This window comes from Semicossyphus pulcher, unplaced genomic scaffold (genome assembly GCF_022749685.1).
Source record: "Semicossyphus pulcher isolate SPU_LCO1_2020_fin unplaced genomic scaffold, fSemPul1.0.p SCAF_13, whole genome shotgun sequence".
NCBI classification, from domain to species: Eukaryota; Metazoa; Chordata; class Actinopteri; order Labriformes; family Labridae; genus Semicossyphus; species Semicossyphus pulcher.
Genome location: NW_027211637.1, coordinates 3,446,191 through 3,518,279, shown reverse-complemented (window position 1 = coordinate 3,518,279; position 72,089 = coordinate 3,446,191). Strand labels below are relative to the sequence as shown.

At 42.5% G+C, this 72,089-nt stretch overlaps 2 protein-coding genes across 2 annotated transcripts; one reads left to right on the top strand and one right to left on the bottom strand.

The window, feature by feature from the left end:
• The first annotated feature begins 32,592 nt into the window (after positions 1–32,592).
• On the top strand, positions 32,593–46,524 carry LOC138589999 (mitogen-activated protein kinase 14A). The gene is made up of 12 exons (XM_069660518.1): positions 32,593–32,775; positions 34,049–34,178; positions 36,409–36,467; positions 37,149–37,260; positions 40,916–40,945; positions 41,174–41,221; positions 41,395–41,509; positions 41,637–41,708; positions 42,518–42,597; positions 42,761–42,839; positions 45,190–45,363; positions 45,529–46,524. Exons 1-12 carry the CDS (start codon positions 32,642–32,644, stop codon positions 45,588–45,590), a joined length of 1,095 nt encoding a protein of 364 aa, XP_069516619.1. The 5' UTR covers positions 32,593–32,641; the 3' UTR covers positions 45,591–46,524.
• Positions 46,525–50,464: 3,940 nt separating this feature from the next.
• Positions 50,465–55,778, bottom strand: LOC138589281 (keratin, type II cytoskeletal cochleal-like). Its single transcript, XM_069659493.1, has 9 exons — positions 55,125–55,778; positions 53,092–53,300; positions 52,945–53,005; positions 52,742–52,837; positions 52,418–52,582; positions 52,178–52,303; positions 51,797–52,017; positions 51,620–51,675; positions 50,465–51,469 (listed from the first exon to the last, which is right to left on the bottom strand). Exons 1-9 carry the CDS (start codon positions 55,692–55,694, stop codon positions 51,207–51,209), a joined length of 1,767 nt encoding a protein of 588 aa, XP_069515594.1. The 5' UTR covers positions 55,695–55,778; the 3' UTR covers positions 50,465–51,206.
• Positions 55,779–72,089: the final 16,311 nt, after the last annotated feature.

Genomic DNA, 72,089 nt, shown 5'->3' with positions numbered 1-72,089 from the left:
AACTGGTTCCTCTGAGCCTTTGACGTCCTTTGACCTTGTGACCCTGACGAGCCGGAAAGAAAGGAGAGACTGGTGCTGTCATTGAAATATGACAGACTGGAACCGAAGGAGCTGTAACTCTTCAGTCAACATTCAACAGGCACAGGGATCAAAGAGCAGTCAAGAGGAAGCAGGGGGCGGGGCTTATGCAGACGGAGAGAGCGAGAGAATGGAAATGATTGACAATAGCAGCTGAGGCCTAATTTTACTTTTTAACCAGCCTCGGCTGACGGCTGTGGGACCCGAGCGTCCCTGCAGAGCAGTAAAATACGGCCTCATGTGTTTGTTATAAATCCCAAAGTGCATGTTTGAATATAGTTTGATGGGAATATACGGCCCTCACAGCACAGCCTACCTCAAATAGTGTGCTGTGAACCAAACCTTAAATAGCACCATACATGTTGCAAAGATAATAATAGTGAGAAATGCCTTTCTTTTTGTGAGCGGGTGCTGGTTGTGTGCTCTCATTATCTTGTGCGCGCATGTGTGTGTAAGACAGAGTGTGCTAAGTGGCCGGTGGTCAGATCCTCAGAAAGGGCCTCTGCTGACAGGGTTGGACCACAACAGCGCAGAGAGCAGCCAACAAATCCCGCCACAATTACAGACCTCAGCGCTCTGGCCTCCCGTAGGAGAGTCAGCCAGTCGGCCACACTGACTGAAAACGTGAGAAAAAGAGAGAAATGGATGACAAAGCAAAAAAATGTAACTTGCACTTAGGGTTGGGCTACTCAATCAGCATAAAATGATGTAAAACATTGGGATGGACAATGTTAGCATTGTGTGTCAGGGGGGTGAAGTGCAAACAGAGCATCAAAACTACTACAAAGCTACCTGTAATTTAGGCAGAGAAAGGTGATCGAGACAGAGGACAGCCTGAGGCAGGGCAGCCAAAATCGAGTCCGTCGCCTGCTCCAGTGATAAGATAAAAGAAGTTTATTAATTATAGAATGACTGAGTTAAAAAGGTCAAACATAGGACCAATTTAGGCAGATATGAGATTTTGGAGTTGATTAAAAAAAAGGAAGAAAAGTTGGGCGCTGACATGGACTTTAAAATCACAACAGAAGGCTCTGTGGTCAGCCACTGGCGACGGGCGATCACCTGAAACGTTTAATATTCCTCACAATAATGAAAGTTAAAACAAAGTACAGACCTAGCTCACTAAAATATCACGTGTTCTTTTTGTACTGAATAAAAAACATAATTATTAGGGGTGCTGAAAAAAATCAATTCATGTCAGAATCGCAATTCTTAACTTCTACAATTCTGAATCAATTTAAAACTTCCAAAAATCGATTTTTTTGAACCAATGTAAATGTTCAACATCAGCCAATTTGCGCACGACAAACCCGCTGCACGTATTGTTTGCCGTGCACCGTTTCTGGTTTCCGTTGTTCACAGTTCCAGCAAGAAGTATGCGCTCCTAACGTTAGCTAGCCCTCAGCGTCAGTAATGTACTGGGGGGGGCCTCACCAACATCTCCAGCTCATCACCTTTGTTGGGCAGAGAGTCGACACCTCCCATGATGACTGCTGGCAGAAAGCCTACATCTCCATTTCCAAGCCTTCACCTCTGCACCAGCACGGTAACCACGAAAACACCTCTCCATCTCAGCTGGAAGAGGGTGGCATCCTCCAGATGTGCTCCGTTTCAATGAAAGAAGCTCTTCTCTTGAACAAACTCTTCTCCCCACAGAAACATCCATCAGCAGTTGACAAAACATGATCAAAAATACAACAAAAATAAAGTAAAGATTCAGAGAAATTCAGAGCGACCAGACTTTGATGCTACCAGTTGAAGCGCATGTTCTAGAATGGAGTAAATCCTGAAATAAGCACGTCTTATTAAGTAACAAAAAGGGAATTGATTGTGAATCGAGAATCGATTTTGGATTGAATCGTGACCTTAAGAATTGAATTGTGAGATATTGAACGATTCACACGTTTTGTGATTCTTAGAAGTGTTTTAAGTGGGTTTATTTACCTTTGAACAGAGCCAGGCTTGCTGTCTCCACCTTTTCCAATCTGTGATGAGCTAAGCTAAACAGCAGCTGCTATCGCTTCACATTTAATAAAACACACCTGACAGCTGTATTGATTTTCTTGCCTTAAACTTGACCAAGCGTTCTGAAAGTGCTGTGTGTGGCAGTCTGTAAGAGGTCTGTCTGAGGAGAAACAAATTGATTCCACACATAAGTAGGGAATATTTAATTATCCCAATTAAGGATAAGAGTTCGGACTGTGCTGAGGTTTAAAGCTCCTATTAAACACTCTGTGTCTGTCCTGTTTATTTCCAGAGCTGTTACCGCTGCAAAGAGGAAAAAATAGACAAACCGAGTCATTTGCATTCAGTCAAAAAGACAAAGCGAGCTCAAATAGCTCGTCTGTGGCTGCTTTGCGGTGTGAGTGTAGCCCGGCCATATGCCAGGCCGAAGCATCACGTCATCGAGGACGCGCTGGTATGGTCATTGTGTGGCAGAATGCTAAGGAGGTGGCAGTGGGACGTGCATGCGTATTCATTTGTTTGCGGATGGCCTGCATACATTACCACCTACGGCTTGTACAGCCACATGTCCACTCCGAGTCTCTCCCTCTCTCTCTCTCACACACATACACACACACACACACACACACACAAACACACACACACACACACGGCCGCCTCTTCTTTCACAGCACTCAATAGCCTGAGAAAGCCCTTTGTCGTCCTTCGTTGTCGTGACGACGTGCCGGGTGGAGTGAATAGAGAGCGGAGGTCTAGCTCTACCAGACTGTGGGCATTTTAATCAGCTTGTCACACTGTCTGTGGTCTAACAAAACTTGTGCTCTCCTCTGTCCCTTCTTTTATACGACTAGAGATGCTTCTTAGCATTTTCTTCTTCAGTAAAATCATGTCAGTGTTTTTTTATGATTCGGAGCGCTGGGAAACATCAAGCGTGATTTTCTGCTCCTTTATTGAATTATACAGTTGACAATGAAAGAAAAAATGCTACATACAGCCTCAAAACCAAAGAGACTGAAGCAGTGTATTATTGCTAATATGCCTGCAGAAAATCTGGTCTGCCTTCTGCCCATCCTCCACTTTAATAAGTTTTGTGGTTATGAAACATGCAGCGCGTCTTCTCGAAAGCCAAGAATAAGCCTCAAGAAGCCCCTCCATCTATTCCCAGAGGAACTTATTGCTGGAACTTTGGGGCAAGGATCTGACAACACGATTTGTTTTATTCATGAATGAGTTTGCAGCTCATGACCCCTTGCAAACCTTTGACTCAGAACATGCTAAGTGGAGCCAGTCCTGCGTCCCCTTCTGTCTCACCCTTCCCAACAAATCCTCTCGCCTGTCTCTCCTTCTCCCCCTCTCCGGCCACCGTGCCTGGTATCTCAGGCGCCTGTGTGGATGCCACGCATACTCTGAATGTTTAGTCAGGGATTCTCTGCGGCTGTTGTCCCTGCAAGACCGTGGGTGATATTCGCTGCAGCATTACAACAATATGTCTTCCCTTAACAAGGAAAATAAGCTCCAGAGGTTAAAGAGAGTCTCTGTAAAGCCAAACTGAAAACTAATTCTCCTCACTTTCTTGAAAAGATTCCAAAACATTTTTAAAGCAACAAAACTTAAGTAACACTTATTTTTTGACTGTGATCATTAACAGACACAGAATCAACCTCTCTTAGCTACAAAGAATCAGAGCAACAGGATGTCTGACGTAGCGCTAAGCTGCTATTAAGAGTAGGCTCAAACCGTACACTGAATGCCTGTCAGTTACTTTGTGTAGGTTTGCTGCTGTTGTCTTGACCAGGTCCCTCTTGAGGATGTATCTCTCGTCAAGGCCATGTCCATGTCTACATGTACACGTGTATTCTTCAAAACGTAGCCTCTGCGTTTTGGGCTTTCGTCCACACAAACACCGTTCTAGGTCACTGAAAACGGATCTTGTGTAGACTTAGGCTGTGCGCCGTTATCTCCTTTGTGAGGCGTCACAAATGAGGCGACATTCCTTGCAAAATGACGGACGTGACAAAAGCAGTGATGCTTCTAACCGTGCTAACAGGACTTTCTACATGTTTACACATATATGTAGAGTTACTCGTCCACTATATTGATCTGTCATCCCCTCTTCCTCGATGCGCCATTGCAGCTCGTCAGGTCGTCTTTCGGCAATAGATTTTTTAGACTTTTGATTGGCCACGATGTCTTTTTCTTCTTAGCATGACCGGGTTATATCGCCACCTGTTGGTGTGGCATTCTCATGACAGCGTTTCTGTTGTGGTTTTGCATTTTCGTTTGGACGGGGTTTTTTCTAACCGTGCTTGTGTGGACGAAGGAGGGAAAAAAATACCTGTGTACATGTAGACATGGCCGGTGTCAGGGACAAAAAGCTGTTTCATGGTTGGCTTGTGAGCAATTTGTTTTTGGTCTGTAATGATTAAACAAGCTGCTGTCTGCAGGTAACTTTAACCTGGGCTGTTCTATTAACACACTCAAAAGGAAACTGAGACAAGTTTATAGACTTCCTTGCTTTACGTATTATGAATGTTAATGTGGTGCTTGCATTCCGAAGAGTTGGGATAATGTTCTGAACTTGCTATTGGGATTATAAACTGTTTTAAGGTCACTTCTACTAACACAATGAAGCTGTGGTCGTCGCAGCCTTTAGGCGACTGTTCGCTCTAAAATAAATCAAAGTTACTTTTCGGATGTCTATAAAACTTGACGGTAACTCTTTCTTCTTAAGTAACCTTCTGTTTGTGTTTGCTTGGTTGTTCGGGGCTACCTGCCTGTTAACCACAGGAAAAACAACACACCCACGCTCTGCCTTCATATCACAGCGGCCCGGCCGGTCACCTCAGTGTGCATGCATGCAAAGATGTGTTTCATCTGCAGCCAGGGCACCCATGCAGACATAATCCCACTGAATCCCTAAAAAGGCACCAGTGACAGGCGTTCCTAATTCACTTTTCACTCTGGATCTCACTCTACAGTTCTACAGGGATTTCGCTCATTGGGTAGCTGCTGGTGGGGACTTCCTGGTCCCAGTGTGGTCCTTACACACGGTAGAAATGGCTGGTTAAACGGCATGAACTGTGTCTATCAAGAGACGTCATGTTTGCTCGTAAGTGGGGTGGAACACTTTATTAAGAATACGCTGATGTCATGTTTCTGGGAAATGACTCCAACTATGACTAATCAGCATGAAGCTTGTAGCAGTGTTGTGCCTAGCGTTAGGGATTAACCCTTACAGGTGTGGAAAATAACCGACTGATGAGTAACCTGTGAAGCGGCACAATGAACACGCTCAGGTCTACTTCCTCTTTTTTATATCTGAATTTCAGCTCATTTAGCCGCCACACTGGTGGTTCTTGGAGAGCTGGCAGGTGGGCGTGATATCCTGGCCTTCTGTCAACAAGCCGTGTGACGGACAGCTTCATTACAAAGAAAATGGACGCCCCTCGGAGACACGCCTTCCCCCCCCCCCCACCCCTTTGCTTCCTGGGATTGGGAGAGAGGACAATCTGAGCAGGTCTTTTAGAGTGGGAGGTCTTCAATTGTCAAATGCTTAATAGACTGTGCTCTCTCCATCTTGCTCAGGAACACGCATGTGAGAGTCGGATGTACGCACAATGAACACACACACACACACACACACACACACACACTCGGACATTATCTGAATGTCTGGCAGGAAATCAAAGATGATTGATGAGTGGAGCCGGGTTGTGTTGAAGGTCTGAGGTGTGCGATTGTGATCTGGGGACAAAGAGATCATTGCCAAAGGTTAGGCCTGAGATAAAAGCAGGGAGAGGATTCTAGATGTCATTAATCACATTAGGTTGCTCTTTTCAGTCACCTGCCATGTTTGTTCTATTAATAACCCACAATGTTATAGTGGGAATCAGCTTTAGTAACAATAACTGTGGTCAAACCCACCCTGTTTCACATCCTATGAAACAGTCCAAAAGCTGGCAGCCCGGTGAGGTTGAGTGTGTCAAGTACAAAATCCTGTTTGAACTGATTTATAATGTAAATGTTAACAGCTAGAACGACGATCCTTTTTGCTGCAGACAGCGATGACATCTTTCCTGTGTGGTTATTTGTTAATGAGATTATTTAGTCTGTTATGTGTGGTGTAAAACGTACACACATCAGGGAGTGGCCACAATCCCTCTGCAGGGAAATGATTGAGTGCGTAATCCTGTTTGAATTGTTCCAAACTAAAACAATAATAGCTACAGCATAACTTACAAAACAGTCCAACCCTTAGGTTTGACAGATTAGAGGGATATAAAACATTCAAAGATACTCCAAGAGCCATCAAGATAAACAAAAATCAAAACTCTTTTGCACACTGCTTATAAAACAAAACTTAAAATAAACTTAACATATTTCAAATGACTCATAAAGTTGTTTTAAATCATGCCATTTAAATGTTTCTACATTTAAAGTGATAATCTCCAAGATTTTCATGTAAATAAATGTCTGTTAAGTCTCTATCTATCTCTGAATGAGGTATCACAATAGTGACTGAGCCTATGGCCCACTGATGAAAGCCTTTGCATTTGCAGTATTTCACACTGGGTGTCTGTGGCGACATTAGTGGAAAAAATCACAAGCGGCGCCCAGTTAGTGACGCGTTCTCCATCAGCCAGCAGTGGTTGGTCTGCCAGAGAGGGTAGGCGGAGCTAAGCGGCTGCTTTTCCGCTCTCTGCAAGTGTTGCGAGTAAACAGTAATCTACTATGGCTGAACAAACAAAGAAAAGATGGATGACTACAGATACAACTTCAACAAGAAGTGAAAATCCAAAGAAAAAGAAACAAACTCGACGCTCAGATGAAGCAAACAGTCTGAAAAGGAAAGCGACCGTCAGCCAGGAAAATCAAGAGTTACAACCGGAGCCAACCGTGGACGTCACACATGCAGCACTGTCTGGATATCTGGGAAGTGTGCTCCCGCAATTACCGTTTATCGCCACAAGTGGCGCCAAAGAGAGCAAAGCTGAGATCTTTGAGATTACAACTTTAACATTCTGATAAACATCTGATTATGTATTTTTTCCTAATCATAAACACATTTCATGATTTATTGAGTGACACAATCTGGTAGCTTAGGTTGTGTACCGACATGACGCATTTGAACGTTCTCCAGAAAATGACAGATCACAAATCACAAAAATACCAGCGTCTGCACTGGTGCACCGTTTCTGTGGCAGAGTTCAAAGGGTTAAAGCATGATTAAATATGACCGGAGCTCCGTGGACAATATGCCACGTTATAAGAAGGCCATGCTGCCACCGCCGACTGCGTCTCCGAGAGGGTGCGTGGCTACAAATCAGTACATCTAGACAAATGCCAACCAAACTGCTCCAGGAAGCTTCGAGAGGTCTTTGTTCGAGGAGGGGCACGGGCACGGACCCAACACTAATATGGCTAATGGCTTAGGGAACCCCACCGCTTCTTTAATTGAAGCTGGCTCTCCAACGTCCAGCGGGGAGGGAGAGGAGAGAGCGAGATAAGAAACAGCAAAGGAGAGGGAGAGATTGGGAAAGGAGGACCTCTGATCTTGAAAAGAAGGGAGGGGCCATGAGGGGGATGCAGAAGGTGTGTGTGTGTGGTGGGGGGGAGGTGTAGCCAATCGGGATTTCCCCCGAGCTCTCGGGACACCTGGGATCATCAATGATTGATCAAACCCAAGGGTTTAACCAAGAGAGAGGTGGGTAAAAAAGACTGGGGCTGAGGGGGAAGAAGTACAAAGGAGTGTGTGTGTGTGTGTGTGTGTGTGTGTGTGTGTGTGTGTGTGTGTGTGTGTGGGTGGGTGGATGTGATAATGAGAAAGAAAAAGATAGAGAGGAGGGGGGGAAGCAATTTCTAACAACAGAAAGGACAGAAATGGACAAAAAGCATCAAAATTTACCGATGGAAACAGAAACACTGGAACAAAGGCGTCTGTGGAAGCAAACATCCTGATCAAAGCCGGACCGCTGCAGCTCTACAGAGACCCTGCTGCCTGCCCGCACGGTTGTGGCGGTGCTCAAACCAGCGAAAGACAAACAGAATCTCGAACTGGTCCACACCGGCTGGAACATTATTCTTGGGCAAACACACATGCTCGTCCCCTCACAGTGCAGTGACTTTATGATTCAAATAAGGGCTGTCTCGGTCGTCCAACTGGGAAATAAATGGGCCTAAAAAAATAATAAATTCCTCTTTTTTCACGATGTCACTAAAGCTTTGTGGGACAGTGTGAATCATGTGAGTCCTGGTAGCTGTAATAATGATTTCCCCTTTGGGATTAATAAAGTATCGCTTCTTCTTCTCATAACAGTTTGGTAACTACTGTTTTGGCCCAAAAGCCCCGTCAGGGTTCCCACTCTTTGTTCTTGACAATATAGGACAGCACTTGCTCGCAAACGGTCATATAATTTACCAATAGGCTTAGTACTGTCACATTTAACGCCAGTTTTATTCCTCTTTTTTAACGATGCAGGGATCATGATGAAGTGTCTCAAGCCCCTTTAAACTGCCAGTTCAAGGCAGGATTATTGCACCTCCGTTATGTTCCGTCGTCTGTGTAAAACGCACGGAGGCGGAATGGCAGGGCGAAGTTATTCATTAAGCCTACATCTATCCAACTTACACCTGAAAGTGTCTTCTATCGCTTGCAGGACTCGATTGCGAATGCGACAGCTCTGGGAGCCTAGAATAGAGTTAAGGCGGCACACTTGTGCTACCGTCTCGCCGTCATCAGAATATGTCATCAAGTAATTTTACGTCAAAAGATCTGGTGTTTTAGTTGCACACTAACAGAAATTAACATCGCGATAAATTAACTTTACAAACCATTTTACTTCACATGCTTAACATAAAATGACGTGTGCTCATACTTACAGGAATATAACTATTAGCTGCTCACTTTACATTGCTAACAATCTGGTTCTGCAATACTGCACACTAACCAGGTACAGCAACCTCGTCTCCACGGTGAAAGTCCTGTGTCGTTTAAACCAATCAATGGCTGACTACATCGGCCCCCTGAATTACCATGTTACACTAACGCTGGGTGGATAGCGGCCTGCTAATGCTGCAGATGGTTGAAACTGGCTCACTCTTACATGGGTTGAAGACATTGCATAACTTTTTGTTGAGTTCATCACAGTAACAGCTTCTTCGCAGAGTCTGTGGACTGAAGTCTGAAACGTGATGTCCCTTGAGTCAGCATGTTTGTCAACAGAAGTACTTAAAGGGTTAAAACTGGAAACAAAATCTGAAGGTGAAAACAAAATAATTTAATGAGGTGAAGGTGTTGACTTCTTTGGTGTGTGTAAACTTTGTTATGCAGACAGAGTATGGGTTAGCATGTGCTCTAAATGTATTTTAATTGCCTTGCAGCCTGTTTGCCGCTTTGTCTCAAAGCCTTAGCGCGGCTGAAAGTGAAACATGTTCTGGGTTGCTGGCTCTCTGGTAAAGCAGATTGGCTCCGAGGGTTGCCTGGCATCAGGCTGAATCTTTGAATAAAGACTTGAATCCACTCCCCATGTCAGACTGCTGCTTAGAAATGCATTATTAATGAGAATAGTCTGACTGATGCTTGGGATTAATTACAGTAGCTTTGAAAGCCCTCCAGACCCCCCTATTTTTTCTTCTTCTTTTATGCTCCACACCACCAACGCAACCTTACTTTTCTTCTCATTCAATCCAGGAATTAAACTGTGCAAGTGGTTTGCAGGAGTCTTGATACCGAAACAAACATTACTGTCTGGTTTAATCATTTATACTTGTCAGTCTAGAAAGCGTGTCCTGAGCCGTTTTCCACATTCGGCAGAGCAACAGTTGCATCGTGGTGTCGTCACCTGCTCGGTCACACAGAGGAAAGCTAAAAGGCTTCTTTATCGCCCATTTGCATCCCTCTTTTGTCAATGGACTCGCTTACAAGTGCAGCTGGCTAATGCAGAACAGCCACATGTGTATAAGACCTTTTGAAAGAGCTCTGACATCATTCAGTGCTCGATGTATTTATGAGCACTGAAGTATATCATGCCGTTTAAGGCGACCGTCCAAACCCACAACACAGCGCTGTAAATCATGTTTTCATGTGAATCTCAGCTCCTCTTCTGGCTTCACGCAGCTTTATATTTGCCTGAGGTACATATTATTATTACTTTTACATGCCTCATTCTACATCTCCTTAGCTCTCACCTGAAACATGGCTGACAACATACAACTTAAGGAACATTAAAGCATGAAGGAAGATAAAGAATCCATAATCAGGGCTCTTTCACTATTGCAAACCACTAACCCTCAATTGCATCAAAGCAACAATGATGCTAATTAACCATCACCTTGCACACACACATACACAGTGAACTGTAGGGAAACACTACAGTGGGAATGACACTATTCTCCAACTGAATTCTCTCCTGTGGTAGAATTAACATTATGCCAACTCTGATTGAAACGACCCGACCAGATGAGGACCTAAAAAACAATCCTTTTTAAAATGTATGCTTCACTTGTGAAGATGTAAAACATGCCATAGATATTTCTCTGTAACATTTTAAAGGTACGTACACCCCCCTGCTGAACCACAGTGAGTAGCATTAGATCATCTGAGTAGTTAACAGCTCGTGTTGCATGAGCAGAATTAAAGCGTCAGCTTATCGGCCTGTCAAATTGACAGACATTCACTCGGGGCTGATTCTGATCTCATTTTTTCAGCCTTAACTGACAGATACCCGAGGCGTGGTGATATTATTGTCCATCCCTACAAGGCCTGCACAATTACTTCATTATTAATCCCAATCACCATTTTGGCTTCCAACTATTAATATTTGATTGATATTGACGTTTTAAATGCTCCGCTCATAGAAAACTCTGCTGCATATCAAATGAAGCGCCTCCTGAACTGACAGCCCCTCCACCAGGGGGCAATGGAGAGGTTTGGGCTTCACTTTTGGGGGACCTGGCATGTCACGTGACGAGCGCCTACCTTGCCGCGACAGTTTAGAGTGGAAGAGGAAACAACAGAGACGGTGTTTCGGTTCAACGAGTGGCCATGTTAACTGGAGACTTTCAGTCTAATGCGTCTGTGGTTGTCGTGGTTACAGCAGCTGTTGTAAACGGGAAGAGAATATATAGCCGTCCTCATGAATGCCTTAAGAACATATTCTCTGTTACGTCTTTGAAGTGTGTTGAAATGTTTGTGCAAACATGTCATGAAGGCTGCTGACGCTCAGTCACGTTTCGCACGCTGCTTGCTAAGGCTGGGCGATATGGTCAAACTCCTATATCACCTATAGGAGTTTTCATATCTCGATAACGATATATCACGATACATCATGTGTTCTGGTAATTTAACAAATAATTAGTCTCAATGAAATAACCAACTGGTGAAGGCTGTTTTTATACAATCCTGTGTGAATTAAATACTTGACAAAGAAAAAGTTGAGTTTCCGTTTTTGCTTGGGCTGGGCCCCGAGTCCTTTTCTGCACGTTAATGTCCATGTTAATAAACAGCGCCTCCCTCTATGGTTTGCTCCAGGTTCACTCCCACGTGCAAGGATTAGAATGTAAAGCGTTGCTGAAAATTGCTGAAAGCAGTTCGGCTGCTGGTCTTGTGACATCACGATAGAGACGATAAAGAAAAAAACATACGAGAGACATTTTCATATTGTTTTAACGATATACATCATCCACTTCAAAACACCTTGATGGACCAAAGAAACAGCGGTGGTGGACGGCTCCTCTCTCTTTGCTGCAGGACGGAGAGACGTAGAAGATCTTTTGTACCCACAGCCGTCAGACTTTTTCATTCTTCAGTAAATGGTGGATGAGATGCCAGACAAGTTAATTTCCCTTTGGGGATCAATAAAGTTATTGTTATATATAATCATATTGCTCATCCCCCTTTTGCTTGCTGTTGCACTAAAAACAGAAAGAGAGCGAGTCACTTGTTAAAACATAGGTACCCCCAAAACAGCTTGTCATCGGTTGTTTGGAGGCATTTCAGGTTTAGGGCAAGTGAAAAATAATATGCAAAGAGTTCATGAAACCTGCGTCTGCGCTGCAAAGCAACGCAACTAACTAAACAAAGTGCAGCATGATTAATGTACAAAGGCCAAGAGGAAGAACGAAGCTACTCCCCGTCCTTGCCCAGCGTCAAGCCCCCCCTATCCACCAAACTCCCAAAGACAGAAGTTAAGTCTTAGTTTGATGCAAAATTTGTACATCAGCACAAAACGGAACAGAAAGCGTTGCTGTGTTTGTTTAAGAAATCATCATTTTGGCCATAATCATGCAGCCCTAATCCCTACTTATCTCCATAATGCAAAGTTACAATATAATGGGGTGAATTTGCTGCTTGTCACTCTAATCAATCAGCAGTGTGGCATAACTTCTGGTAGGATGTCTCGTCATTTTTTCAGATAGCATTTAATGAAAAGCACAACACCAACGCGGCCAGTTCATATATGAAAGCGTTATCATATTCTTCTGTATCAAAGAGCTCCATTGTTGGATGTATGTCGTATGTATGCATTTACTGAGCTTTGGGCCTTTTCATAGGATTTGTTTAGTATTAAAATACAGAATAGCAGCTTTGCCCTTGAAGTAAGATGCTATTATTTCTTTTGCACTCATGCATGAATAATTCGTAACCCACATTCATCTTGCTGTCATACCGCTGACATGACTGAGCTACAATTTTTCTCGCTAATCTTGCAAAAAGCGAGCACTCAACAAAAGCTGATGGCCGGGCGATCACCATGTGAATGTGGCAGATCCTCCGTCCCGCTCATTCATCAATCCAACACACACACAAATGCTCATTTTCACTCGCCATGGCTTGTTGTTGGTTTCAATTAGTGGACCTGAACATCTGACACCGGGCCACAGGAGTCTGTATTGATTGGCTGAAGCCATAGAAATGAATGTGTCAAGGGCAACTGGGGTCAAACTGTGGAGCCCCGGAAAAAGAAAAGAGGCAGAGAATGACTGGAGGGAGGGGCGGGAGGCAGACGGACATGGCCTTTCGAGACATGCCTCTGTAAGAAGAGGGGGAGAGGACGATGCATTTAGATGGGACACAAAGCCACAGTGTGTATGAAGGGGTACGGGATCGCCCACTTTTGAATTCCAGTTGGAGATTTAAAGCAATTTGAATGGATTTTAATACAGAGAAGCATAAAAAAAGTGCTAGAATTTTAGCTGGGTTAGTCAAGGGTTAAAGTTAAAGTTTGTTTAGGATTTGGGAAGGACTGTAGCCAGTGCAAAAGTGTGTGTGTGTGCGTGTGTGTGTGTGTGTGTGTGTGTGTGTGTGTGAGCCTGGTAGGGGGTGATTCAGCAGCTGGACAAACAGACTTGATCCGACTACTGTTCAACTAATGGAGACCACTGACGCTCGGTACGCACACACACACACACACACACACACACACACACACACACACACACACACACACACACACACACACACACACACACACAAACAATAACAGCTCCTGGTCTGTTTCTCATATTGCATTCAGCCACTTTCATGTGAAAGCATGATGCTGTAATAATAAGCCCGGTGCAAAGCTGGTGGGATGCACCTGGTGGGAGGTATCATTGTGTTCACCCAGAACAACAGATGGGGGGTGTGTGGGGGGGGTCCACCTGGAGATCTTGAGCAGCTACCATCTGTCTATAACTGCGCGGACTGTGTAGTCAAGTTCAGCTGAAGAAAATACGTCTCCCTGACAATGAACTTGGCAAAAACAGCTCCTGCAGCCGGGCTCTGTCCAAAGGTAACAAAGTCTGTGCAGCTTACTTGTAGAACAGCGAGCTTTAAAGCTGCTGAAAGCCCGGCTAGTTGTCTCCACCTGTTTCCAGTCTTTAAGCTAAGCTAACTGGCTGCTTGCTGTAGCTTTGTATTTACTGAACAGACACAAGTGTGATATCTAATTCTGCAAGAAAGTTCTTCTTAGATAAAAGTCAGGAGTGGTCCAGACCTTTTGTGTGAGCCATGAACACATTTTTCTCCATGAGGAACAAAACGTGAGACGTTGCGATCAGACTGAATTTAGAGGTTGGGTTGGAGGTTGGTAGTGTTAGTGGATGCTCTCCAACAACAGCAGCTGCCTCTTTATGCAGGTCACTATTAAATAAGTCATCATTTCTACACAACAAGTCGCCTTCTTTATGACTCTTTGTCATTAGTCTCTGCAGCTGTCTCTAGACGGCTTCTCTTGCTGATTTGCTTCAGTATTTTTTAGCATCTGACTTCGGTCTTCTCAGTTTACACTTTGTCAGCAGCTGAAGGAATGTTTTCTTATCGTTTTATTTCTAGTACAACAAGGCTAATGGAGCCCAATGGGCCTTTCACAGATACTGCATGTAGGTTTTCCAATATGCGGCGAAATGAAAACTTCTTTACAGAACATAAAACGCAGAAAACAATGCTTGGGGTGATTTAAAAATGATCCCATTGCATAGTTTTTCCAGTAAAGGCTGCTCAGACTCCGTAGTGCACATCCCTCTCTGCACTGTCTGCAGCAGATGTAGCATCACAGCTGAGCAGATGTTGGTTTGTTCTGGAATTGGTTGACCATTTAGTATAAAGTTATATATTCTTTGATTAAGTTATTTGTTTAAGAAAGCAGCCGGATTACTGTGAGTAGTCACATCACAACGTAGCTTTATCTGCCCCAATATCATTAAGGGGTGAATTTTTACTTACAGCTGGTTCACACATCGCCGAAGTGGTTACCATAGGTTACACATAATGATATGCATAGCGTCACCTCGTCCATTAACAGGACTGGCTCCTTAGGTTTGTGACGTCTCAAAGCCTGTCCTTGGTACACTGCACTTTACAAGCAGACAGGCTCAGCCATGGATATGATGCTGATGTTGTCCCTGATATGTCTTGTAGCACATGAAGAACACCACATGGAGATGTTTACAAGGTTAAACACTGGATGTTCACTGGAGGGCGTCTTTAAGATTAAGGGTTTGATGAATCCCACTCTAACACAAGCAAACACGGACAAAAAGGGTTTTATGATCAGTGTACAGAACTGCTCTTGCAAAGGGCCCATTCTTTACAGACTCCTTCATGAACTTGAGGTGTTTGTAGTGTTGTACTCATCTGTGAAATCTCAGATGTCTTTGTCATAACAAAAATGATTTTATGAAACTAATTCTGAAGGAAGTGAAAACAATCTGACAAAAAGGTTGTGATCTACATCACAATCAAATCTGTTTCATTTCCTTCACACACTGAAATTATTGTGCGTGTTTATCATCAGCAGCTTTCAGGTAACAATGTGACTGAATGTGAAACCTATTGTCTTGATGTGACTGACATTAGGAGACACAAATGTCACACACTCGGACTATAACGATGTGGGTTCTGTGTTTGTGTCTGCTCCTCCTGTTCTCTCACTGTGTGGTCAGCTGTGCTGTAACCACTGTGAAACTCTATACTCCCCTTCTGCATGCAGACACACTGCAGGCTGTTTGGTTAACCCCCCAGACTGCTGGACCCCTCCTACTGTTCCATCCGGACAATCCAACTGACACTGTTGTGGTGGATGTATGAATGTATGCAGGAAGATTTTATGTCACACTAAGTTTATTTGTGTTCTTGTATCTCAAATACGACACCGTCGATTCACAGATGGAAAAGCTCCCTTAAAAAATGTGGAAATAATGTAGGAAACTTCAGGAAGAACAGAGAAGGGAAACAAGCCTCCCTCTGGGACGATAAAATCTGACTCAACACATAAAATCTAAACAGAGCGCTGAGCATTAATGGCTCGCTGTCTGACACAGGAAATAAGCTGGGGCATATTTCATTAATAAAATAGATGCAGGCTGTTTCTCAGGAGATAGAGCGCCTTGTTCACTAACCACAGGGTTGGTGGTTCAATCCCCATTTCCTCTTGTCCTCGGCCAAGACAGTGGGCCCAAAATTGCTCCAGACGGCTGGAAGCTCAATTTCATCAGTGTGTGAATTTGAGAGGATGAGTGATCGAGCAGCTAGTCTCCAAATCATACTGACTGTCCTGCTACAGAGAGCTGTCATATTTTATGTTGTCTGAAAGAGAGCTACTACTATGACTAATATGGGATTTCTTTGACTGATACAATCCTGATTTTAGGAGGGGGAAAAATCGAAGATTCAATCTGATGAAGCTGAAATGAAAGTAGACTTTTTCTAAGCGGGTCTGTGTGGTGCGACTCGTGTAACTCCTGGAGGATCTCAGAGGGCTGCTTCCTTTAACTAATAACTTAATCCTATTCAAGACGACCTTCGGCTCATTGATCATTGAATTCCCTTTAAAACAAAGCACAGAGTAGGTCATGTTCATTGTACTGGTTTTCTTTGCAAATGAATCATTCTAAAGAGAACCTATTGATGTGTTTAAGAAAGCATTAATATACAGTTTAAAAAGCCTGGACGATAAAATGTTAACAATAATTATCTGGATTTATTTTTTCTCAACAGAAACATAACAAATTAATAAATGTTTCATATATTTAAACCTGTAATGACGGCACCCAAACACCGGGAAAGGGGGGCGCTAATGTGCCTTAAACACTAGTTGCCGCCCGCCACTAAACGAACAGCCAATCATGTCACAGGGAGAGAGGTAGGCATTACAGGCTTACAGACTTTTGGAGCGGAATGGAAATACAGCCGAAATGAGCGACAGCGACACTTTCAAAGCAGGGCGAAAACATCGTCAACAAGGAAGGCCACTCGTCCTCAGGAGATATTTTGGTTCTTTACAATCCGACAAAGAACAGGGCAGCGTGCTCTGCAAACTGTGCCAAAGATATGTGGCAGCTAAGACGGGCAACACCACAAACCTTTTCCAGCATTTGAAACAATATCACCAGTTAGAACGAACCGAGAGCAAGAAATGACCAAACGAGTGTACGTGCAGCTTCAACGAGCACGGGGCCAGTCGGTGCGACTCCCCAGCAGCACACTATCATATCAGTGTTTTCCAGCAACGCGCCAAGAAACAAAGACATAACAAATGCAGTCGCATATTGCACAGCAAAAGCTTTGCTTGTTTTCTGACATTTTGACAGTTGTAATTAGCATAGGTGAATAAGATCAAAAATAAGAGAACATGTGTTCGTATATCGCTTCCTGCACGAGGCCCAATCTCTGATTTGTGAAATGTTCCACAGTTGAAATGAAGTTTGTGATGTTCTGACAATAAAGAATTTCTCAAACCACAATTAACCGTCCGGTTTCTTCAACTTTAACTCAAAAATCTGCCTTAAACTTAAAAGAAATAATGAATTGACATTTATTGTGATAATTAGCGATATCGACTGATATGAAAAATGTTATCGTGATAACATTTTTGCCCGGCCCAACAATGAAACACAATAATCTCAGAACTAATCAATTCTGGAAAACCTGAACGCTAAGCGTATCTGTGCAGCATTCGTATACCGCTGGCCGACTGGAGACATGAAAACAAGCATGAAAACAATTTCCACAGGGCTTCTAAGATACTTACGCCAATAATCTTGGCTTTACTTTAATAAGCAGCCATGTTTTCATACTGGATCAGAGGAATGAAGCAGACTGTCCGCCTGCCGTGGTCAAACCGGTCAGACAATCAAAATGATTTCCTCCTCTCTGCTGCAGCTGCTGCATTTGGAGCAAAACAGACACAAAAACAGGGTTCTCTGCTAAACTCTGTCCACGAGCCAAGGTCCTTTACTAAATTATACAGCTCAGCACAGAGCGGTCTGCATCTCCGCTCCGCTCCTCATCTAATAAAACCGAGGGTGAGCAGCCACTCACAAAGGCTTGGAATAGTTTGGCAGAAGCAGCTATCTGTCAGTTCCTGTGAGCCGGAGAACAGCGTAATTTAAAGCCACTTTTCAGGTTCAATACCGACCTACCGGATAAACCTCACAAAGAGTGAGGTCAGCACTTCCTGTGGAGCTACTGTTTAACTGCTAACAATTAGAGAGCTACTAAAAAAATGCATCATGACAGTGAGAACGATTCCATTTAGGTCATGTTCGATGGTTTAGAGAGATTTGGCCCTCTAAAAAGACTATTTACGAGATTACACAAGATTTAACAAAGTGTTGTTGTGCTATTGTGACAAGCAACTGTGCTGAACTTTGATCTGTGAATTTGCACTGGTGAACAACACCAGCTAAGCAGTCTTCTTAACGCCAAAAACAACCAAGCAAACTAAGCTGCCAACAGTTTGAAACCACTGGTTTTCGTCTGGTGCTGATGTAACCTCTGGGAGCTAGAGACAATTTTTCGAGGCTTAAAAAGGGCCAGTTTGCCGATTTTCACCTCAGTCCTGTCATGCTATTATGTGGAGCTAATGCCATTATGGTAGGAAAAAAATGCAATGTCGCTCTGTGCCTTTGGAGGACGCTATCCGCTTCTCCAACGGGCCCTGGAAAACCTCCGCCAGACTACGTAAAACATGTGAACTGGCGGAGGCCAGGGAGCTCGCTTAACTACACTTCCTCAATCTAGGACGCCGCCTCTGATGTCATGTCTCGTTCATAATCTTCAGGTTTGAAATGTAGACTGCAGACGGAAAGAGACAATGCACCGGTATATTCTCACCGTATTTCAGATTCTTTACCGCTCTGAGCCGTTGCCTGCAGCTAAAACGGCAGTATTTCACTCCAGCGTCTCTCGCTGGGCCGTTCCTTTCAGAGGGAGGGGCGCAATGCATGCTGGGTGCTGTAGGAATGTAGAATGGGTGAAACCACGAGCTGTTTGTACAACTTTCTCCACAGCTATGGAGCCAATTTCAAATATTATTGCTTCTACTGATTACAGAGAACACCAGCTTTGACTGACAGAGGCGAACTGCTCCTTTAAGCTGTAATTTAGATCATTAATAAAGGATATCCGGGACATGACATTGTTCACAGTCCCGATAGCAACTTCAGACGAGAGAAATGATTTGGCGTCTACAATCGTATTGTTAGCTGCAGGTATATACAGATGTTCAACACCAGAGGAGAGTAAATAATGACGTACAGAAACATAGAAATAAGCTCAGAGAACGAAGACTGACTAACGTGTTAGTGTTAGCTCACCGACTACAGGAGTTCAACCACTCTCCCTGCATGTAGTCACTATGTCACCAAGCTTCTGAAACAACTTGCAGATGTGTTCATCTCACTTTCTGGTGCAAAAAGGCCACAAAAGGCTGCTTAAAGTGCTCGTCTGGAGGGGATAACTGCATCACGGCAGTATCAGTGTGATATTCCTCGGTGCTCTAGAATCTGGATTGCATTGCTCGACAACACAAAGAAAACAGCAAACACGATGAGGTGATTTTGACATTAGAAAAAGTACCTAGATGTGGGTTTCCTCGCACTGCTTTTAAATTAACCAGTAGCCAGCGTTATCTGCTGCAGACAGCGAGTGGACTTCACACTGCGCGGCTGGCAAACTCGCCTCGGAGGTATTACGGTTTAATCTTCAACCTTATTACTTTCCCCCAGCTTTTCATTAATCAGCGGGAGACTTGAGAGGATTTTACTTTCACCAACATCACAACATCAAAATCTGAAGTGAGCTTTTTTCCACAGTGTAAACACTACAGGAAACCTACTCACATACAAATGCATGAAGAAGAAAAGTTGAGCTGAGAAAAAGGAGCATAGGTTACAGTTCATCCACAAATATGCAGCACAAGAAGAGATAAATAAGAATCTGAATTTATAGTCACGCATCACAAATTATCTTTTTCTTTACAAACACAAAAGTCATTGCAGACGCCGGTTTGCAGATAATCAATGGACTAATTAAGAGTCCTGGACAGATGTGGCCCTGCAGGAAAGGATTCCTCTCATTCCACCCTCTTCTCCTGAGTAGCCTAAGGGGATTTAACCCGTCCAACCTATCGGGATCTAATCTGACACTGACAATCCCCTTCACAGCTGATAAACCTGAGGATCAGATGAAGCCTCTGTGTTACAGTGAGCTCCTACAGGTAATAAGAAAAGAAAAGCTGACTTAGCAGTCGCCTCTGACCTGTTCTCTGTGAGTACAAACAAATAAATTCCAAATCCATGAGCTCGACTGACAGCCAAGTAAAGCGGATGAGTTGGGTTTGTTTGATCAATCAATTCTCACAATGTTATCTTGACAATTGTGCAAATGATATTGATCAGTCATTGACCACTGGTGATTCTCAGTCCTTGTTAGCAGAAGTCATTAATTCAAGTGTGAATGAAACTGATCGAATGTCAGAGGACAAATCACCTTCAGGAGTTCCTTTCAAGACAGTTCCCAGAACCACCAAAGCCACAGCTCCCACCAGAAAGCTCACCAACATATGTAGACGCATTTCTTCCAGAAAGGGAATGCTCCACCTGTGAGCCAGCCGGATCGCGAGCATAACTCTAATGGGTCCAAAGGCAACTGTCCGGGGGCTGTGGCTGGGTGTCAGGGGCAACAGCTTACGGAGAGGTGGTTTATGTTTCTGGCAACTGGGCGCACACATGTAACCGTCCAGCAGACGGGCTCCCAAGGGCTCAAATATAGACTCAAGTGAAGGAGACAGTGGGAACTCTTACTGAACTAATGTTTGGTCATTTCTTAAGGACTGCCGATCAATCAGCCGCTGGGCACTATCAGCAAAGTCAAGGTCGTCAGTAACGTAGCAATTTTGAAGTGAGAAATTTTTTTTACTATTTATAAGCAGACCTGTTTGTAGTAAAAGTAAGAGCCTGGCCGATATGTGATTTATAGATCTGAATAAGGGCTGCACGATTATGACCTAAATGATAATCACGATTATTTTCACGAGATCTCGATTACCGTAAAATCCGGAATATAAGTCGCGGTCTGTTTTTTGGGGGGTATCCCAGAGGGAAAAGGGTTTTCTATAGCCATTTATTAATATAAACGTTATTTCAACACTATTTTAATTTAAAGTGGAGCTGAAACGGCATCTCGAGAGTATCTAGCTTCCGTATCGTGACGTATTTCCGAGTGAAACGGGACGTGCAGGCGGGACATATCATTAGAGGGATTTGATTTCTTGGTGCTCTGCGGCTAAATGTTGCAGATTGATTGGTTGAAATAGTTTGGTGCTAACTTACGTAAGCACACAGGATATATTTTTTTTACAGGAAGAAAAAATAATCAAATTTTGATGTAAGAATACAAAGAAATTGATTTTCTCTATTTTTTTTGGGCCAAATAGATGCACAATATTACCAAGGCTTTGATGTAAAAGGATTAAAATTACATTTATTCATTTCACCTCGACTTAAAAACACATTCAAAACACACATTAATCACAGCCTAACATCTGTTTTCGCCACGTCGAGTTTGCAATCCGGTGTGGTAGCTGGCAGCCTTCGGTAAAGTTGATTGTTGTGAGGGTGGCGGCTGCAATAGCGATCATGACGGTGCATGACCGCAACGAAGCGTTGGCATTTTAGTTATGTGTTAGTTTTAGTCCTCGCTTAGAACAGTGAGGAAAACACAAAACAGCACTGTGGCGTGTTATGAATAGGAGACGATGTAGCGGCTCGGACCCGGAAACAGTTTAATGCGCCACAACACCGTCGTCTGGGTAAAATACCGTAACATAATCAAATACCTCTCTGCATTTTATACTGGTATATTGGTCACACCGGTATAAAGGATGCAGCCCACTTTTTAGATGATAAAAAAAGGACTAAAAGTCTGTCTTATACACACAATGTCACCTTATTTATTCATTAACGGACACATTTTTTTGCACTTAAATATTTAAATAAACAGAGCAGAGTTTTCAGTTGCACTTTGTGCTGCATTCCGGCTCATGTACAAATTATGCATCAAGCTAAAACTTAAAATTGGGTTCTTTACCTGAATTTGGTGCATCTTCTGAAGGCAAAATATATTGTATGCGATTGCATCAGTAATTTCAGTGTGTCTGTTCTGGATGTCTGATGTCTGGAGTAGCTCATTCTTCCTCCTGGCCTTCATACACACATCACGCTGCACACGCTGTTTTTTCAGCTGCTTGTTTCATGACCTGTTTGCATATTTTTTTGTCTTGTTAAACATCAACTGCCCCAAACCTGAAACACCTCCAAACAAGCGCTGACGAGCCGTTTCGGGGGACCAGCTTTTCGTCTTCTGTTCCACACATTTGACTTTAGTTTCTCCGACCATCTCTGTTGTTTACTCTTCCAATCTTACCTTCCGCTGCAAGGTAGGCGCTCATCACATGACGTGCCAGCTCCCCTACAAGTGAAGCTCAAACCTCGCCATCGCCCCCTGGAGGAGCGGCTGTTAGTTTAAGGAGCGCTTGATTTCTCAACGGCCGGAGCACACATTTTAAATGTCAATATGGCGGTTAATCATGTTTATTTAATGGTGGGAAGCCAAAGATGTGTTCTGGATTATTATTTGATCAATTGTGAAAGCTGTCAAAATAATAATTTTCAGTTGCATTAAAACCAACCTGCAGTCTGAGGCACGTGTAGTTGGAATGTTATGGAGTCAAGTACCAACTCAGTTCCCACGGCAGCAGCATCATGTCACTGAGCTTCTGATGTCAAATCTGTGTGAAACATTGCATCTTCCACAATTACAAGATCAAGACTCCACTCCAGTTATTTCAGGTGCAGCAGTAAATTACAGAGATTGCACTGAATGAACATGTTCTGTAGCGGTCAGAGCCTTGGCAGTGAGATGGAAAAGGCAGCTGGGGGATCAAGGTTTTGTCTCGGGGCTGGGCCGAGGCTCTCCAGGGAGCTGGTTAGGGGACAGGCGCTGTGGCTGAGGCCAAGGGCCGGTGGCATGGCAAACGCACAACTGTCCCGGGGCTGAGGGCTGCTCCAGAACAATAAAAACCACACCCTCCGGGCTTAATGCTGCATGCCTTCCTCTGGCCTACTGTAAGCAGATTAGACTTTCAAAAGGGATTACATCAGCGAGGGTTAATCTTGACCATTTTGATGTACTTACTTCTGACATCGACATTGTGACCATGTGATTAAAAGACTTCTTTTTTTTGGATGTTGATCAACGTAAATGTCTAAACAATTATTCTACCTGGGAGAGACCTTTACTTTATTTCTATTTTACAAAGTATGTATAACCCTCAGATAAATCCTGAGTTTACCTTTAGACACACAGAGCAACAACAAAAAACATCATTTTTTAAATATTTTTTTACTATTGTCCCACAATTTCAAACAGATGTATTCCCCTATAGAGTACAAACGTTCCTTTTCACTGCTGCAGGTAGGTAGGTTTCCACTTTTGGCCTTTCCAATCTGGAAAAGGTCACCTCAATAAGTAAAATGACTAAAGATGTGGGGTCTTCTCGACAGTCTAATGGTCTCTTCAAACAAGGGGAGACTGACGCGCCTTGTCATTAATTTTGAGCGGGCAGGTAGGGAGGCATGCAATCTGACAGGCGGAACGACAAGCGGGCGCAGTCCCATGAAACTCACGCACACACCCGCCCGCTGCCAGAGTTGAAGCTTCTTGAACTTCTTTATTCGCGCGCGCAGTAGTAACCACCAAAATCACAACGGATGAGAGACTGATCCTCGCTGCAGGCGAGCTCCCAGAAACACAGTTACTGGGACATGAACAGGAGGGCCTTTGCATGGCAGAGCGACGGCGCAAGAAAGGACGCATCAGGTAACGTTAGTGTTAACTTCAGCCAGGCTACACGCTAGGTTAGCTGGTAGTGGTTAAGTTACAACTATGCTAATTTAGCTAGTTGATATAGCCTGTAGAGAAAATACAGTTGCGCCGGCAGGGACACAGTAGTGCACATAAGCTGTTTCCAAGGTTACCATGCATATAGCGCACGGCGTAAAGTCGCAGAGCGCTTGTGTGTCTGCCTGTTCACATGAGGAGCGCAGTGGGACCCCGAGATCCAAGCGGGTACGCAGGCGGAGCGTCACCCCTCCGGTCTGAAAAGACCTGATATGTCATCATACATGAGTGTAAGCTTGACAAAAGTCCTGCACTCCTTTTAGAGAGTATATGCTTAATAGGATGAGAGGATGGAGGGGATTTCCATTTAAGTACAGTGGATAGAAGCTCCACGCTAATGAAAAGAAGTATTTATTAGGCTGCCAATCTGCCCGTCAGCCAAACTCCCCGGAGGGATCGGAGCGGCCTGGGATCCAATCTACGAGGCAGATAGCGAACATATCTGAACCGGGGTCGACTTTAGTGAAGCATCTCAACTGCGCGCGTAAAAATGATAAAGAAGTGGCTTGGCTTCACAGCGAGGGACGGAGAGGGGGAATATATGAGATTCACACAATGCCGTTCATTTTCCTTATCTTCTCATGGATGCCTGTGGCCACAGTGGTGCCCCAGCAAGTGCTCTGTGTTACACACACACACACACACACACACACACACACACACACACACACACACAGAAGAATGCAACATGAGGGACCACCAGCTGTTGCAGTGAGCGATATGGGGAACGCCCTGAATACTTCTATCATCACAATCTGGCCTGCATATTCTGCCTCTCTCTCACACACACCTAGGATCAGCACGGTCAGGCTCCTGACACTCAGGACTTCTTTGCAGACGCCTTACAGACGGTTACACAGGATCCCCCAAGAAAGCAGCAGGTCTTCATGAGGCTGGGCTGGAAAACAATCCGGATACAGGGCCGTGATACAATTCATGTTGACTATTTATTTATTCTCTACTTGATATGGATAACTCCAACAGCTAATCACATAGCCCATAAAACAGCCAGTAAGTCTGCACTTTTTAGCACACATGATGAAACACTTATCTTACTGTACAAGATGCGTCACCATCACTTGCTAAAATCTTTATAGTCTTAAACCAGTTTTATATAATTAAAGTTACGGCTGCACAATGTTGGAAAAAGTGACATTGTGCTAACTTTTTGTGCTGCGATGTTAATCGGGAAAGAAATTATACTCGATAAACGCAGCTTGTTCATGTACATATAAACAATGAACAATCACACTTTATATTATTTAGGACTTTTAAGTCTGTTTTCTTCTGACAGAACCCCCCTCCTACTTTACCACACTTGGTTCAGACCGGCTGCTTCCTGTCGGCACACACTACCTGCTGCCGTGCGCGCGCTGCAGGTGTAGCCGCTAACGTGAGCACTCCTCAGCAAATCTGCTCCATGAACAGTCAGCTCGACGTGTTTCAGTTCATTTACTTCACTATCGCACATCCTGTTATGTGACTCCTGCACATGCACACATCACGATCGCGATGGTTATCTCTGCGAATGGTTAATTCTGCTCTAATTTAAGTCATCAGCGATCCTCAGATAAGAAAGAAACAAGCTGAGCTAATGTTAGTGACAGCTCTGCTCACAGCCCTTGTAGCTCTCCCACAGAGGTTTAGAGGAACACTGATTTTTATTTACGGTTTATTTCAACAGATCCGTTTGTTTAGGAGAGAAAGAGACAAAGAATTGGAATAATTTGGGGCAAAATCAAAACCTTGTGGACAATGAACACCGGGGGAATCCTAAGTACAAAACTGAGCTAACGTTATAAGCAGCAACTCGGCTCACAGCCCCTCTGGTTGCTGTGTGTTCACAGAAACAGTTGCTTTCATTAAACTACTTCATTTACGCTAGTGTTTTTTTAAATTTTTTTACCAGATTTAATAACTGGGTCTTTATGTTTTGGAGAGGTGGAGACCTCTGCAAATAATTATGCTCCTTGTTAACATAAATCACTGCTAAACTAACAGCTCAGCTTGCAGCCCCTCCTGACGGTTTTCCTGCGACAGAGCGACAGGAAAACGTTGAGTTTTGTTGTGAAGCTGCATTATTCAGAGTTTTGGTTTTCTTCACTTAAAAAAGAACACAGCCTAAAGAACATGTGATAGACAACCTTAGGGTAAATGTAAATACACTATGTTGGAAAATGTACCCACTGATTTCTTCAGGCTTCCACCCCACACCGAGCTCTAGGCCATCACATCCCATCCATGTCATTTGTTCCCCATCATCCTGACATACAGCGCCCAGATGACTAAATGCTTGTAAGTGCTAAAAATATACGTAACATGCTGCTACAGTATGTGACACCTGAGGTGAACAGATGCTGCTGAGGAGGGCTCACCAGGCGTCTCATTTCAAAAGCATTAACACTCCTTTATCTTTATTGTTGCCTGTTTTTTCCAGTTCTCACACTGTTGAAAGGCAAACTACTTAACCTACAGTGTGCCCGACACTTGACACCTATAAATCATAACACCCTGTCTCTGCTGCACACGAGCCCAGCAGTCTGACTTTTATGGTTCGTGGAACGTGCTTGAAAAACGGTCGCTTCAGCTGCAGAGCATCGCTTTTCAATGACCAGCTGCAGCTGAAGTGGCCTTCGACCCGTCCCTCTGTGTGTCTGAGAGGTTTGAGGTCCGGATGGTAACCCAACCACTTCCTGTAAGCCACCTAATGAGAATAATCAGCCCACAGTTTGATTTCAAAAGCTCCCTGGAAGCAGAGAAATGGCAACACTCCTGCAATATTGTTTTGGATTTAGAGGCACAGAATATCAGAGGAACCAAAGATGTGACTGAATAGACTTATAAATAATACTGCTGCTTTATTACTTCAATAACCATGTAGAAACATATACCAGTATGTTGCATTAGCTCGTTTAGTTTCCAGCTCATTTGTCTGTTTTTGGGTCTTGGAACAAATTCTCCATCTACATGCTGTTTTACCGTAGCAACATTTCTTAATGTCCTGACCAAGTTTCACAGTGATCTATATGTTTATATCATCATAAAATGAATGTGCAATGTTTGTCATTTTAAACTGTCCTCTTTCCTGCTATACTTAGAAACGCCTTGTGCTCTGCTGGTTTGTTTTTAGGCGAAAAGTACATTTTTAAACGTCTCAAACATGTTGCTTTGGGACCTGTAAAAGTGACACCCTGACTTGTGGACGGCTTTATGTTTATGTTCTGTTTTACCGGGTTTCACAAAGTGTATTCGATAAAAATGTGATCTTTACACGTTAAAGTGATCATCTCCAAGATTTTCACTTAAATAAATGTCAGTATCTATAAAGAAAAGTCTCTATCTATCGCCGAATGAGGTAACACAATGCTGACTGAACCTATGGCCCACCGATGATTGATTTGACTTTGACTTTTGCAGAACAAATCACAAGCGGTGCCCAGTTAGTGATGCATTTTCCATCAGCCTTTCCGCTCTCTGCAAGTGTTGTGAGTAAACAGTAATCTACTATGGCTGAACAAACAAAGAAAAGATTGATGACTACAGATACAACTTCAACAAGAAGTGAAAATCCAAAGAAGAAGAAACAAACTCGACGCTCAGATGAAGCAAACAGTCTGAAAAGGAAAGCGACCATCAGCCAGGAAAATCAAGAGTTACAACCGGAGCCAACCGTGGACGTCACACATGCAGCACTGTCTGGATATCTGGGAAGTGTGCTCCCGCAGGTACCGTTTATCGCCATAGGTGCCGCCAAAGAGAACGAAACTGAGATCTTTGAGATTACAACTTTAAGCAGTTGAGCTTAAAGAGGACAAAAGTATGACAATGGTCCCAGGAAAGAAAATGGGGACGCATACGGGCCAGTGCACAAGGCATGTCATGTGGATCCTCACACTTTCATTGATACCAAAATAACCTCTATTAGCATCTTTCCGCCTTGTTCATTACAGTTAATACTAAATGGGAAACACACTGAAGCATCCGGCTAAACAGAAAGACACGTTTCCTTTCGTGTAAGGGAGGGCGGGACTTTGGATTGGTCAATTAAGTCCAAAACTTAAAACAATCATAATTTCCTCGACCAAGGAAGTAACGTTTTTTTTTTCTATCAGGATTAAGGAAAACGACTCGCCCACTTTTCATAAAGCTTGGTAAACTGGTGAACATGGGCCAAGGAAGAACACATTTTGGACCCAATCTGGATCCGATACACCAACCCTTGACCATTGTTGACCAAATTGCAACACCAGTGTTTAAATAATAACGGATCCAAATAACTTGCATGCCATAGAAGAGTGAACTATTGGCCTGGGAGGAGGTCTGCGTCTCTGAGTGACCTTGTTTACTTTGAAGCCCTTAAAAATTGCAAAACTCTTGAAGATGAAGAAATGAAGCTGTGTTTGTAGCATTAGTTTGCTAACTTTGTTGATGTAGTGATGCTACTGAGCTAAGAAGATAACATTGGATGGAAAGGAAAGACAGCTGCAAGCTGTCAGCTGGTTGAAAAAGCAAAAGGAAAACAAAAGGATGCAAAAATGTGGTGATGCATTCAATGGTTGCTTGTTTTTGGAGGGGACTCCACCCAGTTCTGTCAGTACATGTGGCAACAGTAACAAATTGGGCTGAAATCTGTGAACAATGAAACTTTTCTACACACTGCAGTCTGTGACAATGCCATAACCACACACACTTTCATTCATCCCCCACAGTCAAGTGTGGGTAACGTGATATCGGGCTTCTGGAGCAGACCCTCAGCGAGCAGATGGCCAGCTATTCAGAAATGTGTGGATACAAGACTCCGAGAAAAAACAGCGAAAAGAGGAAACTCAAGACTCAAGGCTGGGCTGCACAACCACAAGAATCTTTACAGAGGATGTGTATGAAATGTGAACGTCCAAATTTGACCCTCCTCAAATAGGCGACGATATCGTCTCCACTGCACTCGCTTCTTCAAGCTCGTTCTCATTTTGCAAGAAGAGAAGAGAGTAACCAGCTGTTTAAATAAACTTCCTATTTTCAATATGACAACGGTCACACCCCACACAGAGGAGCTTTCTGCAGGCTCATCAGGTGCAACACAGACTGACGGGGAGCCTCTGAAAGCCAAGCCTCACCTCGTCTGTGAACAGCTGAAATCACATCACATGACTTTAAACACACTCTGCCTCTTTGACAAAACATTTTAATTAATGGAAGGTAGAGCTGCTGATTAGAGGTTTAATTGATTACTTAACTGTAAGGAAAGTAAATTGGCAACTATTTAGATAATTGATTAAACATTTGTTGCAGCTTCTTCTTTGTCATTAAGGCCACAAACTGTAGAGTCTCTGGATTTTGGTCTGCTGGTTGGACAAAAGAAGCAGTTTGAAGAAGCAACTTTGAGCTGTGAGAAATCGTGTTAGCATATTTCACATTTGTTTGACATGTTAAAGACTAAATGATTAATCACTTAGAAAAATTATAATGATTATGATAGTTGCAGCCCATAACTGTTGTATGCAAAGTCAAGGGAGAGGCCTGCTTTGATGCTTTGCTTTGAAATGACCAGAAAATATACATTTTAAATAGGCGATAAAACGGTTTCATTCTGCCTCATATTTCACATAAGGAAGATTAAAAATTGCCCATCATCATCATCATCCACTGAACTCTTGTCAAGTTCAACAAACTTTGTCTAAGCAGATCGTTTGTGTCTCTAAATGAGGCAATAAATAGGCAGCTGTGTATGTACAGCAGAATGCTAGCAGGTGAACAAGGCATTTGACATTTGGCTCACACACATTCCTACATCAGCTGACAAAAGAGAGTGTGCATGGGGTGTGTGTCTGTGTGGCCTAAAGCCCAGTGTTCACCGTGGTCCAAACCAACAGAACTGTGTAGGCAGCAGCCTCGTCTCTGTGTGTGCTTGTCAAATCATGATGCATTCAAAGAACCCACTCATGCAGATGTTTTAGCCGTTTTTCCGTTTTAATGAAATGGCCTTGAACTCACCTGTTCGGTCAGTGAAGTGTTTGAATCAGCCGTGCATGGTGTCGCGTGAAACACAGCCTTACATCCACGCGAACAAGCACAAAGTAAGTGATGGGGTCCAGCAGCTCCGCTTCACGAGAAGTTTTCAGCCAAAAAAACCCGGCAAAATGTTGGAGAGAGTAACAACTCTGAAAGTAGAAACAAAGTCCGAGTCCAGAACGAGCGCGTGCTGGTGTTCCCCTCAGAGGCAGAGGCAGTCTGTGGTGTTTGGTCGCCTCGAGCGCTCAGGACGGGCAGCTCCTCACATCTGACAGGCTTCAACAACAGCCAGAGCAGCGGACACAACAGCTCAGGCAAGATACACGCAGTCACACAGGGTGGGACAGGAAGTGTGATGGAATAGCCTTCAAAATAAAGGCCCTAAAACCGGTCGCACCTATAAAGGAAAAGTTACAAATTGTGTGTGGCAGCTATACACACACACAAACATTATAATAGTATAGTATAGTATAGTATAGTATAGTATAGTATAGTATAACAGATAGAATTTATTTTTTTATTACCAAAATGTTTTGGCAAAAAACATACATACATAAATAAATAAATAAATAGTACAGGGTTTCCAACAGGAGACATCCAATAATCAAAATCATCCATCCATCCATTATCTATATGGATCCTGTTCAGGGTTGCGATGGGGCTGGAGCCTATCCCAGCTGTCATTGTGCCAGAGGCGGGGTTACACCTGGACTGATCACAGGGCTGACACATAGAGACAGACAACCATTCACGCTCACTTTCACACCTACGGGCAATTTCAGAGAACCTAACACGCAGTACCTGGAGGGAACCGATGCATGCGCGGGGAGAACATGCAGACTCCACACAGAAAGGCCTCCTTCGTCCAAACCGGGGTTCAAACTAGGAGCCTTTTAACTGTGAGGCAACAGTGTTAACCACTGCACCACCGTGCAGCCCCTGTTATATCTAAATCAATCTCTTTTTGTTGTTTGTTTTAGTTTTTATATAACTTAACGGTACATGTAGAAGTGAAAAAGTTGCTTTAAAAAACTGTCAGTATCGACAAAAACTACAACAACTACGACTGGGGATTCAAAGTTAGCCATCCACCTGTACCACCATTAAAGTGGTACCAACATGCATTAATAATTCAAATACAGATTATATCTTATTTTGAAATGGAACATTCTGGATAAAGAGTGCTTTTGCTTTTGATACTTAAAGTATGCTAATGCTAAAACCAAAAAATAAATGTACATAAATATATAATTCTGGATACTTCCATCACTGCTGCTGTCTGTCAGGAGATATCATAACATAAAATATAAAATGCTCTTAAACTTCTAACACTAATCACAAAGTTAAAAACAGGCGGCCCTCGCTCGAGGTGCTTTTAATTCATTAAGGTAAGATAAGATAGAACTTTTTTAATCCCAAAGGAAATTATAGTTCCAGATAGCTCCATACAAATACAAAAAACAACTCAAACTCAAGGTATTCAAATGGCATTAATGTAAGGTTTTCATTCCAACACAGAGAAAACAGAGCGTGTCAGGTTAGTTTGAGTTATCCTTTCTCGTTACACTTCTGCACTCAAAAAGAGCTTTATTTTGAAAATCCTTCTCAGACACGTTGCTCTCGCCTCTGCTGACTTCACACTGGGCTCCGTGGGCTGGAGCTCTGCTTTGACCGGTTCAGACAGGAGGCTTCAGTTTGTTAGCGGCGCATGGACGTGATTAAAAGTTACTCAACATTAAACGTGATTCTGTGATCCGGTTAACGCAGTAAAGTGCTTTTTATCTTGCACAACACACTGAAGCGTGTCTTTGTGCATGCTGACAGGACAACAGCAGCTGGTCAGTATGTTCTCCCACCTAGAATGGATCGGTATTGCTTGTTTTTTCCCATTAAAAATGTTTTTCATTTGAACTGCAGCTTTAAAATCCTTCGAGATGAACATGAACAATGACTTCAGGAGTCTCCTCCTTGTCTGGACCTGCCAGAATGACGTGTGACTGCCCTCTGCTGGTCCGCGGTGGATTTTGTCTGAAACCTTGATACGATGAGCCTCATTATCAAAGGGTCAAATAAAAAAAAGACACGAGAGCAGTCAGTGTATTCACCGTTAGAACCACCTGGCATTGTTCTACCATAGTTGATGCCCTTGGTGTCCTTTTATAAGATAACATAGATCTTTATTTATCCCGAAGGAAATGATATAGTGCCACATTGCTCCAAAAAAACGAGTAATAAATAACTCAAATATAATTGAAATAAGTAATTAAGTAGTAACGGTGGATCTATCTATCTATCTGTCTGTCTCCATTAAGTGATGGCAGGGTGTGCCAGTTGCACAGTTCTTTGACCTTAAAGCACGTCCCTGTGTTTTTCTGTAGTGACACACCTTCATGCATTTTCTAGTTTTGTCACCTCCGTCAGACATCCTGTCAACTCCTGTCCCCATACTTTTCTGCATATCGGCTGTTACTGTACTGTGGTCAGAAGGAAGGAAACACTGGCTGATTGTGCAGTTGATCATTTCACACATACAGCTCTCTGTTTAGCGCACAAATCTGATATCAAGCTGGCAAAACATTAACAAACACAGAGAGATAAAGACAGACGGTTCCAGCCCGATGTGAGATAAATCCATCATGATCCAATATTGATCACTGATAAAATAAATAGTAAAAATGTGTCCTCGTGTGTTTGACAGCTGAATTAGTTCGCCCCTGAGGGGAGGGGGCAGGCGGAGGACCTGGGGGGCGTGTCCCTGCGTAGCTCTTACCTTTATACTTCAGATCTCACCTGTCAGGTTGAAACTCCGCGGCTGTAAAAACGGTTCATGACCACAGACCCGACTGGAAACTGAAACAAAACGTCGCCATGGAGTCTCCAGTGAAGGATCCCCCCGTCAGGTCGGGCTTTCACCGGCTGGAGGTGCAGAAAACGACGTGGGACGTCCCGGAGAGATACACGGCGCTGCGGTCGATCGGCTCCGGAGCTTACGGCACAGTGTGGTGAGTTTACCCGGGGAAAGGGCACACGAGTACAGGGGTAGAGACGAGGGAGGTGCAACAGGGTATGTGTCAGTCTTTTCAGGGTTTTCTTTTCATCATGAGTCTTTTAGTCTTATAATTCATTTTAGGAAGTCTGCAATGAGAAATATCATGAAGACTGGACTTAAAACAGCTTTTTTCCACCTTATACTAACAAAACACTTTATTCTTGGGTTGAATGATCCCTTGTAGGATAATTAAAATGTCTAATTTACGTAATAAAGCACATAGGCACCTTAACTAGCGTTTCTTCAGGCTGAATAAACACGGGTTTGCATTATTAAAATAAGTTATTATAATGACTCTGTCGTGCTTGCTTTTGTTCCTCACTGAAAAAGTGCAAATGTTTTTCTATAAGCTGACTACAGTAAACAGGCCTTCAGTCTGCATTCCTCTCCCTGCACTGTGTTGCTTGCAGTCCAAGAGGCCTACATGACTCTGACATCTGCCAACAGAAGCACTATTGTCCGCCTGAGGCGAGTCAGCAAGTCAATGCAGGTCCTATGATACGACAAGAATCTCCAAAGCAGCCTACAGGAATCCAGGATATCTCACACACAGTCCTCTCCAATGATAAGCCGCTGGCAGACAATATCTTATTACTGATATTGTGAAATCTGATCCGCAGATAACTGAAGAGAGCAGACACAAGAAGATATTAGTTCACTGATAGGAATGTTTTATTTCAGGTTTTTACTTTCAAGTTTCTTGGAAGAATTACAAGAATCCTATCCTAAAAAAGCACCAGACAACCTTCATGCCATGAACTCCAACAGAAACTAATTAAAAGGAACTATAATGGATTTATCAGTGTGTCTAAGTTTTAACCCTTATTAAAACAGGTAATGTAATTGAGACACAGGTCGCATTCTCAAGACAACAGCAGCAGTACATCACAGAGAAACAGGCAGATGTGATCAAAGATGCAGACGAACATAAATGCTGAACATGTGAAGTGCAAAGAGAGGCAATGTGATAGATTATAAACGCTTTGTACGAGAACAAATCCGATCGATTTATTATTAATGCGATTTATTAAGACGTGTTTTATGGGATTTTTAATTGGACTATTTTTTAACCCTGTAATAAGAGAATAAAGAGTAAAGTCTAGACCTGCTCTATAAAGTGTTGTGAGATCATCTGAATTGTGATTTGGCGCGACCAATAAAAATGGATTGATTACTCCTCCCAGCGTGTCACTATGCTCTTTTCTCTGTGCTTTATTCGCCCTTAGTTCTGCCCTGGACCAGAAGACAAAGGAGAAGGTGGCCATCAAGAAGCTGTATCGTCCTTTCCAGTCGCTCATCCACGCCAAGCGGGCCTACAGGGAGCTCCGGCTGCTGCGCCACATACAGCATGAAAACGTAAGAACTTCATAAACATAAAGACATGGATGGTTTGAAGGGACAGCTTTCTATTAAGAGTTGACACAACAGCATGGTAAAGATTATATTTGATAAAAGGGAGTGACATAAACTGCAGAAATCAGCGCTCGTTCAACAGCTTAAAAGATGATTTTGTTATTGATCATCCAGCGAGAGTAATAATCTCATCAGCTCTCCCTGCCATGCTGGGGCAGCCCTCATATTTCACTGTTTATACTGAAAACTTCTGAAGGAGCTACAAACACTTACCTGACTGCCCTTAACTCAGGAAGTCTTTGGAAAACAGCAAATTCAAACAGTTTGAACTTGATTAATATTGCATTACTTAAGTCATGCAGAGATATGTTATAAAACTTGATATTAATTTTTATCTTGTGATGTCCGTTAAAGAGGAACACACATTTTTAACGGAGCTCAAACTTCCTACATACGAAAACCTAAAGTTTATGATGTCTGTTCTGGATGCACAAAGGCTTTAAAAGTGATTTATGGGGATTGATCACAGAAACAAATTAGCAGAGAGTGTGCGGCTAAAGGAGAAAGCGTAAAGCTTTTCTTTAGGTTTGTACAAAAATGTATACTTTCATTCAAGGTTACTGCATTTCATTTGGTCCCAAATGATACGTCAGACAGTGAAGAAGGAAGTCAGCCAAATGTTTATGTTAGCTGACGTTACGTGCACCTTTGGATTAGAAATAAATAGCATGACACGTCTAGAATGGAATAAAACTTAAATTATAATAATAACAATATCAATAACTGTAATTATACTCTATAGCACCTCAAAAAACGAGTTTACAAAGTGCTTTGGCAAGCAAGCAAATAACGAAACTCAGTAAGCAACAAAAAAAACAAACTAAAGGGACAAATGCATCAAAACAATATGAAGCTACAGTGAATATGAAGTTAAAGCAAGAGGACAAAAGATGTAAAAATGTTCAGATGCACAACGGAGACACAGAAAAAAGGTTAAAAACAAAAAAGAGTAAAAGTAAAAGAAAATAAATGAAACAGGAAGAAAAAAAAAAAAGGTACAAAGTTAAAATTACGATTTAAAAAAAGGATGAGAAGAGGACGTCACGTTAAAGAAAGTCCATAAAAGTGAGTTATAAGAAGTGATTTAAAAGGAGTCTCTGATTCTGCAGCCTCAGCTCCTCAGGCAGGTTGTTCCAGAGTCGAGGGGCCCTGATGGCAACAGCACAATCTCCTTTAGATTTAAAGGAGATCTCAAAGATCTCAGTTTTGTTCTCTTTGGCGGCTCCTATGGTGATAACCAGTAATTGCGGGAGCACACTTCCCAGATATCCAGACAGTGTTGCATGTGTGACGTCCACGGTTGGCTCCGGTTGTAACTCTTGATTTTCCTGGCTGACGGTCGCTTTCCTTTTTAGACTGTTTGCTTCATCTGAGCGTCGAGTTTGTTTCTTTTTCTGTGTATTTTCACTGCTTTTTGAAGTTGTATCTGTAGTCATCCATCTTTTCTGTGTTTGTTCAGCCATAGTAGATTACTGTTTACTCGCAACACTCGCAGAGACCGGAAAAGCAGCCACTTAGCTCCGCCTACCCTCTCTGGCAGACCAACTACTGCTGGCTGATGGAAAATGCGTCAAACTGGGCACTGCTTGTGATTTGTTCTGCAAAGGTTGCCACCACCAGCCAGTCTGTAATACTGCAAATGCAAAGGCTTTCATCAGTGGGCCATAGGCTCAGTCACTATTGTGTTACCTCATTCGGTGATAGATAGAGACTTAACAGACATTTAGGGCCCCGTCTGAGGCTGGCTCATAAGGTGTCAAATATTCTGCTTCATACGTGCTTCAAAAGTGATCAGTAAAATGTTAAAGTCAATTCTAAAAATAACCAGAAGCCAGTCTTTCTGCCTGACTCAAGTCAGAGAGATTTTCACTGCTTGTTTAACAATAAAGACATCAACTCCCATGAACCCACACTGACTCACAACCTTACCAACATCCTTTGAGAGACACCCGGCAGCAGAGATGACATACATAAAAAAAGGACTGTAATGAGTTTCAGGAATCACAGAAACGTCTGTTAAAATCAACAACATCCCATGTTAGTTAATGTAACTAACTAACCTACCTGTACCTGTTGACAGATGTGAAGCTCTAAAAAATCTCTTGCCTTTGTTTCATAGATAAGTGAACAGCCATATTGCACATTGATGCATTCACAATGTTTTCTTTGACAGGTGATCTGCCTCCTCGACGTCTTCACGCCCGACTCCACGCTGGATAAATTCCAAACCTTGTGAGTTGGGAGTTAGAAAAAATAGCTCCACATTCTTGTGCTAGTTGTTGCAGCTTGTCGTGACCACCGTGTGCATGTGTGTGCATGTATGAAAAGTTCAAGCGAGGATGTGAGAGAGAGCGTTTTTTTTTCATGGTTGTTTCGCATGGTTTGTGCGAGTTGTATCTCCTCACTATAGCAACAAGCTCTCACATCTATAGTGGGCTAACAGCAGTTATTACAGTATTATTACTGTGACTTCTCTTTTGTCTTGTTAGAAAGTCTCAGAGTTGAATGTCACCTTCTTTAAAAAAAAATGTACAAAATGCAGCTATACAGTCAGACTCGAAACCATGGCATGGCTGTAAGTTAGTATCAGAGTTATTTCTGGTTGTTTTATCGAGATTTATTTATCTCGTTATCTCGAGATAGCAACGCTGCACCACCGTAATGTCAGATGATCATACCTCGTATCCCCAGAACTGCAAAAGCACAAGACAAACAGGCTGAACGGACCTCCTTAGTGTGGGCAACGGCAGCATGGCATGTCCTGGTCTGTAACATCACAGAGACCAGCCTGTTGGGTTTTTTTCTAGATCAACAGAAAAACTTTGTTATCTCAAGATAACGAGATAAATAAGTCGAGATCTCAAGAAAACAACTGAAATGAACTCGTTACTCACCCTTCCTCTCTCTCTGTAGTTACATGGTGATGCCATTAGTCGCCCAGGATCTGGGCCACATCATGAAGAGGAGGAGATTAACCGATCGCATCATCACATACCTGTTCTACCAGCTTCTAAGAGGACTCAAGGTACCTTTATGTATACTCGATTTTCACACATACAGTTTTTATAATTACTTTTATTTTATTGATGGTTGAAATAGTGAGATTAGCAGTTGGAAAGCATTTGGAAATAGTCCTCTACATCAGCATGCTCATTTTTTTAATACGCCCAGATACATGCAGTGAATGCATCATCCACCAGGGGGCAGAACATCAGCCCCAGAGGACCTTTGACTGAGAAATCACAAATGGAGGTCGTCAGTCTGTGACCAACAACACAGATCGATGATGAGCAGGGAGAGGAGGGGGCAGCTCTTCTAACAGTTTATTGTTAAGTCCAAACTCAACATGTGGACAAAGTGCGCCCGTGTGCCGAGGTTTGAGCCTCGGACACGCCCAGACCACCTGATCTCCCGCCGATAATTATATTGACGGTATATTATTAACAGACTGTTTTTACAGACACCAAAAGGTGGAATTGTTGTCATGATCACTGTAAACTCAGAGCATGACAGACCTTATAAAACTGCGCCGCAGTTACCACCAGCTCTCTGCCAGGGTTGGGAGGGCTGACTTTAAAAATGTGTTGTCAGTAACTTAATCCAAGTATCACAAATTTAAAGTAACTGATTGCTTTCAGTTACTGTTGGATGACTTCAACACTAAATCTGCAAATAAAGACAAGAGAAAAGAAAATTCAATACTTTTGTAATGTGCAAATGCCGTTTAAATTAATAGCTACACTTTTAAATGCACTTTGTTAAGTCTGCTATTCACACTACTTCACACTCAAACTTCAGGTAAACTGCCATAAACTTATTCCAGTCTGAAGCTTGTGTTTTTACCCACACCATCCCGGCTGCGGCCATCACCAGAGTCACACACTACGACAGGTTAGCTAACATTTGTAACTGGAATTCTGTGCAGCTAACGTTAGCGGTTTGTCTTACCTGCATGTTTCTTTAAATTAGATGTCGAGTCTTTTGATAATGACAGCCGGAGGGCATAACTTGCACTGTACTGCGATGCAGCTCCCATTTTCTCCTCTGAAGACAAAGTGATTGTGAAATTTTCACCCAGTGAAAGGATTCTTTAACCACAGGCAGCCATAGACTGTTAATGGCAGCTTTGAGGAGCGGTGTTGTGACACTTGTGTCGTGAAGTGTGGTAACGTGTGCGCGCAGGTGCATGGTTTCATCAGAGACGGGCAGACGGACGGTTTAGAAATGAGACTCCAGATGTTACGGAGCATCTTTGTTATGATATTGTCTTCATTTTAAAATGTATTTTTAATATTGTAATTCTGCTAGTAAACCCCATTTTTCAAATCTAATTACCTCTTTTTTTCTGTAGCTGTAACAGAATTTGCCTTTTTCTTTTTTTTTTGTGTCTAATTACGTAACGGCGTTACTTGTATGCTGTTACTCTCCAAGCTAGCTCTCTGCAGGTGGTAATATTTTCACTCTAACTGCGCAGTGCTTTTAGTGCTGCCGTTTGTGAATCAGTTTTGCCACGAGGCTCTTTTGCATAGTAAGAGGCCAAATTTGCCCCAAATGTCTGCATTATGACTCATTTAAGAACACGCAAAACGGCACCAGAGCACAGAGACGATGTTTGCTCTGCAGTGCTGTTTGGGGTGCATTCAACCCTCAGCGTGTGCTTCGAGAATGAGGCGGAGTCTTTTTGTGCCACAGGTAAACAGGCGCAAAAGCTGCGCAATCCTTAAGTGACTTCTTCAGTTTCCACACATTTTATTTGTCGTCTTGACACAAAAATCAAGCAGAGATGATGTGTAATGTGTAAAGCCTCAAAACATCATGATTTCCATTGCAACATTTTTAACTTTTTATTTTTTAGCTGCTGCTTAAACACGCATCACAGAAAATGCCAGCGAAACCCTGGAGGCACTGATATTTACACAGAATAAAGTCTTTGATTTGCTGAGTGACAAACAGCAGGATGCCTCATTTGAGATTTTATTCATTTTCATTATCAATGAAAATACAATGAAGCAGCTTGGCAGGGCAATGTGCCGACCTCTGACCTCATCCTGCTCTCCCGACACAAGCTCTGTGAATCATGCTTTCGGTTTAGTAACTATAAATGCCATTCACAGACAGAATGTGTATGCTGCTCCACTCAAGCTAGTCAATGTGTAACCAAGAGAGCTCAATGGAAAGGATAAAGACACACGTTTTAAACCGGAAAACCTGTCGCACCTGTCTTAAATGTCCATTTGACTTTGAATTAAGCTGTAAACCTTTTGACCCTGAACTGTTTCCCTCTTCTTATCTGTGTATGTGTCCTTTGAGCACTCTTCTGTGCTATGAAAACAGTTTGGAGTCACTCTGAGGGCTGGAAAATACATAAATTATAGGCCTCAAGTTTAGCTGTGGGTGGAGATTGTGATCATTCCATTTAGAAAGCAATAAGCCTTAAAGTTGTAATCTCGAAGATCTCTGGCCATAAACGGGAATTGCGGGAGCACACTTCCCAGATATCCACACAGTGCTGCATGTCTGACGTCCACGGTTGGCTCCGGTTGTAACTCTTGATTTTCCTGGCTGACGGTCGCTTTCCTTTTCAGACTGTTTGCTTCATCTGAGCGTCGAGTTTGTTTTTTTTTCTTTGGATTTTCACTTCTTGTTGAAGTTGTATCTGTAGTCATCCATCTTTTCTTTGTTTGTTCAGCCATAGTAGATTACTGTTTACTCACAACACTTACAGAGAGCGGAAAAGCAGCCGCTTAGCTCCGCCTACCCTCTCTGACAGACCAACCACTGCTGGGTGAAGGAAAACGCGTCACTAACTGGGCGCCGCATCAGATTTTTTCCACGAACGTCGCATCAGACACCCAGTTTGTAACGCCGGGAACACACCGGACGCCGAAGCACCGCGAATAGCCGCGAAGCGCCAAGAAGTGGAACCAGTTTCCTTTCGGCGGCCATGCTAACCGATTGTGTCGTTCACACCAGGCGCGCACCTCCGCGGCCGGCTATTTTTTGCACGAGCCGCGAGCGATCGCGTCAATCCTGGCAGGAAGTCACACATGAAACAATGAGAGAATCCGGTCAATTTTCAAAATTAAAACAATTTTCACAATAAAACACAGCGATTGACAGATGCCATGTTATATTTGTGTGCTTTTATATATTTGTCAGTATCGCGAGAGAGATGAAGATACACACAGACACAGACACACAGATACACAAAAACACACGAAAGAGAGAGACACAAAGTGGACTGGCTATAGGGGGAGCGGGCGGGGTGTCAAAACACACACGCAAACAGAGAGAGAGAGCATGATGAAAAAACAGCTCCAAATGTGAGTAAAGACAGCTGAGGAGCAGAGGCGCTTGTCGACCGGCGCGGAGAAATGCGGGTCTGGTGTAAACGGAAGTGCTCCGGCTCGCGCGTGATTTTCGTTGCGCGGCGTTTTGCAGCGCTTCGGCATCCGGTGTGTTCCCGGCGTAATACTGCAAATACAAAGGCTTTCATCAGTGGGCCATAGGCTCAGTCACCATTGTGTTACCTCATTCAGCGACAGATAGAGACTTAACATTTATTTAAATGAAAATCTCGATCGATATTATTACTTTAAACTCTGCTCAACTTTCTGTATGTGTAGTATGTCAATGTATGTTTATAGAATATTCTTTAATCCTTTCTTTTTTATTTACAGTATATTCATTCTGCAGGGATCATTCACCGGGTTAGTATTTTAACCTTTTACCTTTTAACCTTTTTTTAACCTTTAACCTCACTCTTAATGCTAAGCTAAGCTAACCAGCTGCTGAGTGTAGTTCCTTTGACGAGTGAAGATGTGAGAGTCAATCTTTTCATCTCGCTCTGAGCAAGAGAAGCAAATAAAAGTATTTCCCAAACTATTGTTTAAAATGTTTCATCGTTTAGTAACAGGCTTTGTGGTATTTGATTTTAGGATCTGAAGCCGGGTAACCTCGCTGTGAACGAAAACTGTGAATTAAAGGTAAGGATAAAAAAACATCTCAAAAAGAAACCAAACCAGATTGATCAGGACCTGATTAGTTACAGCTTAACTTTCTGATTTTAACATGAATTTGTAGAAGTTTGACTCCTCGTCTTAAAGTGCAAAACTGCAGATAAAAGTGATGCGAAATAAAAACCTGTAACTATTCTTAGATCCTGGATTTTGGCCTGGCCAGACAGACAGAGAGTGAAATGACTGGTTATGTGGTGACGCGCTGGTACAGAGCACCGGAGATCATATTCAACTGGATGCACTACAGTCAGACAGGTGATACCATCACCTTGTTTAATAGCAACAGTCATTTTGAATCTGTTGAAGATATACCAGATTGTTGTAGTTAAAAGTGTAACATTTGTATTCTTAAAATAGCCTCTCTCTGCCCCCTCCTCCACAGTGGACGTGTGGTCGGCCGCCTGTATCCTGGCTGAGATGATTACTGGCCAGGTGCTTTTCCCAGGACATGACAGTATCCTCACACTTTCACCTCCCTGCATTCTGAGACCTGTTTTTTTCAGTTGTCACAAACTCATACTGTCCAGGCCAGGCTTTTTGGTGTTGAAAATATATAACATTTTGGTGCAGAATTTAAAGGCTTAAAGAAGAACAGATTTTTTTTACTTAAAGGTCAGTTTACTTGTCAGAACTCTATGGTGGCTGACAAGGGCAATCGCACTGCAACAATTTCCATTAGAAGAAACGGACTGCAAATTCAGAAACATGCAACGTGCAAAAGTCCAAAATAAACGCAATCAAACGCGCTGCAAAAACAGAAGCATTGAAAACCGAGAAAACACATGCTAAAGATCGACACTGCAAATCCAGTCCATACAACCGACGTGCTCCAGACCTGTAGGGGGCGCTTGGGGGAACAAGTTTATAAGAGAGGGCAATGAGACATTGAATTTATTACTTATCAGACTTCTGTAGACTCCTGTATTTCTCTTTAAAATGACACAGCTAAAAAACAAAGTGCAGATATTCAACTAACAAGCATAACCCATACTAGTGAGTTAAAGTCAGGATATCTGGCCTATGCTGCTTCAATTCTGGCCACTGTTTTTAAGTCGTTGTTTGTGTGTCCTCACACTTGGAAACACCCCCAAAAATAAAATGTCTCTGCATTCACCGTCTCAAAACAGAAACCAAATACAAGAAACTAGACAGCATCTTAGTCAGTGTTAGTATCAGCTGTTGTACATCAGTGCATGTTATTGCTCTGACACCATCTGAATGCTGTGCAGCGCTTCACGAGGCTTCCTTAACCAGCATGTTCAGGTATTGATCAGCTGAAGAAGATCCTCCGTCTGACAGGAACCCCAGACTCCTCCCTGGTTCAGAGGATGCAGAGTAAAGATGTAAGTTCTGTCTAATGTGCACACATCAGCACTTTCATTCTTCATATTAGGATATTTAAAGTATTTAAGTCAAGGCATGAACACAGTGATGTTGCAATCAGTGCAGTTTGCCTTACATCATGTTCATGCTCAGGAATCAAGTGTAACCAGCTGTTTGTTTCAGGCACAATCATACGTGCAAGGTCTTCCTCCGCAGAAGAAGAAGAACTTCAGGGAAGTGTTTTCGTCCATGGAGGAAAACGGTTTGTTAAACTGCTTCTACTTTGCTTGATTAGATTTGCAAATATTACATCTCCTTTTGAATATATCGACCCTCTTTGCGTGTTTTCTGCTGAGCCATTGAAGCAAACCAGAAAGTCTTATAAACTAAAGGAATAGTTTGGATTTTTGGACACTAAGTTGTATGAAATAATTGCTAGTAGTGTCGTGGATGCAAAGCTATTCGCTCACTCAACCAGTCCTGTGGTCGGAGTTCTGGAAGTAGTTCCGGTGTGCCAGATTAACTGGTGCTTGAATTAACTGGTGATAGAGGGTGATATGAGACATGCATTGCTTGTGTAGGCTACTATCACAAGTTAACCTGAGCGTATCACCACAGTTTGACCGCTTTAAACTCGGCATACTTCAGACTCAGTGTGCTACGTATATTCTGTAGGACAGTGTTAACACATTAAAACTGCCATGGCACAAATATAAAAAAGACAACATGAACAATGTGACAGTTTATTGCAGCATTGAACAGGTATCGACACAGTCACTTACAACATCGTTTTAAACGGATCTGCAGGTTGGAGTTCCCTGAGACTGTGCAGCAAGATAACGTAGAAACTGAATTCAAGAGTTTTTGACAGTTACTTGTGGATAACTTTTTGTCATGTGTGCACGTCATAAAAACGAGCTCTGAGATGGCCTTTGCAACCACAGCCGGACACAGCGGAACATCACAAGTTCATTCATGCGTTCTTTTAAATCACAGATGACTCATGCTTCAGATGTATTGAGTTAGTGTGACGTGTTCATCGATTTGACTTTCCTCTCTATTTACTCAATGTTTCCGTGGCATTAAGTTATATTAGGAAAACAGAAGCAGAGACGACACGTTTATAGCGATCAGCGGTGGCGATTGTACAGTCCACTATTGTCATGTAATGTTGACCACAGAAAAATGAATGTTCCAGCAAACTGTGTCTTACAATGTCTCAAAAGACACCGATTAATTAAGCAGCGAAGAAGTAGAGTCATTTATTTCCTTGTTTGTGTACAACGGACAGGTACTCCGGCTACCTCCCACAGTCCACAGACATGCTTAGTTCTTATTCTTCTTTTTTATTAAGTAATTAGTTGTGTAATGTAATGAAAAATGTTAAGTAGAATTTACCTCATTTATTTTAGTGTACCATAGTTGTTAAATTTAGTTACTCTTCACTCAAAACATGGGGTAAAATGTACACAATCAAATGAAGTGTTAGTTAGGTAGTTTTTCAGAGTGTAGGGTTAAACTTTTTGGTTTCATGACCTCGGTGAGTAAGCTAATAGCTTTGCATCCGCTACACTACTAGAAATTATGTCTTTAAAGGTGTAACCTTCATCATTTTTCATTGCTATGATGTATAACACCCAGGACAGTGATTCCCAAGGTGTTGGCCAGTACCCACTGGAAGGCCTTGAAGTTACTGCATGGGCCACGAGATTTCATAAACAAAAGAAAAAAACTTTTTTTTTTCAATTTCATAATTTATTATTTGTTCTTATTTTGTAGATTAATGAAGCCCCATTTTGACAGAATTGGTTTAGAATTGTGTTTATGAAATTAAAATATAATGAGGAGTGCTTCATCTGTGTCTCAGGTGCCAATCAGAGTTTTGTGATTAAATGTCTGGCTGGGCCCTGATCATTTTTGGATTTAAAATTTTCCAGAGTCTTTCTTAAATTTGAGAATGGCTAACCTAGGAGGTGATGACTCGTCATTAAAACTCGTCATCTGTGAAAACCAGATTTAAAAAAAGGTTTTTACAGGTTGAAAAAAAGGCTACCAAGATAATTTTTAAATTATTATATATTATTATTATTATTGTTTATTTTATTATTATTTACAAGCTCGGAAAGATGAGAAGTTTGCAAAGTCTTTGGTGATTAGGCCCCATCGTGAAGTCTTCATGTACTCGAAGGGGTAGTGAGGCCGAGAGCAGGATAGGATACCCCCTGATGGAGTCCACACACTGGTGGTGGTGGTGGTGAAGAAAGGATGCAGGATGAGCTGAGGAGCTGGACTTGGACACTGATGAGATGGATTGGAGGTGAACGGGGTGGAGGAGGGTCACAATGATCGAGCTGAAACGACGAAGAGAGGAGGACAGCTTTAAAATCTGACAGCAGCAGGATGATTGGTCGACAGACGTCGAGGCTAACTCCGGTTGGTTCCATAATCAGCTGATCACCAGACAGGAAGGACAGAGAGGGAGGGAGAGAGAACATGTGACGTGAATGAATGATGACTGAATGAATGAGTATGAACCAGTCTTCCTACTTGAACTACTTGAACTTACGCTGAGCTTCATTTAAAATAAAACATTTCTGTTCTGATGCTTCCAGCTGTAGACCTTCTGGAGGGGATGTTACTGCTGGACCCTGAGACAAGGCTGACAGCCAAGCAGGGACTGTCGCACGCTTTCCTGGCTGAATATCATGACCCAGAAAGTGAGCCGGACTCTGAGCCTTATGACGACTCCTTCGAGAGCCTGGAGCTCGCCGTTGGGGAGTGGAAGAGTAAGTATGGCTGCGTAGAAGAGACTGCAGGTGATGGTGACAGGGAGGTTGTTCGTTTTTCAATGCACTAATGAAGCCTAAACCAAAACAAAGAAAATATTAAAATCAAACTCGAGTGTTGTTATTGGACAATTTTAACATTTTCCTTTTTTTTAATCCAATCAGGTCTTATCCACATGGAGATCATGACCTTCGACCCTGATAACCCCAGTAAGACAGCCATGTAGGACGCTGTGACGTGCCTGCGCCTCCCAGTGTTATACACATATTGTAAAGGTCAAAAACACTGTTAAGCTAATGGAAACAAAACACATAAAAACGTCTATGTTTTTGTGTATCTAATATGTATGGCATTTAAAATGCCTTCTACTTGGTATGGTGGCCTGTACAGGACAATTGAAAACAGAGTGTAAAAGTGTATTCAAGACCATTCAGACCAAAAGTTATGTAAAGCTTTCTTGCAGCATGATTACATCAAAGTCAATATAAATATGAAAGTAGACAGTAGAATATAATTATTAGTGTTTCATGCTGTGGTGTGAAAGCCTGTTGACATAACCGAAATGATCTTACGGTCAAACTTTGGTCTGAACACAGCTTAAGGAGTTGTGCCAGAAATACAGTATATATGTTTTTATTCTTTAGTATTTAGACACACGTTTTAAAGAAGCAGCATTGGCCTGGCACCTCTGACTTTATCAGAAATACAGATTCAGCATTACACAAATTATAGTTCTGTTTTCTCATTTCAAAGTGTAAAGAATATATTGCAAAAATTATCTTAAATCAAAGTCCATTTGCCACCTTTAGTCCTGAAAGGTCCAACCCATCTTAATGAGATTCATCAGCAGAAAATCGGAAAAATGTTTCCGAGGTCAGGGGTTAACTTGCACCTTTTGCTAAATAATTACTCTAATGAACACAAAGTAGATGGTCAATAAAATGTGTTGAAAAGGAGGGAAAAAAGACAGGACATTTAGGATCACATAGACTCCATAATTGTGTTTCTTTCTTGACTTGTATAGAATACACGAATACTTTGTGAAACGATGACAGTGCTTGTAATAGACATAAAATATCCTGGGTTACATTTCATCTTACTTTATAAGGAGAGTTATTATAAATGTCTCATTTTTTTATTTGTGTCAATAAAAATAAAGATTAAATGTAAAGGCTATGGAGTGAAATTTCACTTTAGGACTCATTTAGAAAAATATGTAAGAAGGCGATGTAGACGGAGATGCATCTATTCATTTTATTTAGTCTGTTTTCCTGTGATAACGAGTAATTTCAGTTGTTTTCATGACATCTTGACTTATTTATCTTGATATCTCGAGATAACAACACTGTACCATCGTACCGTCAGATAACTCGTGTGATCAGAGCTGCAAAAACACAAAACAGACATAAAGAAGAAGAGGAAGGTATACTTTATCAATCCCCGAGGGGAAATTCACACATGCTACACACACGAAATTCACACACATGCACTAACAGGACCCCATAGATATGCATTAATGGAGAGATGTCAGAGTGAGGGGGCTGCACATGGATTGTGTCACGCTCAAAGGCACCTCGACAGTGCCCAGAAAGGGAACTGGCACGTCTCCAGCTACCAGCCCTAATTCCATACTTGGTCCATACCGGGTCTTAAACCAGCCACTCTCCGGTTCCAAAGCCAAGTCAGACTGAGCCAGCGTCTCCACAGTAACGGCAGCATGGCACGTCGTGGTCAGCCTATCACAGTGACCAGCCTGTTGTTTTGTTTTCTAGATCGCCAGAGTATTATCCTGTTATCACGAGAAAACCAGATTTGTTATGTGGAGATTTCGAGAAAAACAATGGAAATTACTCGTTCTCACCGGAAAATGGAGTAAATAAAATATATGGAAGCATGTCCACTTAGTAAATATGGAAATGTATTTTCAGTCATTATTCTTAACATTGCGTAAAATGACATGCTGGTGTTAAATGGCTAGAATGACTAAATAATGAATGGGTCTCTAGATTGATTCTATTTAAAAACCAGTGCCATAAAATCACCGGTCACTAGAGGGCAGCATCACATCATGGCAGAGAGTCTTTGAGGAGGAAGGAGAAGGGTTGTTTAAACTAATGCACAACGTCAGTGGGAGGGACACAATTTTTTGACGGAATAAAACTGTAATAAATGGAGACATCAATCTGGCTTCTAAATAAACTAAAATCAATATAATAATATTTTTTATTTAAAGGCAACATAGTTTAACTATGCAATCAATTTTCTATTATTCTAATGTGTTTTTGAATCACGTTGGTAAAGTTTGTTTCGTTTTAAAATTGTATAGGCTACACATTTTGATTTAATTATATTTAGGAGCCTCTCCTTCCTCTTGAAACGAACAAGCCTGTTTGCCATTCAAAGGTCAGACCTTAGCCACGACTGGCTGAATCTAGGATCGGTTATTCGGCCTTATATGTACGAGCCAGAATCGCCAGGAGCTACCGGAATGGTAAGTTTGTGACAACCACTTCGTGACAGCGACTTGACTACAAGCGAGTGCAAGAAGGCAGCCTGAGGTGAATGACAGTGATTAGTCGATTTCAGCCAAAGCGAGGTTCTACGTAGAAACCTGCAGCTGTTCTGAACGGCCCATTTCAGAGGCGACCTTTTTAAGAATGTAATTCTGCAAAAAAACACACAATTATGCAGTTTTCACTTTTTCACTGTGAACAACAAACACCCAAAAATGTGAAATCCATGAAAATAAGAGAATATCCATTTAAAAGAAACAATCTCGAACTTTCTCATGTAAATAAATGTCTGTTAAGTCTCTATCTATCGCCGAATGAGGTAACACAATGGTGACTGAGCCTGTGGCCCACTGATGAAAGCCTTGGCATGTGCAGTATCACAGACTGTCTGTGGTGACATTCGCCCAAAAAATCACAAAATCGCGTTTTCCATCAGCCAGCAGTGGTTGGTCTGCCAGAGAGGGTAGGTGGCAAAAATTGACATCTTTAAGATATGTATCTTTAAAGATAAATTATAAAATTATGATGTTAATTGTTAGTGTTTTTGAGCATCTTCCACTAGTAATAATTAGAAAATCAGAGAGCACTCTTTCCAATTTATCCAGACATGTACGGCTGGCTCCCTTCGTCCTGGTTCTAACTCTTGATTTTCCTCACTTTTGTTTGTGAGCTGTTTGCCATGTTATGCTTTCAGCATATTTTTTGAGCATGCAGTACCTTTGAGGTTATTTTGTAGAATATTCTGGACAGTATTTGTCATTGTTTTGGAATATATTTGCAAAAAGGAAGCATATTTGTCCATTCCCACGTTGATAAGAGTATTTAAAACTTGAAAAATATCTCTTTAAGGTACATTTACAACAAGTAAAAAATGGGCCATTAATTGTGAGTTAACTATGGACAACCATGCGATTAATCACGTTTAAATATTTTAATCGATTGACAGCCCTAATTTGTAGATATCTCTGGGATTTTCTTGCATCCGAATGATTGAAGACAGTGACTAATAAATCTGCACGTCAAAGCATGAACGTATATCGGACTCTGTTGTGTTCACAAGACATTACAAGCAATTACATGGTGAGCACATCAATTATTAGCTCATCTACGCAGCCCCTCAGATTTTTAGATTAATCTGCTTCACCATAACGGTATTCAACTCTAGCCAGTGCTAAAGTCTTCTTGCTATACAATAATATAATATTTAATGTGAGCTGACTCAATGATTATTCTATACAATTGTTCTCCAATTGCATTTGAACCATGTAAAAAATATATATTTGTTATATTACAATATCAAAGCTTTATTTTTTCCATCAGCATATCACTTCTTTTGTTCAGACCATAGACTATAAAGCAGGTAAAAATCCTCTGGGTCTGAAAGGTGAAGCCAATGTCAAAATGTCTTAAACCTGCATGTATTCGGACTGCCAGCAGGGGGCAACACCACTAGTTGCAGCAACAGACTGTATAAAAAGATGGCCGACATGACAACTCCCTAAAAGTGAAGCCAAAACATTACAAGCGCCCCCTGCTGACTGGCTGCAGTATAGGTCATAAAGCCCGCCTCCTCCATGTTAAAAGGTGGGACATGGGTCAAACTATAAAATAATACACGCCTGATAAATTTTTCTCAAACATGGTTTCTGTCATTATAGTTAGTTCTTATCATGCTGATTTATGTCCAAGTGTTCATTTTTCAGACAAGTTTACTTTTAATTAGTTATTTGATGCTGTCAAAATGATGATTGACAGCTCTGTTGACCAATACAGCTCCTGCAGCCAATCAGTTCTGGATTAGCAGAGTGGAGGACGAACAGCGAGACGTAACAAAAACAATCACTGCAGTCATTGAAGTTTCCATACCTGTGAAAGTTAACCTCAGACCAACACAGAGAAGCTGCTCTTTTGGTAAGTAAGTTCAGTTTGGTTAGCGGAAATGGCTACAGCGGCGCCACCCACCGATCTCTACAGCGCAGACTCTGGCTCCATATGACGACACCATCGCAAGATGGCAGCGCCTATCACAGGGGCTATTTTGGCATTAATTTCGTACAGTAGGAGCAGATGGAGACGCGTCATCCATCTATATATACAGTCAGTGGTTGCAACACCAAGTCTCATTTTACAGAAGCCTATGAGTCTATCGCCTCACACTACAGTGTATATCATTTAATGTTACAGGGCAATCGCATGCATATTTTAGATCCTTTGACAAGATTTAAAATAAATCAGCCGGTAACAGTTAAATATTGAATGGAGTTTTCAACAAGCTAACAGAGTTTAAGCTATCATTATCTCCTGCTAGCTAGATAGAGTTGATACAATCTGCTAGCATCAGTTGTTGTTTTAGCCAACACGTGGTGACTCAATATGAAAAGTCTGATTTTATTTACTAGTGAGTGAGATAAAAAAAGTGTTAAATATTACAATGAATCTCAGTTGTTACTCTGCCTCTGTCCACTGTATAGCAACACAAAGGGGGGGGGGGGGGATCAGGGCTTAGCAAACCCTCAATTATGAACCCAAATATTTGTATAGTTCAAAAGTTACTGTACAACAAAAAGAAGAAACAGAACTGCAAAAATGAATATGAAATCAGATTTATTCCAGGTATTTTGGTGGTACAAATTCAAGATAAATCTGGTTGTCCCAGTCAGCATTATCCTTGCTTCTTTTTTATTCAGTGTGGAAATGAAAGTAAAGGGTCAAAACACCATTTTTTTACTGCAGTGGAGAGCTCATTTTCTCTCAAAACAAGAGAAGAAAAAGAGGATCCCAAAAATGAAATGTGAGAGTTTAAAATGTGGCTGCTTTTGATGATGTCAGACTGCACAACAAGATGACAGAGACCATCTACAAAATCCTCATCTCCTGCTCTATAAACAGCGGTCGTCATTTTGTGTGCAGTGATTGTTGCCTTGTAAAGATTTTCTGTCGTGGCACTACAAGTATCGTCTTATCTGCATGACAGCACATCCAGCAACCAAAAGACAGCCATGCTGACTGATCCAAGAAAGAGAGGACCGACTCACATCCCTGCTGCTCTTTTTTTTTCTGATCTAATAACTCTGCCTCTACTTGTATTTCGATGTTATCTCTGACTCTCTCTGTGGTGCCAAGGTGGAAGGAGCAACACAGGACCTACATGTCAAATAGAGCTGTGCCTACATGGATCTGCCAGCTGTCACTGGTCAAATGCAAATGTTTCTTAGTCTGCTGTGTGTGCAGAGGTGGTGGTGGAAGCTTTTACTTTATGTTTGGAGGTACAAGAGGTGGAGAACAAAAGGAGGGAAGAAGAAGAATGAAGAGAGAGGCAACTGCTAGTTTTAAAGACGCCGGGACACTTTGCTGCTGCTGCTGGAAACACTATATCTGGTGCTGCCGCCGCTGCCAATGCCGCCGCCGCCGCCGCCGCCGCCCATCATCATCATCATGCTGCTACCGCTGCTGCCGCCGCCGCCGCCGCCACCGTAGCTGCCACCGAAGCTGCCACCATAGCTGCCGCCGCCACCGTAGCCGCCGCCGCCGCCGCCACCGTAGCCGCCGCCACCGTAGCCGCCGCCGCCACCATAGCCGCCGCCGCCACCACCTGCATTTACAGATGGCAGACATTTTTATTTCCTTAAATCTTGTGCTGTTTCGATGAAACTTTACAACTTCACAGTCAATTATTTCAGTTATTCTAATTACATGAACACCTTGAAGTTGGCTTAGAAATGACTTATTTGTTGATACGTACCACTGCTGGAGCTTTGCTGTATGTGGATGGTTGCCTGACCACCACCGCTGGAAATTCTGCAAAGAAGTACACAAATAAAAAACTTTAGCTGTTGAAGTTGCTTCCTGCACAATGTGATGCAATGCACTCTATGACTGAATGTCTCGTAAATCCAAAGTAGTTCAAATGTTTCAGTACCTGTCCTCCTCTCCCTCCAGAAGCTTCCTGTAGGTGGCGATCTCAATGTCCAGAGCCAGCTTGACGTTCATGAGCTCCTGGTACTCGCGGACTTGTCGGGCCATGTCCTGTTTTGCTCTCTGCAGGGCCTCCTCCAGGTCCCTGATGCGGGCCTTGGCGTCCTTGACAGCCAGCTCCCCACGCTCCTCAGCCTCAGCAATCTGGGCTTCCAGGTTGGCACGCTGAGAAGTTGGAAAGTAAGCAGAGGCTTCAGATTTTATATTTCTCAATCATAAGCATTTGTTTCTCATATTCACAACAATCATACCATTTAGAATGTTTTGTTGATAAGTCTATAACTGAATTAAAGGGAAGGCTATGCAGCTGTTACTGTTAGCTCACCTGTCCCTTGACTGCCTCAATCTCATTCTGGAGGCGGCTGATCATGCGGTTGAGCTCAGCAATCTCACTCTTTGTGTTGCGAACGTCATCTCCGGCCTGGCCTGCTGAGGTTTGCATCTCCTGGTACTAAAGCAACAAGATTACAAATAACTGTTGTTACAGATTCCACTTTTATTTGTAACTGCAGGACATGTGTTTTATTTTTGAGCTGTGGGTAAGGGTTACTTTCTCTCTACCTACCTTCTGCTGGTACCACGACTCTGCCTCTGCACGGCTTCTGTTGGCAACGTCCTCATACTGAGCCTTGACTTCGGCCACGATGCTGTCCATGTCCAGTTTGCGGCTGTTGTCAAGCGACACAGTGACTGAGGTGTCCCTGACCTGTCCCTGGAGCTCAGCCAGTTCCTGCACAAGTGACATATGTTAATTTTAGAAATTACATTTAAGCAGCACAACCTTAAATTTCTATTCTTTGTGTCTGCCAACCAGTGCCCCTTTTTATGTAGGGTCAAAGAAGAAGTGAAAATGAGAGGAAAGAAACAGACATATTAGGACTTTTCTTACCGTCTCATAGACAGCTCTGAGGAAGTTGATCTCATCCTGAAGGGCATCGACCCTGGCTTCCAACTCGACCTTGTTCATGTAAGCAGCATCGACATCCTGTCATCAGAGAAGAAAGAAGTGGGCATCGTCAAAGCTCCGAGAAAAAGGAATACATCCTTTCACTGGTGGATTGATGACAATTAAAATGGCAGATAAACACTTACCTTCTTGAGGAGCACAAACTCATTCTCCACAGTAGCACGCTTGTTGATTTCATCCTCATATCTGATGCAAACATGGAGATAATTAGCTGATAGGAAAAGACTGTGTGATTCAGCTACTGCAGGTCACCTGTGCTGGTATCAACTCACTTGTTCTTGAAGTCCTCCACCATTCCCTGCATGTTTCTCAGCTCTCCCTCCAGCTTGACCTTCTCATTGCCGAGCCCGTCCAGCTGTCTGCGCAGGTTGGCGATGTAGGCCTCGAACATGGCGTCGATGTTGGAGCGGGTGTTGGTCTGGTCCTGCATCAGGCTCCACTTGGTTTCCAGCATTTTGTTCTGCTGCTCCAGGAAGCAGACCTAAAAGTAAAATCATTTGCACAGTTTAGACTTACTGTCAGTTGGGGAAAGCGTTGAAATGGACGTAGCCACCTGGTCTTAAAAGTCGAGCAAATGCGGAAGTTCCTCCAACCTGTTTTCTTTCTATCTGGAGTTTATCATCTTAATAAATATATTATAGAAATAGAAAATAATCTATATCTATCAATAAGTGTACAAACTTCAAATAGGAGAGGTAGACTAAGTTTACTGTCACTTTTCTTCATGATTAGGCATGCTGACACCACGGTAACAAAGATGTTTGTCTTCTTTGTTTTACTTTACTCAGGTGATCCATTGAGCCACTCCTTTGTGTGACTTTCCCACACAGAAAGCAATATCAGCAGCCGCTGTATGAAAATGCCCCTCAGGGCAGAGATGTTGTAGATGCAACCCAGTCTGTGGGCTCTCTGCACAGTGGATCTCTAATGAGATCATTGTTTCAGAGTATCCAACATCCTGAGAAATACGTTTGAAAGATGCACCCGGAGAGAACGATGCTCTGGCGTCCGGCTGTGAACCCTACAAAAGGTGGAACCAATCCCTCCATTTTAGGTGTGTGTATGACTCTGTAAGCTTTTTTGTTTTTTTTGAAGGTGAGGCTTTCAATGCCACACCTTAGCCTCGCCCCTCACGTAAACCGCTTGCCACTCCCTCGCCTCCAGGATGCATACTTTCTCTGAGTGAACTTGTCTGCCACAGCCCTCAGTAATTAATGCTACAAGCCCGGAGCCATTAAGTGACACATCAATTGTGCCGATGCTTTAAAGGTAAAACATCAAATTAAATGTTAGGACACACGGACCCCACTTTCCCTGGCACTAATAAAGAATGTGAACTCTTTATTGCACATATTTAATTTTGAATTATTTCATAGTAAAGTTTAGAGAGAACAGGTAGGATCAGATCCCCTGTGTGATGACAGATGAGGCGTGGCATGCGCACACTGTGGAAAAAGCTAGGTTAGCATTTTCTCTCACAGGGTGTGGTTCTTTTTCATTTCTGTCTGAGAGTAGAGCACCCTCGTCTTAGGTTAAACATTAAAGTGTAGATCGGTCACTTAAATCATCGTCAAACAAAGTAATATAAAGACATTAATGCAGGGACTTTTGAAACAATAGCTCAAATGTTAATGCATTAATCCATTAGTAAAAGATAAGTTGGGTCTACTTCCCGCAGCACAATTTTAAGCTTGTGAGTTCTTGCAGCCATGGAAGTGGGCGATAACCTGATCCCTTCTCCCCCTCATACTGTCACCAGATACGACCATTCTAGTGTTTCCTGCCTCTCAATCTGCAGAGACAGCTGGCAAAGGGCCAATTGTGGTCAAAGAGAAGCTAGAGGAGCAGTTCTGCTTTTATTCCCTTTTATTTGCTGATGCAAAATTTTCTTGAGAACACAGTTTGAGACACTGCAGTTTCAGACGAATATATATTATATATATGTATCAGCTTCCACAGTTATGTCAAGCAGGGCCGTTCACATCATTCAGGTTTCAATCAGTTGCTGTGTAATATTTAATGAGCCCTTTGGAGGCTGTTTGTTGCAGCTATTCATGCTGGCACAAACCGATGGACAGTTCATCACTGCTGTGCATCCTGCATCTATTCCTAATATCATTTGTTGGTAAACCTAATGAACTTTAGCGCTCAGGTATCAAAAGTATTCTGGATTGAACTACTCTGTATGATACGTCGAGGACGATTTCAAATCAGATGTAACATTTTCAGCATTCTTTAACACTAGTTTGGGAAATAAAATTCGGACAGAACTTGTTTTAGTGGATGACTGAAAACAGACACTCACCTTGTCAATGAAGTTGGCGAAGCGGTTGTTGAGAGTCTTGATCTGCTCTTTTTCCTGGGTTCGGACAGTCTGGATGGTGGGGTCGATCTCAAGGGTCACAGGGGCCAGCAGGCTCTGGTTGCATTGGACGTTTGTGATCTGAGCCGGAAATCCTGCGCCCATACCTCCAAAATTGCCGCCGCCCATACCTCCAAAACTGCCGCCGCTCATAGCTCCATAACCGCCGCCGCTCATAGCTCCATAACCGCCGCCGCTCATACTTCCGAAGCCAAGGCCAAGACCACCACCACCACCACCACCACCACCAGCACTACCACCATAACTAAAGGAAGAATTGCCACTGCCATAACCATAACCACCTGCAGATGTACCACCTGACCTAAAAATGCTTACACTGGCAATTGGGGTACTTCTTCCTACAACAGCTGATTTTGAAGAATAACCGCCCGCGACACCCCTACTGTAACCACCACTAGCAAGGGCAAAACCACCACCACCACCACCACTGCTACCAGCATTGGAGTAGCTGGTCCTGACAGTTTGCTGTCTGGTGCTCATGGATCTGCTCATGGTTTCCTCTGATGTGGAAGGATTCGTAGAAATAAGGGAGAGCAGAGAGAAAGAGAGGCGCACTAAGAGGAGAGTCGAGTCCCTCTAAGTACCTTCTCACTGTCTGTGAAGGACTTTTATCTGCCTCCAACTTCGGAGGAGGTCCCAGTGAGCTCCACCTCTTTGGCACCTCCCCCCCCAACCCGCCTTTGATTACATGAATCCTGGAAGGTGCACTTGCAGGCAGGTAGATTCGCTTGGAGCAGCTCAGCCTGTCAGACAGGTAACAGTGCCACCCCTGTAAAGTGATCCTGGCTCAACACACCCAGGTGCTCGCGGAGGAATGGCATCAGAGCCGCGGGTTAGGAGGGGAGGAAAGACATGTTGGCAAAGGAGTTTAAACTTGATTAACCTGGAGGCTTTCTGAGAGGGGTTGGTGGTTGGAGGAGTTAGAGGGTGGGGTAGAGAGCTATATACTCACTGATCCATTATTTTCTGCTTCTTGAGATTTATCTATTTCAACTTTAAATCACACTTGATTAGTCCTACACATTCTGCAGAGCTGTTTTAAAGAAATTTGACCGTATGCATTTATTTTTTTGTGTACATGTAAACACGTCAATTTTTCAGTCAGAATCTGGGTTTATAGTCAAGTAGGCTTACGTATACAAGGAATTAGTGTTGCTGTTTTGGTGCATAACAATAAAAATAGGAAAAGAATTTAACATATATAGAGCAAGTCACCCACGGTAATAGTGGTAGTAGTCCTACTGTCAAGAAACCTAAAATGAAATAAATCTTAAAATAAAAGAATCTTATATGAATATGTCACCTATGTCTGTAATAATCAAAGAGTGTTGCCATTGGAGTGATCAAAGATTTACACTGTGAAATAAAGAGACAATGTGCTAGTGCATTAATGTAACGCATAAAAGCAGATTCAGAAGTTTTAGGTTCATGTAAAGTCACCATGAGGCTGGATTACAGTTTGGGTATTAAGGGATTTGGGGCAACAGGGCCTTATTCGTGGTGCTGCCTGCAGACAGAAAGGAAGTTTGCAGTATGCCTATAAATGAACAAATCACACCACAACACAATGATTATGGCATTGGAAATTGCAGCACAGTGACTATCCATAGAAAGACAATCCGAGTTTCATCTGCTTGTCACAGGTAAGACTAGAGACAATATGTTGGAGGGGATTTAAACACACGCTGATCATTTTTTCTGTTGTGCATTCACAAAATTCAACAAAATAAGCAACAACCCAAATAGTCACGATTGTTGTCACATTTTTTACTTTAATTTTTCTCTAGCAATTTTGCTGTCCTATTTAAGATTTATATATGAATGCTTTTTAATGCTCACAGCTTGTGTTGTATTGTTGAGTTAAAGGAAAAAACCTTGAAAATCCAACCAAAACTGCATGACGCAATACCATCATCAAATAAGTGAAAGGAGATACTTTTTGTTAACCATATGTAACCCGATCTTTCAGAGGGTAGAAGAACTCAACCATAATAATAAATAATAATAATACATTTTATTTGTATAGCGCTTTTCATGGTACTCAAAGTCACTTTACATAATTAAAAACAACTACAGAAACAAAATACGAACAAAGAAAGAAACACGATGAGAGGGAGAAAAAAAACACTCATCAGAGGTTAAAAGCAGTTCTAAAAACGTTGTTCTTGAGCAGAGATTTGAAGGAAGTCAGGTCAGTGCAGTCTTGGATGTGTTGGGGTAGAGAGTTCCAGAAGGAGGGGGCAGCTATGGACAAAGCTCTGTCACCCCGGGTTCGGTGCTTGGTTCTGTGTGGCGGAGAGAGGAGGTTTGCATCAGAGGAACGGAGGCTGCGGGAGGGAGTGTGGCGGTGGAGCAGATCTGTAAGATATGAAGGGGCCTGGTTATGGAGGGCTAACCAGGCCCCTTCATATCTTACAGACCAGTGTAACAGTGGACACATCTTTAGAAACCCAGAATAAGTTGCATTACATCGTGGAAAACATTAAATTGACAGAATCCTTAAAGGACTTTTGAATGTCTTTGGCGGAGAACAGAACCTATGTGGTATTGGTGAATGCATTTTGTTTGTTTATGGAGTTATGGTTACAAAGAAAGAAACTGATCTAAGAACAAACAGGGAAAGAAGCAAGAAATGAGTTTCAAATTCCAAAGCTGTTTGTTTGATTTCACCATCCTGTCATTAATGCGTTCAGGCCTGCAGCTTGAGGGCACTGCAAATACTATCTGCAGTACTCATACCGCTGTATGTCTTTAATAGTTTTGGATCTTAAACATTCAGTGAGTGTCACTACCTTTCCTAAGAGTTATGCATGTGAACATTTAATGCATCTTGTTAAACTTGAAAAAAGGTGATTTACAACTTTCTTGTTTGTCAGCTGCAGCTGAACATCAGGGGTTAATAGTGAACCTCATTTCTTGCTCTGTCAGAATTGGAACTGCTGGTGCCTGTTGAAACCCATCTGATTTAGGTGTTGGCTTCCCGGTCTCTGTTCTGTAGTAGCGTCAAAATGAGCTGTAGGGCATTAGTGAGTCACACCCCAACATAAAATGCCAGCACTTCACTCTCACTTCAACGTTCTCTCATGTATGAACTTAGGACAAATGGAGCATACTGTACGCTTATGTAACTATGCAATAATTAAACAGATTTGACATCCCCCTCCACAATAATGTTAATATCTGCAAAATGCAAACTCTTGACATTGTTTGCAGGTGCATCTGCAGTTATTTTACCTGTAATATATATATAAACTAAAGCACAGTTTATGCAGGGTTAAGGCTGCTAGATCCCCTTGGTTGTAGTTGGGGAAAGATTGTTGCCATGCACGCATTGAGACCCGGCTGGAGACGGAAACTAATCTATTGGAAAGTATCACAGCATTTACAGCTATTCTTCCCTTTATTCTCTAATGTTGATCCTTAGAGAAAAGAGCAAACAGCTCTGCAGACACAAGCATCAGCCTTGCACATTGTAGCAAATAGCAACAATTGAAGGAAAATTTGCAACGCAGGGACCATAAAAACCACAGGAAGTGTATTAGAAAAGACTGTTCTGCTCTGTAACACTAAAAACAGCATGTGTCCACAACTTGTGTTTGATGTTGAAATATAATTCATGTGATAGACTGTATAGAAAAGCTGTAAAATTAACCTTTTTTCTGTCAAGTAAAGAACAGATCACGACTGCAGAAAATGATGTGTCAAAAAAGGAACTCATCTTTTAGCTTTTTAACCTTTCCATAAAAACTGAGAGTATTATTCATTTTATTCAAAAGACTTTGGATTCTGAAATTAAAGCTTTTCACTTTTCCTTTAAGGCAGTGGCACCCACAAATCAGGTGCAGGATTGGACTGTATTTGATCTCACATGATATGACAGGTGACATTTCAGGCTGTCTAGTCGGTGCATGTAGAGGAATGCTCACAAGCTCATTTTCTCTGTGAGAACCAACCTGGAGATGGGAGTTTACTCTACTGAAAGTTGGCAAGAGAAACTGCCGAGAAAAGTGAGAGTAATTAAAGAAGGACATTCAAAGCTTACTATTTTCTGTTGCACACTACGACAGCCTTCCTTTTCCACTTGTATCTTCACTTCACTGTATCTTCAGTTGCATTTGACAGCAAACTTTTTGCCTGTTTACTTGTTTTACCTGTACATGTATCTATTTAGCCCTGCACTGTGTGCCACACCTCCGTGGTCAAGCCCATCGAGACACATTGAAGACGAGTAGTCTCTAAGACACATGTAATCACTTGATTTTCTTTAGGGTGTATGACACTAATTATCCATTAGAAAAGTTGCCCTTGTATTGTTGTATAATCCACAAGGCGCTGTGAATGTAAGCCAAACCTTATTTCACAGTTCAAAGCTAAATATCTTTACTGCATAAACAGAGGTGTATATCGGTGGCGCATTTAGGAGGGTCAACAATAATGGAACTCCACCTGTGTGGAGAACAAAGTATGTGATATGAAATGTTGCTACACTTTTTTATGTGATTTCCGTCAGGGAGGCTGCAACCTCAGAAAGTGTGCTGGGATCCAAAACAAATGAGTGTACTAAAAATGAAGACAATGTGCTGAAAACCCAAGGAAAATGGAAGCTTAGGGCGCTGGTTTAGCTCAGTCTACAGAGGCTACAGTCCTCGTCGCACTGATCGCAGGTTCGACTCCCGGTCTCCCGATCATTTGGTGCATGTCATTCCCCACTCTCTACTCCCAACATTTCCTGTCTATCTTCAGCTGTCCTATAAATAAAGGCAAAAGCCAAAAAGAAAAAGAAAATGGAAGCTTGGAATCTGATTAATTGTATGGGGTAATTGTTGCTGATTGAGAGATAGCTTTGCAGGAGTAACAGCCACAACTGTAGCCACTGTTCGACAGCTAGCTCAGTTAGCCAGGCAGCAAGTGGTACTGTTAGTATAGCTCTCATCTGTGTGGGCAGCTCTTGGCACAGGCAGAGTGCGAGTGCCGACACCTCTAACCAGGGGTGGAAGGTAACAAAGTAAATTTACTTGAGAACTGTACTAAGTACATTTTTTGAGTATCTTTACTTTGCTTGAGTATTCTTTTTTTGGGGAAAAATTACTTTTATTCCACTACGTTTGTGAGACAAATATCGTTCCTCACTACATTTCTATGAAGATCTTGTTACTCGCTACTTTTGCTCTGAAGTCGGCTGGTGAATTTTAGTTAAAGTTAACTTGAGACAACTTGAGACAAATTCTCTTGATGCTGTGTCACGAAAACCGTTCAACATTCAGATTTCCTGACTTCCTCGAATTCCTCAGAAATGATCGATCCGACCTCTGTTCAACAAACTTCTCTTTTTAAAGTAGTTTTCTTCTCCTCTTGAGGACAGACCTGACAAAGCTTCATTTTGACTTTTTACAAATCTGCATCATGCAAAGGTCAGACCCGTTAGTTTAAGTCCACCACAAGAAAAACTGGTTATTTGCCTGTAAACAATGCAGCGCGCAGAAAAGGAAGTATTGACTGGAAGTTGTTTATCGCTGGCTACATGCCCCGGCATGCCCACCGTTGTCCCCAGAGGCTCTATTGTTGCCAAACTACAGCCGATAGGATCCGAGATTGGACAAATAAAGAGATGACACAACAGGCCGGAGAGGAGTGTGAGGTAGGTCTGGCATCAGTAAGCGCTCACCTCTGGAGTGTTGAACTGGGGGTTTCGTGGGGTCAGCCCTGGCAAGCCAGGAGCCACAACCCGGCAAGCAAAAAAACCTTGCTACTGTTTTCCCTCTCGTCTGACTGACCTCTGTTGTGTTTGGGGCTCACTGTGGGCCTAAACCCACAGAAGCCCCCACACGGCATGTTTAAAAGCAGGTTAAATACTTTACTTTGTTCAGATTAAAATTTTTCACTAAGATATTTTTTTCCACTGTGTCACACATGTCAATATGCATATTCTGCACTAGTGCTTGTGTAATTGTGTAGTTGACCTGAACATTGCGTTGGCCTGTGAATGAACGAAATGAACTTCATAAATAAAGCTTGACTTGACTTTCCAAATCCAGAAGTATGAATCAATACAAAAGCTTGCACTTGATTTACCCTAAAATGTTCAACTCCAAGCATGAGGAATTGCTTAATGCTTTGAAATGCTACCATTTCACCTCTGTGTTCCGAGTTGTATTGGTGCATGTGTTTGATGCGTTCTTAAATAAACTGAGCAAAGATACGGCTTACTAAAGATAGAATCTGTCATTCTCCCGGTTGTTAACTCTTACAGTATCACTGTTTGGTCTTGACGATTCATTCCTGTGGGATGTGTTTGCTCAAAGATCAGTTTGTTTATCTGAATAAGTCCCCTCAAGGCAATGCATGAAAGGTTGAACCACCAAACATAGTTAACAGCAGCAGCTAAAGAGCACGACGTGTTGTAACACTGCATAATGTATTTTTGCCCTTAAGTGGCAATGAATACACATGTAAGTTTTAATGTTGTTCCACATACTGTAAGTAAGTATTGTTGTGTTATTTATGTCATCTGGAAAAAAAGCATGTATTTTTTAAGAAATTGAATTTAAATTTACATTATTTTAGTGATGTTGTGGCGGGGGATTGTGTGGAAAACTACGTCAGCTGCAGCTGAGTCTGTGTCCTTTAAAGTTTCTGGCAGAGTGCCGAGTCTCCCTGATGGTGTCTGACGCTTTACATTAGGAACCATTGAAAACTTAACCAAAATGGTTAATGTTTAAGTGCAGGCAGTGAAATTATAGGTTTGAATAAATAGTAACCTTACGCTTCTAATGAAACTAACAAACATTCCTTACATAACTAACAGACAATACATCACCTGAAAAAAAGCAGCTTTTTTAAATAAGCAAACATTAAAGTGATAATCTCAATTTAAATAAATGTCTGTTAAGTTACTATCTATCGCCGGACTGGGTGTCTGGTGCGACTTTCACAGGAAAAAATCACAAGTGGTGTCAAGTTAGTGACGCGTTTTCCATCAGCCAGCAGTGGTTGGTCTGCCAGAGAGGGTAGGCGGAGCTAAGCGGCTCCTTTTCCGGTCTCTGCAAGTGTTGTGAGTAAACAGTAAACTACTATGCCTGAACAAACAAAGAAAAGATGGATGACTGGCGCCGGTTTCATACAGGAATTACAGGTGCTATATGTAACTTTCAGGAAATCCTCATTCATAGCGACACGGTCGGCCGTTGAGGGAACTGCAGTCAACCTTCTTGTACGCGCTCGCACGGACACTCGCACGCATGAACTAGCATCCGGGGTTTTTGCCGAAGACACACGAAACTGAGCATGCTCAATCTTGGAACTCATCGGCTCTGTTTACTTTTCACTGACGAGACGTGCTCATTGACCGGCATCGTGTTGTCCAAAATCAACACTGTTTGTCATAATACCTAAGTTAGTATCATGTTAGGTGGCGAAGTTAATTGTCAAGCTAGACTGACAACACTGACAAACACACGCGGATAGTATTTTGGTTGTCATTACGTAAGCGAGCATGCTAAGGTTAGCCAACTAGCTCTAACATAACTACACTGCATGGATCTGGCATTATGCTATGTAACCAAACGGCAAATTACTCAATTACCAGATAAGCCCAAGGAGTCTGCGTGAGTTAGCTGATATTATCTACTCAACAGTGTTTTGCTACGTTGCCTAACCGGCAAATTATCTGCAATAGCACACAAGCTAACGGTAGCTTGTTGCTAGCTTACAGCTGGCTGGCTAACCTTAGCCTAGGCAGGTAATGCAGTGATATTGGCGAACAGAAAACAATCGGTAGTTATACATATTTGATTTGTTCTGCTACATCATTTTCTGTTGGCCAAAATCAACACCGTTTGTCATGTTAGCTGGCGAAGTGACATAGTCAGATAGTATTTTGGTAGTCATAACGTTAGCTAGCATGCTAAGGTTAGCCAACTAGCTCTAGCATAAATACAGTGTATGACTCCGGCATTGTGCTTCGTAACCAAATGGCAAATTACTTCGGTGAACCAGCAAATCATCTCAAGCATCAGCGAACATTAGCCAGGCGGGGCAGGGCGGCTGGAGAGAGCTGGGATGAAGCGCTCGTGCTGTGAGAGAAAAAACGTTACGTCAATCGAAGGTCTCCGTGGTTCGCATGCCCTGCCGATGTTGACTCTAGTTTTCCTCCTGACGTCGATCACATTCCTGTTTGGTCAGACGGGCTTCACTAGATAAAACTTTGTTGTTTATTCTTGTGTGTAGTTTGTGTTGGTGTTGTCGTGGGTGCCTTGTTTGTTGGCATCATCACCATTTCACAGCCTGCGTTGTCTCGTGTTGCACACTGTTGACTGTAGTGGCGTAGAATGAGCTCTCAGTATAGGTACTCGCGAACGCGCAGATACGTCACTTCCTCTTGTTTCGCAGAAAAACCGTCCCGAGTGCTGTACATAAAAATCAGCCCACAGGTTGTTAGGACAAATGGAGGAAGTTGGGGAAGGTCTCAATTTATCAGTTCAAAGGCAATAAAAAATGATATTTGAATATATGTAAAATCTTACATACAGCCCCTTTAAACCCTGGTCTTTATTTGTTTAAGTCCTCTAACATCACTGAGCATCCGGAAATGCCGTTAGAGGGGTACCTCCAGTTTCATATTTTAGTATGTTGGGTGAACCATTGGGGTTTGCAGGTACCCCAGTTACAAGGATTCAGTCTAAAGCTGTTATGTCCTGCAGAGCTCTTGATGGACAGTGCAGTCAGTGATGCAGTACATTTCTACAATTAAGGTGTGGTGCTGCTTACATCTGAGCCAGTTCTACTGCTCCCTACTCACACACACACACACACACACACACACATACACACACACACATGATTGCCTTGTTCTACAAAAGCCACTACAAGGGAGTGTTAGTGGGCCCAGTCCATCAAGCCAGAGGGGAAATCTAGTAGACTGTAAGTCTGTAAGAAAGGAAGATTAAGAGGGATGCCACACCTTTAGATGGGTTAGGAAGATATGCTGAGGTTAACCACCGTTACTGCAACGTTCCCTCTTTGTGTTCAAGTTTATGATAATGAAACAGGTAGTGATTATGAACCTAAACATACAGCACAAGAGACAGGTTTTAGACAGACAAGGCCATGTCTGTACACTGATCTAAACCCGACTCAACATGCATTTAATCACTGAAGACCATAGTGAGGGGAGAAATCCTAGTAAAAGGAAGATACAGGTCTGGTCATGCTTATTCGTAATGGTTGTGTGTAACTCTCCTGCTCAAACAGACTGTAGAATATAAAGTGAGAGACAAGAGTAATGCAGATTATGATCTTAATACTAAAGTGATGACCTTACTGCTTCTTGCAAACCATGAATGTGGCACAAGAAGCATCTGTCAGCATTCTGAAAATGTGCCAATCACAGAGACACACCCTTCTTTCAGCTCTAATCTTCTGCAACCACACCCAGTACTACAACAGCCTGAGGGCAAACTGGCACAGAGGAGGCAAAGCTGAACTTGAAGGTGGCACTGCCTCGCATATTTCTCTGCTGCTTTCATTGGAGAGCAATAATAGGGTAGATCTGTGAGCGTGTTTTTATGACTGTTTTTGCACGAACACAAACTTTGAATGTGCGTTATTTTGTACAAACTGCAGCAGTGTGCGGCGTCCTGCAGGTTACATTGTGTGTGCTTGTGTGTGAAGGGTTAACTCGTGAGACTAGCATCAAAGAAGTGGCTGTTAATGAGCTCTGGGAAAGACGAGCCACACCCTGGCAACAAAACCTGCATCCTGAATGTAGACAGGTAGACAAAATAATGTAAGCACGTCATCAAAAAGGGCTTTTACCTTGAAGCAACCAAATCTGCAATGACTGCTACAGTCACTCCCCAGCTCGCTGATATGTCTGAGTGTATCAAAAGGTTCATTTTCACTCCTTAACCTGAGACATCCGGCCTCTTTTGATTTAGCTAACATACCTAAAAGTCTTCTTTACTACTGAAAATGTAACAAGGACAATACTTGTTTGTTTAGTGAAAGATATAACTAGACCTTAACTGTAATGATGGAATCTTGTGCACAATATTCATGAATTTATACCAAGCTAAATGTGGCGATCAATTGTTGATATCAGGCGATGTTTCCTGCTCCTACTAACGGGTAAACCTGATCATTTTGTGCATAAAAAAATGTTTACATTCAACAACATTTCTCTTGAGGCTGGACATCATACCACAGGGTACGATGCTATCTCTTTATTGGTTTAGGGAGTCATAGATCAACATATGTGTCTTTAAAGGGCTAATCTCCAAGATCTCAGTTTTGTTCTCTTTGGCGGCACCTATGGCGATAAACGGTAATTGCAGGAGCACACTTGCCAGATATCCAGACAGTGCTGCATGTGTGACGTCCACGGTTGGCTCCGGTTGTAACTCTTGATTTTCCTGGCTGACGGTCGCTTTCCTTTTCAGACTGTTTGCTTCATCTGAGCGTCGAGTTTGTTTCTTTTTCTTTGGATTTTCACTTCTTGTTGAAGTTGTATCTGTAGTCATCCATCTTTTCTTAGTTCAGCCATAGTAGATTACTTTTTTCTGCGAACGTCGCCACAGACACCCAGTTTGTAATACTGCAAATGCAAAGGCTTTCATCAGTGGGCAATCGGCTCAATCACCATTGTGGTACCTCATTTAGCGATAGATAGTGACTTAAGGGTATAATAAGTAGGATTTTCCAAGAAAAATAAAATATAGACTTTTCAAATATAATATAATATAAATCATCACTTATGGGCCTCTATACATGTGTGTTGGTAAGTGTGTGTGCAGACCCTTGTGAGACCCTTCTCTCTGCATCTATTCTGTTGTTTTGCTCTGCAGGGGACGTTTACAGCAGGGGGCGCTGTTGTGGTTCCCTGAGCCAATCACAGCGTATAGGTGAGTGTGGGAGTGGTTCAAATTAGCAACTTGGGCCCCATTTAGACCGGCGAACATGGCGAAAGAGCGATGCAGAGTTGGCCTTCTTTCTGTTGGACAGGTAGGTGCCTCAAACGGGGCAGGACAAGCTAACCGGCGGTTAGCATGCTAGCGCAAAGGTAACCGTGATGCTGTCGGTGTTAGCTCAGCGAGGTGGGCGTGTTCTGGCACAAGAGAGTGAGAGTGAGCTTCTGGTGACGAAGAGCCCAGGAGGAGAGGCCCAGTTTGATTGTGTTGTTGACAAAATTAAGGAAAAATCCTACTTATTATACCTTTAACAGACATTTATTACATCTTTTGCTGCTGAAATATGTTAAGCAGCTAGTTGCTAACTGTGTCTGCCTGCTGTTTGATGCAGAGCTGGTTGTGTTCATGGTGCTTTCTCACTGAAAAACAGATACCTGCTGCTGCTGCACAGGACGCTATAGGAGCAATGCAACAAGACAATAGCAATACGCAGGTCACACAAGTGCAGTGAACAACAACAGTAAATTGATGCAAACAAGCTAAGCTAAACAAATAGGTGAATGTCTCTCTAAAGTTCTGTCAATAAGAAGGGGGCTGCAAACTGTAGAGTCATCACTACGAGCAGCAACTGTGCAACACAATTTAAATTGATAAGCAGCTACGAGACTTTAAATTGAAGATTCTCATTGCAGGTGTGTGATACTGAACGGTTATAAAAGGTATGACAGGCACGTGAACTGGATCAGAATCACACCGACATATACCTGTTTATACAACTAGATTCACCTGAGGCCTCTGATGAGCCTGTTCCATATCATAAATCACACCGCATATGCGCTGACACTGCACGACAGCTAAGTGAACACACACAGTACAGATTGTTTTCATGAAAGCACTCGTGCTGATGTGCGTGTGTGAGTGACATGTATGAGCCGGAGAGGACTCATCCTCAGTGTGTGTGCTCACTCTCAAAGCATGAGGCAGCTTGTCAAAGTTCATACATTTATGATCATCTTGAGCAGCTGCACAGTGACACCGTCCCCTATAGAGCAGGCTGCCCTGAAGCTGTGATTCGCCTGAGCGTGTATCTCTCTTTGCTTTTAAGGTACAAGGCAATGTCTCAGCAGTCTTTTTATTACCCTTGGTTGGACCGCATTCACATTCAAGCCAGTTCTGGTACCTTTTGCGGTCTTACTTTGTAATAACAAAAAAGTGATTTCAGTTGTCATTTCTTTTGTGTTGTTAATTAAAAACATTTTTCACACGACATGAAATAAAAGCCCTCCTAACCTCCCTCCCAAACCCGCCTCTACGCCCTTCATCCTGTTCAGCTTTCAGATATATTTTGCGTTTGACGAGGCGTTTCCTCAGGTTACACGTTACCACGGCCAGCTTTGCCTTGCACATTAAGAATATTCAATCGAGTATTATCTGTGTGAAGTTTTACAGAGTGTACCCACACTTGCTACAGCTTTGGGCTCGTCATCGCCCTGACTTGCTGCAACTTGAACGAGATGCAGCAGAAACAATGTCTTGCTCGATGAGCTCACCATTACAAATATTCGGCACTGATTGATTAAGTCAGTATTCTGTGGTGCCAATGTAATTCAGGTACCCTTTAAAAGTAGCAAGCTTGGTACCCAACCCTGATGCTTGTGTTTTATTAACGCTTTGAGGGGTTTATTGCTGTGATTCCAAACTGTCACTGTGTCACTCCCTGAAATAGCTGAGGGTTATTAATGTGACAGCCTCCGTTGTACAGTATGCACACCTGCACTCAACAGCACTTCAACTTCACTGCTCTGTCAGCTTATATTCCAGTTTGTGTGAATGTGGTCGGTTGGGGCTGGGGACGTTTTTTGTTTTATGAAAGTGTGCTCACTGGTTATGTGGAAGCACGAATTGTTGCTTATTATAGGGGAAAATATGTCTTTATGTGAGCTGTCTGCAGCTTGAAACTGTGTGCAAATTACGTTAGCTTCAGATGAAGGTGCTTTATAATGCACCTGGTTTTACCCCTGCAGGGTTAAGAGACATTATGCAAGAGCCTGCAAGCTAAAGTGTGGAACCTGAACAGAAAATGTGTTTATTTGTTCTTCAGTGTCGACCACTTGTATCACTTTAACTACAAACCAAATTTTACATGGCCCACCCCAACGATATGTGTTATTGTTAAAAATCTGATCTTTTATATTGATTGACTGTTAAAGTAGCTTAAATGAGCTTAAATAATAAGTAAGCCAGACCCATATATTTGTTGAATTTGCAGATGTATCAATATAGTTTCTGTTGGACAATAAATAACAAGAAGTTGCTGCACAGAAATACAAAACAGTCTCACAATTATATGTTACTACGTAAATAACGATTTTTACACTGTCAAATATCCTTAGTAACGTTTAGATTGGTGGCAAAAAACATCGTAAAAAATCATCTAAAACAAGATTTTTTTGTTCATGTTAAATTGATGTGCATAAAGGGGGGGATTCACTAAAGCATAGCGCAGCTTTTGCGCTGCTAAACCTGTGCAAATGACACAAAAAGACGCCTAATTCTGAAAGCACACGCAGAGGGTTAAATGCACCCCAAAGTGCACTGCAGAGCAAACAGCGTCTCTGTGCTCCGGTGACATTTGCATGTTTTTAAATGAGTCAGTATGCAGATGTTTGGGGCAAATTTTGCCCCTTTCTATGTAAATGAAACTCGTGTCAAAAAGCAAATTCACAAACAGCAGCGCTAACAGCAGCGTGCAGTTAGAGTGAAAATATTACCATCTCCAGGGAGCTGGTGGTAACTGCGGCACTCTGCGAGGCTCAACGCCGGCACACGGGCACAATTTGTGTGGAGACGGTCTGGAGCCGTTACGCATGACAGGGATTATTATATGGACAGGCTGTGATTGACATCTGTCGAGTCTGGACTTTACAGTAAACTGTTAAAAGAGCTGCCCCCTCCTCTCCCTGCTCATCATCGATCTGTTCATGGAGTAGAGATTCTTCACTGTGCGCTCAGTTTATGCCTGAGAGCGCGACTCCCTGCAGCAGAGGGCGGACGTGCAGACAGCTTCTCTCCACAATCAGACACAAAACAAAAGCTAACCGCACGGATCTGCGAAACATTATGGGGGTGTTTGCACTTGAGCAATTTGCTTTGTGAATAGGACCTTGAGACAGAACAGATAGCGGGTTCAAATGACGCACGATTTATGGTGCTATCAGCGGCCGCCGATTCATTCTTAGTGAATTCACCCCTTAAATTGGTAAAAGAAGATACAAATAAATAGGAAGAAATGAAACAAAACACAGGACATTGCATAAAACCAAGTCTACAAAGTGAGTTTTAAGAAGTGATTTAAAAGATGTCACTGACTCTGCAGCTTATCTCCTAAGGCAGGTCGTTCCAAAGCAAAGGGGCCCTGACGGCAAAAGCACGGTCACCTTTAGTTTTAAACCTCGACTTAGGAACGAGCAGAGCCTGAGGATCTAAGGCTGCGAGCAGGCTCCAGTGTTGTAGCCGAGTCACCAAAGAAGAATCCATTATCTGAGTCCGAGTCCTCAGGGTTTAATTATGATCAAACTAAGCTGAGCTTTAACTCTCTATCATCTGTGACCCTCATGTTCAGACTGTACTCTGGTCTTAGAGGGTGTGATGTTGTTAAAACACGGAGCCAAATGATCAATAAACTATTCTAAATGGTGTTGAGCAGCTTTCAGGTGATTTCTTTATGTTGTATTGATGTATGAATGTATTCTTCAAATATTTACTTTAAAAGATTAGAGAAGCTGTTTATAGTAGTTATAGTTGTTTCCATGGTTACAGTAATGTCATTGCAGAAAATGTCATGGGACATTTAAGCAGCAAAACTAGAGACTAATTGAAACTGTTATAAATTGACAGGACAGAGGAAACCCCGGCGAGAACTGAATAAACTTTTAGCCTCTTGAATAACAATCTGAAGACAGCTCTGATGGAGCGCAGGATTTATAAGGAGGGCCGCTGTTACACGTTATTTAAGTCAGCAAGTGAGATATATTTAATGAGTAAAGTTTACCTGCATTACCTAATTTTCAACAGTAACAATTGCAACCCAAAATAATGTAATAAAATCGACCCAAAGATAGTTCTTGGCTGCAGGGCCAGGGTTGATTGGTTTGAGTATTGGCAGTGTTGGTGTGCCATGGGGGTTGGAATGAAAGTGTTTATATTTATTAGTTAGATTGAGCATCATGAATTCCTTAAAGGCTGCATGATGGCGCAGTGGTTAGTGCTGTCACCTCACAACTCTCAAATCAAATCAAATCAAACTTTATTTATGTAGCACCTTTCATGCAAAAAGAATGCAACACAAAGTGCTTCACAGAGAAATTAAAAACATATCACAAGAATGAAAAAACATATCACAATAATACAAATACTGGAAACCTGCCCCTCCCGACCCACCCGCAGAGGCACACATACACTTTATCACACAGACAGACACACATGTACACGTATGCACATACACACTCACACACATACACCCACCCACACACGCACGCACTCAGGATAAAACATGGTAAAGTGACATGGCAGGACACTGAAGAACAGGTGAGGAAAACGCCACCTATGGGAGCCATCCGCACTGGGAGGGGTCACAGTCTACTTCTGCAGGGAGTGCCACCCACAGAGACCACCCCTACCCGGAAAGACCGGGATAGACTTCGCACAAGGTGCAGAGCCCCACGGTCCTCCGGGCCTGAGGGATCTCCAGGACGACGTCCCCGTGGGCAGACCAGACACAACTCCCAGTGTGAAGGGCTCCCATGAGGAAACATGAAGGTTCATGGTTCGAATCCCGGTACAGACGAAGTGGGCTCGAGTTTGCATGTTCTCCCCGTGTGAGTTTCCTCCAGTGCTCCAACTTCCTCCCAAAGACATGCTCGTTAGGTTCATTGGTGATCTGAATTGCCCGTAAGTGTGAGCGTGAAGTTGTCTGTCTCTGTGCCAAGTGTTATTATTACTCATTTTTATTTAGTAATTAGTTGTGTAATCTAATGAAAAATGTTGTGTATAATTTACCTCATTTATTTTAGTGTATCATAGATGTAAAATGTACGTACTCTTTACTCAAAACATTTATAAAATCTATTCAGTCAAATAAGGTGCAAATTGTTACCTCAATTTTATTGAGTAGATTCTACAGGTAGTTTTTTATATTGTAACAAAGCTGCTGTGTTTGATGGGTGGGAAGTAGAAATACACTTCATTCTACATTTTGAAAGTAGCAGAGGAACTGCTCCCATGGTTCCAAGTTCTTGAAGGTTGCATAAAAGACTAAACAAACATACAAAACAAGGCTTCAATTATCGAGTGATAGGTATTAATGAAGTCGATTCACAGCGACTCACTGTTTATGCATCTCTTTGTTCCTCTATTTGTTGATGTTGGCAGAGGTTTGCCTTCAGTTCATAAGAGTTAAAAAGTAGTGTATATGCTCAGACGGCTTTTTTTAGCCAAACTGGCAAATAAACAAAGAACCATTCCACGTGTGCCCCACCGTGCCCCACCCTGCCCCACACCCTTCAGGGAACTCACCCATCATTCTGCACCCAACAGATGTGATAATTATTACTTCTTTTCCCATGCTGAATCGCCTCAACGGGAAATATCCTGGTGAACAAGCTTTCTTTTTTTTCCGCAAATGTTTTCATTTACTCTGCAATTAAAAGCTGCTCCTCCCTTAAACTGTGTCCAAACTCTTAAAGACAAACATCTCAGTTTAGCCTTAGCAGATACAATATGATGCAGTATGATTCAAACAAGAATAAAGGTACGTTAAGAGCTGGCCAGACACTGGTGTAACCTGTCAGAGTGCTCAGTAGACTTAACAAGGACCAGTCTGATACCCACTATGGGGCCTAATGACCTGTGAAGACCTTACGCGGCGAATAAGAAGTATCTTGTTTCCAAAGGGAGGCCAACGCAGAGAAGCCTTAAAACTGCA

Excerpts from the sequence above, each read along its gene's own strand:
- LOC138589999 (XM_069660518.1), top strand. The coding sequence starts at position 32,642 with ATGGAGTCTCCAGTGAAGGATCCCCCCGTCAGGTCGGGCTTTCACCGG. Across the intron at positions 41,510-41,636 it reads GATGCACTACAGTCAGACAG|TGGACGTGTGGTCGGCCGCC; the intron begins GTGATACCATCA and ends CCTCCTCCACAG. Across the intron at positions 42,840-45,189 it reads TTCGTCCATGGAGGAAAACG|CTGTAGACCTTCTGGAGGGG; the intron begins GTTTGTTAAACT and ends TGATGCTTCCAG.
- LOC138589281 (XM_069659493.1), bottom strand. The coding sequence starts at position 55,694 with ATGAGCAGATCCATGAGCACCAGACAGCAAACTGTCAGGACCAGCTAC. Across the intron at positions 52,838-52,944 it reads AGTTTGTGCTCCTCAAGAAG|GATGTCGATGCTGCTTACAT; the intron begins GTAAGTGTTTAT and ends CTCTGATGACAG. Across the intron at positions 51,470-51,619 it reads ACAGCAAAGCTCCAGCAGTG|GTGGTGGCGGCGGCGGCTAT; the intron begins GTACGTATCAAC and ends CTGTAAATGCAG.